The 54,274-nt window shown below is 39.9% G+C and overlaps 1 protein-coding gene across 5 annotated transcripts; it reads right to left on the reverse strand.

Moving 5' to 3' along the window:
- Nucleotides 1-2,364: 2,364 nt before the first annotated feature.
- On the reverse strand, nucleotides 2,365-47,692 carry Stil (STIL centriolar assembly protein). 5 transcript variants are annotated; one of them, XM_027402486.2, is made up of 18 exons: nucleotides 47,502-47,691; nucleotides 46,820-46,971; nucleotides 44,705-44,788; nucleotides 42,466-42,573; nucleotides 38,250-38,362; nucleotides 37,762-37,949; nucleotides 35,159-35,406; nucleotides 33,080-33,163; nucleotides 31,979-32,065; nucleotides 29,286-29,436; nucleotides 27,540-27,649; nucleotides 25,506-25,620; nucleotides 22,526-23,437; nucleotides 18,389-18,554; nucleotides 15,936-16,164; nucleotides 10,704-10,896; nucleotides 8,246-8,496; nucleotides 2,365-5,213 (listed from the first exon to the last, which is right to left on the reverse strand). In XM_027402486.2, exons 3-18 carry the CDS (start codon nucleotides 44,713-44,715, stop codon nucleotides 4,427-4,429), a joined length of 3,753 nt encoding a protein of 1,250 aa, XP_027258287.1. In that variant the 5' UTR covers nucleotides 44,716-44,788; nucleotides 46,820-46,971; nucleotides 47,502-47,691; the 3' UTR covers nucleotides 2,365-4,426. The 5 variants fall into 5 exon arrangements, with proteins under 5 accessions (XP_027258287.1, XP_027258289.1, XP_027258286.1 ...); XM_027402488.2 differs by lacking the exon at nucleotides 46,820-46,971 and having other exon boundaries at nucleotides 25,518-25,620; nucleotides 47,502-47,692; XM_027402485.2 differs by lacking the exon at nucleotides 46,820-46,971.
- Nucleotides 47,693-54,274: the final 6,582 nt, after the last annotated feature.

Genomic DNA, 54,274 nt, shown 5'->3' on the forward strand with positions numbered 1-54,274 from the left:
GAGACAGAATTCTGGCTGTTCAGGAACTCTCTATGTGGACCAGGCTGGTCTCAAATTCAGACATCCCCCTGCCTCTGCCTCCCAGGTTCCTGGCTCACGTATTATTTCTGTGCCAGTGTTTCATGCACAGTATGTAACACAGGCTTACCCTGTCATCTCCAAAATCGGGGAACTAAAACCTCTAAGTTGCCTACCTGGTGTTGTTTGGGGTACAGGGATGACAAGAAGCCAGTGGCTACTGACTCCCTGCTGTTGGCTCCTCATCTAATCCCCTCCTAAGCAATGTCTGTTCATCTTTCCACCCTTCTTTCTCATGGGTACCCAAAGATTCTGGAAAAATGTCACTTTCCCAGAATACTCTGAAAATAGCCTCCGTTTCTCTACTGTGCCAACATCTTCCTAGTTTTACTGTAAGTGCTTACCTCATTCTGCATCAGTCCATCCGACTGACCTCTGACAAAGCATGGCTGCCTTGTCCATCTTTACGTTCAACATTTGGTCAGTTCCTAGCAGGATCCACATACCATTGAGCACTGGGGTGAGGGGAAAGGTGCTGGCTGCTGTAGAGGAAGGGGAGGGGTCAGTTGCTACTGGGCTAGAGGCTGTGGATGGATATGAGGCTGCTGACTCTGGCTCAGTTTTAGTTGGTCTGTAAGGAATCGTTAAACGTGCCTGCTGTACAGGTTTGGGGGAAATACCTGGGAAAACACTTTGAAAGCAGGAAGGCTAAGTTCCAGGTAGTGTCCTGAGACTGACTGCGTAGATATAAAGGTCCCTCAATCTGGGAGACTAGTAAAATATAAAGGTCCCTCAATCTGGGAGACTAGTAAAGTTCCTGCCTTTGTGTGCAACACCTGGAAAGCAGGGATAGTGCACAGACTCTGCTAATCTGGGACCCCTGCAACAGGCTCAGTGCTAGCTCAACACTGTGTAGTCATTAGTGGAACCCTTGACCAAAACCGGGGGTGCCTCCTTCAGGGCACTCAGTAAATGGTGGTTACTGGTCTTGGCTAAAGGGTAAGAAATCCTCCTGAAAGGAAAGCAGGGTGGGATAGTTTGGACAGTGCAGGGTTATGACAGTAGTATCTGAATCCAACTCCAGATCCCTTTAGTAGTAGCTCTTTCTCTGGCCTCAGGGATGCTTTCTTTCTCCATGGTTTCAGAACACCCACATCTCTGACAGTAATTTACATTGGTAAATGGGATTATCTCATTCTTGAAGCCAGGAAGCTTCAAAGAACTAGTGTGTGCTAAGTGCTTGGTGCAGTGCCATGAGCACATAGCAAGTCCTAAAAAAGAGAGACACTATCAGCATGCAGTGCCTTGGTGGCACACATCTTTAATCCTAGCACTCAGCAGGTGGATCTCTGTGAATTCATGGCCAGCCTAGTCTACAATGTGAGTTCCAGGGCAGCCAGGGCTGTTACACAGAGATAGACACTGTCACAGTGGCTTTTCATCATATACTCTGTTATAACTTTTGTCTTTTTTATTTTTTTGAAACAGGGTTTCTCTGTAGCTTTAGAGGCTGTCCTGGAACTCGCTCTGTAGACCAGGCTGGCCTTGAAACTCAGAGATCAACCTGTTTCTGCCTCCTGAGTGCTGGGGTTAAAGGCAAGTGCCGCCACCACCACTTTTCTATAGAATCTTTGCAGCTTTTCTGGGTGGTGGTGGTGCACTCCTTTAATCTCAGACCTTGGAAAGCATAGGGAGGCAGACCTCTCGACTTTGAGGCCAGCCACTTGGTCTACAAAGCAAGTTCCAGGACAGCCAGGGCTACACAGAGAAACCCTGTCTTGAAAAAACAAAAACAGTCTTTGTAGCTTTTATGAGACATATTTAACATGTCCACACCTTCTTCCATGGGCTGAGCACTGGATAGGGTGATGAAGACAAGTGAAAAGAACAGTTTATAATCAACAAGCAGGGCTCTTAAGAAGTTGAGGGAGGGGGCTGGAGAGATGGCTCAGCGGTTAAGAGCACTGACTGCTCTTCCAGAGGACCTGGGTTCAATTCCCAGCACCCACATGGCAGCTCATGACTGTCTGTAATTCCAGTTCCAGGGGACCCAACACCAACATACATAAAACAAAAATAAATTAAAAAAAAAAAAAAGAAGTTGAGGGGGGGACATTTGAGGAGGGACAATGGGCCAGAACTCAGAGTTCATTTCCAGAAGCTGGATAATCTAAATTCTACCATATTTTTAAAATTCCAACATGACATGAGATTTGGAGATAGAAATTCTGAGAAATGCCACTCGACAGGCAAACATTTCCAGTCTTTACTTCAGTTTCCCCTGTACTAATGCTTCTGCCAAAGATACCCAAGGACAACTAACTTCCCACAGTAAAGCACTTCTAGAACTTTCTAGTGTAGACTTTATTGATGGTCCTTCTTAGCAAGCACTAAGTAGAAAGAGATGTTTTGTGGAATTAACCTGTGGTCTAAACTCGGTTTTGAAAACTTCTTCAACATCTTAACAGAAACATTCGATCAGGTGATGAAATTATAAATTCTTCCTCAGTCTGCTTGTATAGTTCCCATAAAAAATGAGATTCACAGTAAGAGTTGTTGAGGCTGTTGGTTAATCCACTTAATATTTTCTGTTCTTTTTTCTTGAGACAAGGTCTCTCTTTGTAGCTCTGGCTGTCCTGGGGCTTGCTCTATAGATAAGGCTGGCATAGAACATATAGAGAGATCTGCTTGCCTTTGCCTCCCAAATCTGGGATTAAAGACATGGGCCACCACATCTGGCTTAATATACTGTTTTCAAAGTGCAATACAAATGGCACCCACATTCACTTTGGGGTGAAACTCAGAGGGCTCAGTTTAAAAAGAGCATTGACAATTCTATTACTTACTAGAAACTGCAAGTAGAAACAGAGGGAAACATCGTTGTCACTTATGTCTAATTGTGACTTGAAATTGCAGCAATGTAGGGAGGGAACAAGGTGCCAACTGGTCCCTGGCTCCTTGGCCCTGTTAGCCAGCAACAGTTCTCTATTAGTACTGTCTTAGGAAGCCACAGCTGGATTAAAAAAACATTCAGAGAACAAATGTACGTTTCTTTCACTTTACAAGCCAAATTTTAATACAAGACAACCACACTTTTTTTTTTTTTTCCCCTGAGACAGGGTTTCTCTGTATAACTGTGGCTGTCCTGTTACTGGCTCTATAGACCACGCTGGTCTTAAACTCACGGAGATCCACCAGCCTCTCCCTCCAGAGTGCTGGGATTAAGGGTGTGCTTGACCACTGCCCAGTGACAACATTTTAACTTCAGCAGAAACCTTCATCTTTAAAGTGAATGAGGATATTTTTCTTTTATATTTAGAAGTAACAACTTGGGAGAGGAGGAAGTAAAGAATTACTGACACACTCAACACTTAGATAGATCTCAGGACATTATTTGGAGAAAGGCAGTAAATTTCAAAAGGTATAATGCTAAATTTAAAAAAAAGACATTTAAAAAGTACAGTTCTGTTTATGAAACATTTTTTAAATGATTACAAAACATTCCAGTGATGATAAGAAGATCAGGGACTGGAGGATGTGTTTTAGGTTAGTGGAAGCTATGTGATATAATTTCATGCATCTATACGCACAAAATACAAATCAATGGCACACCTCATGGACTGAAGTATAAAGTTCAGTGCTAGAACCCTTGGTGTGAGGTCCTGGGTTCAACCCTCAGCACTGCCTCTTCCCACCAAATAACAACCAAAGGCAATGAAAAGTTCTGTGGTTTACTCAGTATTGTGTCTAATGTAATTTCTTGGTTTTATAACTTACTATGATCACGTAAGAAATTGTCTTTGGGAGACACTGGGTGAAGTGCATACCTGAGACAGACTCAGAAGACAGGAGGAGAAATCTGAAGCCAGCCTGGCTACATACTGAGACCGTGTCTCAAAAAACCTAGTTGAGAATGTAGGTGGGGCTCAGTAATGGATCTCATTAGTACATTAGAGGTCCTGGGGTACAGAGAGTACACTTGAACTTGATTTGCTGCAATCCTCATTTTAGGGTTATTTTACTTCTGTTTTAGGCTCAGAGATGCAGAACGAACCCAGCTTCCCACTAACCAGCCATTTCCTAACTGGGTCACCTGCTGACCAATGCTACTGGAATTAGCTGCTAATAGGAAACAGACTCTTACAGTTATTAGAAATTCCAAAGGTCACGGCCAGGCAATGGTGGTGCATGCCTTTAATCCTACCTTACACTGGGGAAACAGAAGCAGACAGAACTCTGTGAGTTAGAGGCCAGCCTGGTCTACAGAGTGAGTTCCAGGACAGCCAGGGCTATACAGAGAAACCCTGTTTTGAAAACCAAACAAACAAAAAGTGATCCCAAAGGTCTGGCTTCCTTAAGTGCCATCAGTACCCACCTAGTCCTCACATCACAAAGCAGGAGTAAAGAGTTAAAATAACTTCGGTAACTGTCTGAGACGATTCACATCTAAGAAGGTACCCACAGAATGCATGCTACTCATTTGCTTTAAAGTCTCAGGAGGCTGCAGGGGTCCAGGAAAAATTGCAGTGTCACTTTCATTTTCCTTCTCAGGATGTTGAGTGAACTCTGCTTTTCCAGTTCGGAGGCTCACTGCAGCATCTGGTTTAAGATTCCTTAATGAAAAAGCAGGGTCTTCATTCAACTGCTTTGCAGCTCTTGGCTGGACAGCTTCATTTGTGATGTTTCTCAACACTGGCATATCTGTGTGCATGTCCTCAGAGCCACAGTCAGAACACTGAGATGTTTCATAGGCATTGTGAGAAGGCGCTTTCTGATGATCAAATTGCACAGGTCTGCATGCAGGGTTTCTAGTCAACTCCCAGTCAATCTCACTATCTGCATGGCCAGGAGACTCTTCATCCTCACTATTGTCATTGCTTTCTAAGAGCCCGTATCTCTTCATGTATTTTTTGGTTGCAAATGACATGTTGCTTGGTGAAACTAAGCTAAGCCCCACCGTGCTTCTGTCTGAATTAATATGGAGAAGGCCAAAAGATGAGTCACAGTTATTTTGGTTTGATCGAGCGCGAGACAGTTGTGACAGCTGATTTTCATTCAAGTATTTCAGAGCTATAGCATTTGCCTCCATGCTCAAATCCACACCAGTGGGACTTAAGCCGCTCATGCCAACATTAGCGAATGACATGTAGTTTAATCCAGAGATCACTGCTTCTGGGCTGATGCATGCCAAAACACTGCAAGAAACAAAAAGCAAGGTAGCTTTTAACCTTATTTTAAGTAGTAAGTTTCATTCTTCAAAAGTAACAAAGCTTTCAGCTTTAAGCTTACTGGGGCTTCTTAACTGACTACTCAGACTTAAGTCCTCATGGACAGACACACATTCAGAGTATACATTATAACCGGGAGGTAACTGGTATACACAGACTAAATGATTGACTTGCTAGTTTCAATGTTTTACAACGACAGCATACTTGTAGGCTGGCCATCGTGAAGAAACACATTACCAAGCTAGGTGTGGTGCAGCAGACCTGCTATCCCAGACCTCAGGAGGCTGAGGGAGGGTAATCAGTTCAAGACCAACTGGGCTTGGCTTGGGCTACACAAGAACCTGTCAAAAGGCATAACAAAACAGGAAGCAAGAAAGAGAAGAAAGAAGGGAGGGAGGGAGGGAGGAAGGAAAGGAAAAAAAGAGAGAGAAAATACATTGTTGCATTATCTAATAGTTACTTCCCAATGGGAGTCTTAATCATGCCTGTAATCAGGAAGAGGCTGAGGCAAGAGAATATTGAACCTGGACTATATAATGAGATGCTCAAATAAACACGGTTCTACATAGAAAGCATGGGGAACTTGTGAATTCCAATAGGTATATGTAGTTATGTACTTCTTTCTCAATCTTTTCTTAAAGATTTATTTTAATTTTATGTGTATGAATGTTTTGCCTTTGTGTATATATGTGCATCACATATGTGCCTGGTACCCAAAGGCCGGAAGAGAGCACTGGGTCTCCTGGAACTGGAGAAACCACCACATGATCACAGATGTCACAGGGTCTCTATCTTTCAGTTCAGAAATAAAACTGTCAGGGCCTTTGAGATGGCTCTGTTGGTAAAGGCACTTGCTACTGAACCTAATGACCACATGGAAGTAGAAGACAACTGACTCCAAGCTTTTCCCCAATCACGTATACACCAACACCCATGCCCCCCCCACACACACAAAGTGGGGAAGAGAGAACGAGCAAATAAATAAATGAATATTTGTTTGTTTTTTAAATGAAAACCTTCAAAAATGTTAGCCTCATTCTCCTGTAATAATGATGAGAATTAAAATGAGTATAAGTATTTGGCAAGCAATGATAAAACACCTAATATAACTTTAATTTGAACTAAGTACTTGCATAATGACATTTGCTTAGTATTGACTTAAATAGTACATAAGAGATTTGGCCTAAAAGTTCAGTGAGAGAGAATGAGGGTTCAAAATATTATAGTGCATGGGTACAACAGAATACTATACAGCTATCAGAAGCATAAGGAAGGGTCTGGGGAGATGGCTCAGTGGACAAGAACATTTACTATTCTTCCAAGGACTCAGTTCAGTTCCCAGCCCCCACCCAAATAACTTTTCTAGAAGAATACAAAAGAAATGATAAAATTAACCATGAGACAGATGGAAGAGTTTGAAGGAATGGGGGGAGCTTTTATATTTTATCTTATATTGCCTGTTAAATCTTGTTAGTATTCTAATAACAAAAGCAATTATCAGAAAACTTACTAGCTCAATAATTTCCAGATTTTATCCTGTTGTAGACTATTATTTTAACTAGAAAAAGATATATTACATTTGTTTATGCTGTATTTGTTCAACTATGTGAGTATGTGTTGCTGTTTTACCTTGCCTATCTAAGGCACCTGATTGGCCAAATAAAAAGCTGAATGGCAAATAGCTAGGCAGTAGACAGATAGGTGGAGCTGGTAGGTAAAGAGAATAAGTAGGAGGAGAGAACGAGACAGAATGAGGGAGAAAGAAAGGGAGACACCCGGGGCCAGCCAGCCAGGCAGCTGCCCAGTCAGACACAGAGTGAGCGATACAGAATGAAAGAAAGATAAAAAGCTCCAAGGCAAAAAACGTAAGTGAAGAGAAACAGGTTAATTTAAGTTATAAGAGTGAGTGGGACAAGCATAAGATAAGGCTGAGCATTCATAACTAATAAGTCTCCCTGTCACGACTTAGGAGCTGGTTGGTGGCCCAAGAAAAAGCCTGGAACATATCTTCTTTTTAACAGGTGTATATATGCTGAGGTTGTCTTTGGTAAAGAGGAATCTAAGCAGAAAGTTCTAACAGTTGGCTGCACACAGCCAGAAGAAATGCCTGTGCTTTCTAACAACAGAGTGTGTCACTGAACACTGGGAACTGGTACATCTCCACTACCTCCAAGGAAACTTTCAGACACTGCCAATAAAACTCATTTTCTCTTTTCCAGTATTTTGTTGGCAACTTTATCTAGGAAAGATTCCAATAAAAGAATAAATCAATAGAGCAACCATCCTCAGGTAACTTTTCTATGTAACCTCATTGTAGGGATATATAATTTATGATTTAATAAAGATTGCCTGAAGATCAGAAAAGCAAGGCCAGCCAAACTAGTTAGTTATAGAAGTCAGGCAGTGGTGATACACATCTTCAATCTCAGCAGCCAGAGTTGCTAGCCAGGGAGCTAGTCAGTGGTAGCACACACCTTTAATACCAGAATTCAGAAAACAGGCAGATAGAGCTTTGTTAGTTCAAGGCCACACTGAGCTACATGAAATTGATCCAGTCTAAAAGAGAAACAGCTCACACAAAGGAGATCTCAGCACTTGGGATCCCACACCTTTAATCCCAGGATCTGATAGGTATAAAAAGAAGAACCAAATAGTCTCATGAAGCAATCAGTCTCCAGTCATGTTGGGGACAGGGAGAGATTTAGTTTCCAGTCAGGGAAGACAGGACTTCCGTTTCAGCCTTGGTAGAGGTAAGAGCTACTGGCTAGCTGCTTTGCTTTTCTGATCTTCAGCTTGAAGCTGTCTCTGGGTTTTTATTACTCGTGTTACACCTCATTTCCCTAGAAGACTGGAAAATGTAAAGATGGCATTTGCATTCTACTCACAGCAGGCTCTCAGTAAATGACAAATCAGCGGGCCTGAGGTGCTGGCACACACCTTTCAGGAGTGCTGAAACATACCTTCCATTTTTTCATCTTTTAAAATGAAACTTAAAGTACCTGGCATGATCCACTTTCTGTGCGTTTTTCTTCACTTTAGTGGGAGAATCGATTTTCACTCCCAGGCTCCTCAGCTGTTTAATAGTTGCACTGAGTACACAATCTTTGTCTACCAGTCCTGGGTTGTGCTTTTTTTTCCTTACATGGTGAATATTTGGGGTTTTGGTGCACTCATGGTTGATACCTACTGCTTTGGTAGGTGGTTGATCAATCTCTTGGGAGGAGTTATTTAGTAGTTGGTTCACTTTACCCTATGGAAAGAAAAAGAATGCATTTTTAAAAGTCACTAACAATCTTAAGGTCTTTTTAAAAAAAGATTTACTCATTATTTATTAAGTCTGTGTGCATGTGGGTGCCTTCAAAGGTGGAGTGTTAAGTGGTTGTGAGCCACCTGACCTGGGTGCTCTTAGAGAGCAAGCTTTCTGAACTGCCAAGTCCCGTTTCTAGTCCTCAACTTCTAGGTTTTAGGATAATGCCACAAGGAAGGCTAAATGTTATCTTGTCAAATTCTATAAAGTATCTAGTATACTTCAATTACACAGGTTTCTTTGTCTTTTCCTTTTTTCCTCCCCATCTCTCTGGAGAAAAAATTTCAAGGCCCACCTTGAGCTCAGAGATACACCCCTTTTCTGCCCACTGAATGCTAGGATTAGAGGAATGAGCCACCATAGCTGGCTTACTGCTTACTTTAAATAGAAGCCCATACTAATGATTTCATCAGACCCTACAGGAAAGAGAAGATGCCACTTACAAATTTTACTTCCGGAGCATACAAGCCAGCAGATGTAGAAGGGAGGGATGAACATGAACCTATATGAAGTTCTTTATTTATTTGTTTTGTTAAGATAACTATATAACTCTGGTTGTCCTGGAACTTATTATATTGACCAGGATGGCCTTAAACTCACAGAGATCTATTCACCTGACTCTGCCTCCCAAGTGCTAAGATTAAAGGCATGTGCCACCATGCTTGATTTGTATGAAATTCTTTTTTTTTTTTTTTTTTTTTGAGACAGGGTTTCTCTGTGGCTTTGGAGGCTGTCCACGAACTAGCTCTCGTAGACCAGGCTAGTCTCAAACTCACAGAGATCCACCAGCCTCTGCCTCCCGAGTGCTGGGATTAAAGGTGTGTGCCACCATCACCTGGCAGTTTGTATGAAATTCTTAAAGAATAAAATAAAAATATTAAACAAGTAACAGGAGGCTGAGATAGTAGTCATAAGTTCAAGGCCAGCTTGCAGTATATAGTAAAACCCTGTCCTCTGGCCACAAAACAAAAGGCAAAAATAAAAAAATTACTAACATACTTAAATCATGCATTTGCAACTTGGCAATATGTCTCTTCAGCTTATAAAACAAACTTTATTTTTGTAATTAGGCTCTTTTTCACATTTTATAAAACATCATTGACTTTAGCTACTCTGAATTCATGACATTCAGCAATATTTTACTTCCGGAGCATACAAGCCAGGACTAGTCTAGGACCTAGCAGGCAAGTAACAAATACTGTTTGCTGATGAATATACAGAATTCCTTTCATACATGTTTAATTAATCATCAACTGCAAATAGGGAAACAAAACATGCCACGTCTTCCAGTTGGACAGAAGTGACCCTTAAGAACCCACTCACATTCTAAGTTAGCCAAGAAGAACTATTCTATTCATTCTGTGTTTTTTGCTTTACTACAACCTGTCATGTTTGTCACTGGTGTCCATGTTAGAATTTCTCCTCTGTTCTCAAAGGCACAGACAGCCATAGTCACTGCTAGATTATCTACTTAGCTTAGTCTCTTTTCTTTCTCTTTCTCTTTTCTTTTTTAAAAAGATTTTATGTATTTATTTATTATGTATACAACACTCTGCTTCCATGTATATCTGCACACCAGAAGAGGGCACCAGATCTCATAACGGATGGTTGTGAGCCACCATGTGGTTGCTGGGAATTGAACTCAGGACCTCTGGAAGAGCAGTCAGTCAGTGTTCTTAACCTCTGAGCCATCTCTCCAGCCCCCCCCCCCTCCTCTCTCTTCCTTTTTTTTTGGATGCTTCAGAGACAGAGTTTCTCTGTATAGCTTTGTAGACCAGGCTGGCCTTGAACTCACAGAGATCCACCTGTCTCTGCCTCCTGAGAGCTGGGAATAAAGGTGTGTGCCACCACTGCCTGGCTAGTCTCCTTTCTTAAAATAAGTAAATGTTTATTAATTATCTGCCTACCTGAACTGAAATCAGTTAATGATATCATAAATATTCTATTTTCAAATTCCTCACAAATTCAAGTTGCTTCCCCACCCAAAAACTTCCAACTATAGAATAAATTTGGCAGAATAGTAACATTTGTATTTTTTAAGATAAATATTGTTTGTTCTGGCTAAGAATTTGATGACTAGAAAGCTTAACTAGTATTCCCTATATTAAATAACCACCTCACAAAAGAGAACATGGTCTACACTTACTCACCAACAAGTCCTGGTAAATTTTCTGGTTATCTGCTGGCCAGTAAGGCTCAACTTTTGGTTCCTCTGATGATTCAGTGCTGTTACTGGCTCCCTCTGTTGGCTCAGTTTGTAAACGCATGCTCACACTCTCAGCCAGCAAAGCATTTGGGAAGAACACAGGCACATCAGGTTCTTTTCTCTGCTCTTCAGAGCTGCTTGAAAGGACATGCAGGATTAGCATCAGTTATCAAAACACTTTTAACATATATGTGAAATGCAGTAATTTTGGAAGAAAGTAGGAAGATCAAAGCAGCACTTGTTTTTCATATTCAACACCACTCCCACTCCACCCCCACCCCCGAGACAGGATCTCTCTGTGTAGCCCTGGAACTCACTCTGTAGATCAGGCTGTCTGCCTCTGTCTCCTGAGTATTGGCATTAAAGGTGTTCACCACCATTCCCACCACTACCTGGCTGCATTTTCAACTGTTAGCAAGGCAAATAAATACCATCTGGACAGGCTGCTCATAAGCCAGACCAAAGTACTGTTTTATTAAGTTATCTGTTGTTAACTTACTAAGTTTTCTGTTGTCCCATTTAAGATGACTTTCATCAAAGGCTAGAAACAAGGTGATATGGTCTACATTTGGTGCAGCAAAACCTTTTAGTATATCTAAACATTTTAAATATATATTAGTGGGCCAGGTGGTGGTGGTGGTGCATGCCTTTAATTCCACCTAGCACTTGGGAAGCAGAGGCAGGCAGATCTATGTGAGTTTGAGGCCAGCCTGGTCCTCAGAGCTAGTGCCAGGACAGGTTCCAAAGCTACACAGAGAAACCCTGGCTCAGAAAACGAAAATAAACACACACACATACACACACACACACACACACACACACACACACACTTTGCTCACTTCAAGTTTTAAAATAGAATTGATCCTTGCCAATTCAAGGTTCACAAGCCACAATTATTAATCAACATTATTTAGCTAATGGTATTTTTCTTTATACTTTTATTTTTTTCAACTTTATTTAGAGCATTTATCACTTTCAAAATAACAAAAAAAAAATATGACCGGGAAAGCAGCATTATAAGCTCATTTCTTGTTAAAATAGTAATCTGTAGCTCTTGTAGAAAATAGAGAAAAGTGGCCAGATATGGTGACAAATGACTGAAATCTTTTAGTTATTTATGTGTTTGTGTGCCTGTGTAAGTTTATTTATATACACCATGTGCATGCAGGGACCCAATGAGGCCCGAAGAAGTCAGGACCCATGGAACTGGAATTCTGGGTGTTTGTTAGATGTCTGAACTCAGAAAGGAACCAGGGTCCTCTGCAAAAACAGTTAGTGCTGTTAACCCCTGAGCCACCAAAGATTTATTTTTACATTATGTGTATATGTGTATGTTGTTATGTGCACGTGTGTGTGGACACCTGTGGACGTAAGAGGCCTTGGGTACTCGTGGGACTAGAGTTACAGGCCGTTGTGAACCTCCTGACATGGGTACTGGGAACCAAATTCAGATCCTCTAGATGCTGAGCATTAACTACTCAGCATCTCTCCAACGGCAATGGGTGTAGTCTCATCACTTAGGAGGATCTTAAGTTCCAGGCTGCTAACAATCATCCCAAGATAAATTCGAGTGGTTTCTGGCAGTGTCTGTCTATACTACATCACATGACTTCACTGAAGCCTTTGTTCTGAACACACAGCACACACACTTTGCATTGTGCACTCATCACACCTTGATACTTCAATGGAAATTGTTGAAAATGCTGTGGCTCAGATTCAAGATTACTTTATGCTATGAACTAGTGTTCATATTGTATATACAAAGTTTTCTTATAGAAACATAATGATTTAAACAAAGACTTTTAATATTTTCTTATTATCCTTCTTCAACGGGTTAAGTATTAAATCAGTATATTTTTGGATTGCAATGTATTGGAAGATTTGATTTCGAAATGACCCTAAATATACTTGTCGTTTTGCATCATGTGTGCAGTGGTGTTCTCAGCATTGAACATTAAAACACTAAACTCTTAAAAATGATGAAGATAAGGCTGGGCATGGTAGTACATGCCTTTAATCCCAGTGGATGTCTGAGTTCAAGGCCAGTCTGGTCTGTAATTGAGTTCTAGGCCAGCCAGGGCTATACAGAGAAACCCTGCCTCAAAAAACCAAACTAAACCCCCAAACCCCAAAACCACTGTCATCCAAAAGCCAGGCACGGTGGCTCACATTTGCCACAAGCTCAAAGATGGCCTGGGCTTAAATTGTCCTTTCTAGGATACCTGGGGCCATACTGCTTTTATTCTTAGGGAGAGGCCATACCAGCTATCACTGTGCTGATAAACAGTTTTGCCTGCCAATTGGCCTGGGGGACCCCTAGGAGATTCCTAAAGCACATTTCTAGGTGTGTCTGTGAGGACATTCTCAGAGAGGAACAGCAGCTGAGAGAAGAGCTGCCTTGAATGTGGACCGCACACTCCAATCAGCTGGGGTTCAGGGTGAAGAAAATCAGAAGGACAAAGCCCACTCATGAGCTCAAGTTCTCTGTGCCACTGTGTCCCACTTGCCTCAGGTGAGCAGCTGAGCATGGCCATATGTGTCAGAATCACCAAAGGCCCACAGCAACGGGGCAACTTTGAGAAGTGAAATAGTGAGCCACGTAACTTCTCATAACAGCTTCTCAGTACGAACTTTCCACTAAACGCTGCTATAGAGCTACAGACACTGTTCTGACCATTTTACACATATCCACCTTTAATTCTCACAATAATCTCAGAAATAGGCACCTTTATTACTCCCATCTTACAGGTGAGAAAACAGTCAACTAGAGGTTGTGAGAGCAGTTCATGGCCATGTTGTCATGACTCAAAGTGGAAGCTTGAGCTAAAGAGTGTGCTCATAATCACTTGGTAGAACTATGTGCTCAAGAATTTAAAAAGATTTATCTAGGTGTCTAAACTAATAAATAAAAACAAAGCTGGAAAAGATGACATGAAAGATTTTAAACCTCAAAAAAAAAAAGTAAGATTAAAACAAAAATGTAAATGATGATTCCGGTATGTTAGTATATCCAAAGCACAGCTTCTTAAAAAGTGCTTTAAACAGGGTCCCTACAGATGCCTTATGCCATCACTTTCCACTGGCAAAGAGTAGTCAATAACCAATTAAGCTGCAAAGCCAATAAACTTATCTTCAGAGACTGCACCAACACACAAAGACTGATCTAGCAGATGCCCAAGGGGGACCAGAGCACGGGGAGCTAAGTGCCACCGGTGAATACTCAGCAGTGAAAAAGCCACAGCATGAGTCAGCAGTCAGCCAGGGTGCAGAGAAGCACCAAACCCACTGTGCTCAGATCTGGAAATGAGTTTTTTTTAGGACAGGGTCTTTTTATAGAGTTTGTGCTGGCCTCATACTCATGACTGTCCTGCCTCCATATTCTAAGTGCCACCACATCTGGCCTAGAGATAGTATTGATTATAAATCAATAAATTATATGCTGGAAAAAAGGGACTAGATCTAAGTTTTGTTAGGTGTTACAATCAATAAACCTGATTAATTGTTCTGAAAAAGTAATTAGCTTCATTCTATCAGTTAAATTAGGTCCTTTTCTGAAGTTAAAAACCAACAAAGGATTGGAGATTTTCACAGATTTGAAAACCTTAATTCTAGAAAGTATTCTTTAGTTTACATAATTAAGTCAAGGAAGGGGCTGAAGAGATAGCTCAGTGGTTAAGAGCACTGGCTGCTCTTCCAGGGGACCTGGGTTTGGTTCCCAGCACCCACATGACATCACACAATCATCTGTAACTTAAGTTCCAGGACACCCAATGGCCCTTTTTCTAACCTGGGCAAACACATGGTGCACAGATACACATGCAGGTAAAACATTCACACTCAAAAATTAATTTAAAAAGAGAATTAATTCAAGGAAGATAAAAGGTAAATCGTGGTTAGTTCTTTTTGAGTTTCTGACATTATTCTAAATAAAATATATACAGACCTGGGGCTCTTTCTGTTAGTAAACAGAAGCTAACATGAGCTGGACATGGTAGTGCATAGCTATAATATCAGCCCTCAGGAGGATCACGAGTTCAAAGTCAGCTTGTGCTACATATCAAGTTCTAGGACAGTTGGACTGTCTGAATGAATGAATGAATGAATGAGCTAATGTGGGGAGAAACTATGTCAAAGATAGAGAAATAAATATGATCATCACCCTGTTCCAGGAACTCAATTTTGCTGGGGAGATGTTTTTAAATAAACTGGTACCGGTATGAACATTTAATTGAATCTGTGATTAAAACAGTATTATAAAATTTTAAAAATGTGTTTCTCTTAGCTTTTTAGAGGTACATTCTCATTGTCTAACTATTATATAATCAATAATTTAAAATAGCAATTAGTATCACAAGGCTTTTAAATCTGAGAAAATTATTTCAAAGAACACTTGCTAAATTTTGCCAAATTTACTGAGGATTTAAATGACATTGGAATCATTAATAGAAAACTCCTTAATGGAAAAACTTCAAACATATGTGAAAATTGTTTAACAAAACACCACATCCAATGTTCCAAAATTTACTATTTTGTCAATTTTGTTTCTGTATTTAGTCAGCTCATCTCCTATGACTTTGAGGCTAACATATAAAAATGTATTTTGTAGGTAAGTATTAAAGTTGTCTCTTTCAAATCTAATTGCACTGTCATCTGGAACCCTGACTCATCAGAATCTGACACTTGCTATAAAAAGACATCAATGAAAATGCAGTAAGTATATCAATATCTCAAAGAGGAAGAAAATGTACACATTGGTGACTGTAATAATAGCACACAATGTATTTCAGAATTACAGAGCAGATCTTAAACGTTTTCACCACAAAAAGTATATGAAGATATAATTTTGATTGCCAGATTTAGTTATTCTATACTATGTGTATAAATGTAAAAATCACATTCTAAACTAGGCAAAGGGCATGCACCTTTAATCCCAGCACTCAGGAGGCAGAAGCAGGCAGATCTCTGTGAGTTCAAGGCCAGCCTATACATAGGGAGATCCAGGACAGCCAGGGCTGCATAGAGACCCAGTCTAAAAAAAAACAACAAACAACACCCCCAAAAACAAAACAAAACACAGCTCCCAAATATAAAATATATTCAATCCTTAGCACTGCAAAGAAAGAAAATGTTAAAAAAAAAAAAAAAGTAGGGTGAACCAGTGACCAAAGGCTCTTACTTGGATTCAGGAAGTGGATGATTAAATTCTTCCACAGCAAGATTGCTTTCTTCAAAACTGGGAATGTCAACCGCTTTTAATGAAGATGCACTACCTGGAGGACTTGCCACTTCATTATTAATATCAACAGAAAAATTCATGTCTTCACTGGAAATCTTGGTATCATCTTGTTTTAGCTGTGAGTCAGGCTCTTGATCATCACATGCTGCATTCCAAAACAAGCTAGCACCTAGATGTTAAAAGAGTTCAGATACTAGAACAAAGACTCAACTATAAAGAGAATAAACAAAAGAGCTTGTAAAGACCATCTACATCATCTTAACAAAGTTACACTGTTTCAAATTACCTTTAAAAAAATGCCACAAAGAGAAACAGGTAAAAGGCAGGAAGAGAGAAAACCAGTGACAAAGGGAAAGGGGACATCCTATGTCCTGCTGTTCAAGAGCATGCCCATAACTCCACCACTCAAGAAGCTAAGGCAGGGGGATCTTGAATGGGAGGGCAGCCTGGGATATGAATCGAGTTCAAGTCAAGGCCAATCTGGGTTACATTAGTGGGAGTCTGCCTCAAAATAAAATGGAAATATCTAAGGAGAAAAAAAATATACATGCAAAAAAAAAAAAAACATTTCAAAGATCTGTAAATGTATAGGTTCTCTGGTTTTGATTCTTAAGTAGAGTGTTCTAAGAAACCTTGTTAGAGGTGCACAGGGCAGGTATCTAAAAAATCAAGGGCTTTGGGGATAAAGAGACAGCTCAATGTGTGAACTGCTTTTTAGATCCCTAGCGCCCATGTAAATGCCACCTGCTGGCCAGCAGCCTAGATGAAACAGCAAAAAAGACTGTCACAAAAAATAAAGCAGAGACAGATAGATGTCAACTTCTTACATCTATTCAGACCTACAAGGTTCAGCACACCTGTACACATATGCATAAAACACAAACGCACCTTAAGAACCAAAAACAAAAATCCAATGCTTCTCCAATGTAATGAGCCATTTGTACATGCTTTCAGAGCCAATCTACATACTATTTATTTATACTCTGTTACATAAACTCACTTTATTTTACCCAGCTTCATAGGTGAAGTCATAGGTTTGATATGCTAGTCACACCTTTTCCATTACACATAAGAAAAAATTGCGGCTGGAAAGAAGGCTCACTGGTTAAGTGCACTTCTTCTTGCAAAAGACCTGGGATTGGTTCCCAGCACTCAAATGGTGATCCACAACCTTCCTTAACGCCAGCTCCATAGGATCTAACGACATCTTCTGACCTCTGCTAGCATCAGACATATAGCTGGTGAACATCCATACATATATGCAGGTAAAAACAAAACAAAAAACTCCTACACATATATCTAAAAGAAAAATAGATTTACAAAAATAAGACACCCATCTATACACTACCTCAACTAATTTCTTGTACCATGACCTATGTACATTTTCCAACCCAGGAAACACTGTCAGTGTAATGGTTTGAAGAAGCAAAAAATATAAGTTGAAATGATTTCTTTCTTCTTTTTCTTTTATTTTGTTTTTGAGACAAGGTGTAGAGTCCAACCTGGCCACAAACTCAAGACTCTACAGATTACTGGGACTACAGGCATGCACCACATGAAAACATTTTCTATTTTGAGTGACTTTATGAGAATAAATCAATAATGGTTTAACTTTGCATTCATATATTTTAGAAAAAAAATAACTTTACAAAAACTTGCAATAGGTCCTGCTGACTCTATACCTTTAGAGAAAATATATGAAATAAATATGCTTCTAAGAATCTCTTAATTCAAATGACTATTAATAATTTGTTTTGGAACTGGGCAGCAGCGGTAGCCCATGCCTTTAATCCCAGCACTCAGGAGGCAGAGGCAAGTGGATTTTTGTGCATTCGAGGCCAGCCTGGTTTACAGAATGTTCTTGGACAGCCAGGGATATACAAAGAAATCCTGTCTTGGGAAAACCAAAACAAAACCAAGCAAACAACCAACCAAACAAAACTACAATATAGTGAATACAGAAATTTATAAGACAGAAAAACACTACACTTTGGTGTGTGTTCTGTCTGAATGCACATGTGAACATACATGTACAAATACATATGGATAGCAGAGTGTATAGTCATATACATATAGTCAGGTGTCTTTCTCTACCACTCTCCACCCTATATTTTGAGAACTGAGCCTACAGCTCACTGGCTGGGCAAGACTCACTAGCCGGAGAGCCCCAGGAAATCCTCCTATGTTAGTCTTCCCAGGACTAGGATTACAGATGCACATTACTGCACCTGGCTTTTTACATGGGGCTGCAGATCTGAACTCAGATCCTTACGGTGTGTGGCAGGCAGGCACTGTACTAAGCCATCTCCTTATCCCCCACTCCATTCCTTTCTTTCAAAAAGCAAATGTGAGTTGCATTAAAAACTAATTTCTTACGATTGAAAATTAGTTACCTGTGCTCACAGCAATGCTTACACTATTTCTCATGTGCAAGCCAGGCGAAGACTGTGCTTCCATGGAAACCAGCTCCACTTGTTTTGCCGCTTTCACAGTGTCTTCCACAGTAGTTGTCTTAGGGGAGCCAGGATTTAGAGACTGTGCTTCCAATAAGCGCTGAATCTGCATCAATTAAAAACATACATTAAACAGACAAGGAAGCAATCAACAAAACTGGTAGCAGAGTTTAGTAACAAATTACAATTACTCTAGTTATTACAGAGATGACTTTTAACTTACATTTTCTCACAATACAATTAAATCATACCACGAGACTTATTTAGTACAGAAAGCCATTATCCTTAGTTACTAAGATTCACTTTCATTATGTATAAATTTAAAAGTGAAACATACAGGTGGTTAGATTAGTAACCATAAATTGACACTTATGCAGAAAAGTCTGAATGGCTTCAAGTCATACTTTCTATTCAAATACTTCACACCAATGCATTTAGTCTTACTTCACTTATAAATTAAGAATGGAGACAGAGGCATACCCTGAGCTTCATGTACCAAACATTGAGCATTTTACACAAGATTCTTTGTTGTAGGATATTATTTTAAGATGTGTTAAGCATGAAGCAGCAGGTGGCAGCTGCCATGGCCTGCATGTAGTGACAAGGCCAAGTTGGGGGGGTCACAGGACTTGCTGCCTCTGTGGTGCTCACCACCCTTCTCTACCTCCGCATCCTTGCACATGCTATGCTGCTCAATGCTGTTCTTCCTGCCTCTTTACCTGCTCTCTTCCCACTCTTCCATTAGGTCTTGGCTAGACTATCAGTCCCCACATTCTGTCTGACCTGGGGCACTCCTTTACTATTTTACCTTCAATTATGTTCCAATTTTTAATGCATAGATTTTCATACCTGCTTTATGGTCAGATCCACACAGATGGCTTGATGTGAGCTCAATCCATAGTGGAATGAATGAATTCTCTCTCTCTCTCTCTCTCTCTCTCTCTCTCTCTCTCTCTCTCTCTCTGTCTCTCTCTCTCTCTTTCTCTCTCCTTCCCTCCCTCCTTCATGTTTTCTTCTGCATGAGAACCCAGAGTCTCCCACACACTAAGCTGCACCCTGGACTTCCATTGACTATATTCTTCCTGGTCTGGTCCATATCACTCTTGTGTTGAGATAGCCTCCTGTGGGCCTGGCTTGTCAGCCTCTCTCTGAGAAGTTAACTTCCCAAGGCCCTGATTTGTTTAACGATGTAAAGATGTGTTGCCTTTGTTTATGCTGCATTTGTTTAACTCTGTGAAGCAGTGGTTCTTCGACTGTCTGAAACACCTAATGGTCTAATAAAGAGCTGAATGGCCAATAGCAATGCAGGAGAAAGGAAAAGTGGGGCTGGCAGGCACAGAGAATAAATAGGAGGAGAAATCTGAGAAAAAGAAAAAGGAGCAGCAACAGAACAAAGGGAGGACATCAGGGGTCAGTCATCCAGCCAGCCATGAAGTAAGGGTAAAAGCAACATACACAGAAGTAAGAAAAGGAAAAAGCCCAGAGGCAAAAAAGTAGATGGGATAATTTAAGAAAAGTTGGCTAGAAATCAGCCAAGTTAAGGCTGGGCATTTATAACTAAAAATAAGTGTGTATGTGTGTGTGTGTGTGTGTGTGTGTGTGTGTGTGTGTGTGTGTGTGTGTGTGTGTGTGTGTGTGTGTTTGTGTGTGTGTGTGATTTATTTGGAAGCCAGGTGGCAGGGCCCCCCAAAGAGTTAAAAAAAATAAACAACAGTAATTCTTTTTATAAATTTTTGTTAAAAATTGCTTGTTTGGCTACACTGGTGTCCATGGAGGCCAGAAGAGGGCACTGGATTCCCCAAGGCTTGAGTTACAAGCTATTAACATGGCTATGAGCTACCATGTGGATACTGGGAATTGAACCTGGGTCCTTCAGAGGAGTGGCCAGTGCTCTTAATCACTGAACCATCTCTCCAGCCCTATAGCACAGATTTTATGTATGAATTTTACAATTCTACAAAGAGATTACTATTAAAATTGATTTTACATGTGAGAAACTTGAAACATTACAGTTACCTGTTGAGATTATATGACCAGTAACAAAACTGAGGAACTAACATCAAGAGCCTTCCCTTCTCCTTTTCAAACAGAGATGTAATTTACATACTTTAGAATTCACCAATTCTGAAGGTGATAGTATATTCACAAAATATGAAACAATAATCACTATTAATTCCAGAACATTTCAAACCCTAAAGGCCTCTATATCACTCACGGCCACTCCTTACCACCCCTCTCCTGCCCTTTGTACCCACCAACACACTCTATGCGTTTGCTAGTTCTGGACATTTCATAGACATGGACATTTCATAGACAGAACTAAGTCTTATGTCTGGCTTCTTTCTCTTTACATAAAGCTTCTGAAGATTAACTATAGCATTTATCAATGCTTTTGACTGCTAAGTATTCCACTGTACAGATATGCTTACTGAGTTTATCCATCTATCAAGCTGATGGACAATCAGGCTGTTTATAACTTGGCCTATTGAGAATGTTGATATGGACATTTACACACAGGATTTTTGTTTGATTTTGATTTTGTCTTCTTGTTTTAAGATGGGGTCTTGCTAAGTAGTCCCAGCTGACCTAAGCCTCGCTCTATTGCTCAGGCTGGCTCCCAGCTTGAGTCTCCTTTCCCTGCATCTCCTGGCGGTGCCACCACAGCAGCATGTGTACAGGGCTTTGGATTTTTCTTGAATATATACTGGAGTGAGGAACATCCCCCTCTGTTTGTTTTGCTGTTGATTATTTTTGTTTTTTCCCCCGAGATATTTTGATTTCTATTTCCCTGTAAATGATACTATTATGCTAGCCCAACTATTAGCTAGCCCAACACATTTTAGTGTACTAATATAATTATCGATTTCCATGCCTACATAATCTATATCGGCTGGAAACTGGATTACAATCTAAGGAATCTGTCCGTCCAATACATTTGCCTACTCCATTAAGTATCACACCAAAAATACTAGAGGAGGAGAAAGTTTGGGTACCATTTTGTATACCTGGCAAGTGCCCCACCTCTGAGCTACAACCCAGCCCAAGGCTGGGTATCTTGGAACTTTCTAGATAAACATTTCCTTTGACTTCATAATTTACTTCTGGAGGGCCTGTGAGATGGCTCTGTGGGTTAAGGTGCTTGCCACCAAGCCTCATGACCCAAGTTTGATCGCCAGGACCCACATGGTGAAAGGAGAGAAATGACTCTTTAAACTCTTGACCTCCACATGCATGCTATGGTCAACATGAACACACACAATACAATATAATAAAAAAAATTAAATGTGAATAAAAATGCATGTAAGTGGGCTGAAAAGATGGTTCGACTATTAAAGTCTACAACTGAAAGATGCAAAAAATTCTAAAAAAAATACATAAAATTAAATGCACTGAAAAAAAAAAAAAAACCCTACAAGTATAGGGATGTCCACTGGTACACTGATTGCAATAGACAGAAGTTTAAAGTGTTGACAGAACAGAACAAAACAATTAGAACGCCCATATGTACTCTTAGAAAATGACCCAATATAATAAAGTTCTATACACACTCACAATGGGAATGTCAGAAAATTATCTGGGGCCGGGGAATACTTTAGCTGGTAAAGTATTTGCCATGCAAACATGAGGACCCAAGTAAGAGCCAGATGTGATGTGCACCTGTAATGGGACAGAGAAATCCTGTCTCGAAAAACCAAAGGAGAAACAAACAAACAAACAAACAAACAAAGAAACAAACAAAAAGACTCACTGGCTAAGGATGAGAGACATGTCAGCCTTTGTACTTAGCTATATATAAAGGTTTATAGAACACAGAAAGGAAATGCAAATGTGTTATAGGTTAGGATTCACAAAAGACTTGCTCCCTGGTACTAGCCCTACTAACCAGCAAAATGGAGCTGGTTAAAATTATTTTCTCTTCACTTTATCTGTAAAACAAGGGGGACTAGAATTCAGCTTCTAAAGCCTTTCTGGTTCTAGTATTCTACAGTGCTATAAAGCATAATCACTGTAGAGAGTTGCCAGATATTAAGGAAATATATTAAGAATTTAAGAGTACCAAGAAAGCTCCACACAAACCTGTGCCTGAAGTAGTCTCAGCTGCCTGTCTTGCTCTGTGACAAAGCGATATGCATCAGGAGATAGTCCCATCATGCCATTGTCAGGTACCGTGCTGGGTGTGTGCATGCACATAGCACAAGTCTGTGGTACACACGAGTCCATATGTGAAAGGGATGGCTCTCCACTACTGCGGGAGGAATAGCCACTCCTGCCTCCCTGAGGTTTCATGGCCACTGGGCTACTCGAAGAGTAGATGTCATTATGACAAAGACAGCCACTTGAGTGAAATAATGCATGTTTTGGAAGGGCTTCATTCCGGAGGTCTTGAAGGGAGCCTACCATATTTCCCTGCCAAGAATTTATTGTACTATACTGAACATGGCCATGATGGTGACAACAGTTGCAGGTGTTTGTGGAATAGTAAGGGGTTAGTGAAGGAATAGGACCTTGAAGCTCCATTGGTCTTGCTGAATTATGGGGCGAAAAAACAAAATTGTGTGGGTGGGCTTGCGGAGCAAGTGAGGGCTGCCTCGAATTCAGTGAGGAAGGTCTCACAGGGTGGTCTTCCTTTTGCATGCTCCCAGTAGAAACTGCTTGAAGTGTCTCAGATACATCAGGAAAAGGTGCATTAAGAAGTGGTTTAGCATTAGTGTTCCTGAAATGGGGCCTTTCTTTCTTACAGGTAGGTGACTGCTTCCCTCTGCAATGTCTCAAAGCAGTGTCCTGGCTTAACTTATTTGGTATCCCTGTCAGGGCAGGCTCCCCAACGTCAGCTTCGGTGCTGTGTTTGTCATCACAAAGATCAGGCTTGGATTGCTTCATCAGCACAGGGTTTTCCATTTCCAACGGGTTAGACTGATTACTTGAGTCTGTGAAGTTGCTGTCCAACACAAGCGAAAGTTCAGGGACAGATGGCTGGATCTTAGAAATCTATAAATGGAAGTAAAGTGGAAATTCTTTTTTTTTTTTTTAAAGTGGAAATTCTTAGCAAACTTATTTGTTCTGTTTTCCTTAGACAAGTATTTCCCAAATAATATTCAATTACGTACTAAGATTTGTTCCATTATTTGGGCCATCAACAAATATTTCTGGGTACATGGCAGGCAGTAGAAATATAACTGTGAGCACAGTAAACAAGGTTGCCCTCAAATATGGTTAATATTCCTCCAACTCATTTAGATTTGTGAGATTAGATATGGTAGTCTGAATGTACTTGGCCCCCATAATCTCATAGCGAGTGGCACTATTAGGAGGTGTGGCTGTGTTGGAGTATGTATGGCCTTGTCGGAAGAAGTGTGTCACTGTGGAGGTGAGCTTTGAGGTTTCCTATGCTCAGGATACACCACTCAGTGTCACAGTCAACTTCCTGTTCCCTGCAAGCCAAGATGCAGCCAGCACAAAGTCAGCCTGCATGCCACCATGCTCCCTGCTATGATAATAATGGAGTGAACCTCTGAAACTATAAGTGAGCCACCCCAATTAAATGTTTTCCTTAGAAGAGTTACCTTGGTCATGGTGTCTCTTCACAGCAATAAAAACCCTAAGTAAGACACTAGATCTCTCTACATAGTCTTGGCTGTCCTGGCACTCACTCTGTAGACCAGGCTGGCCTCAAACTCAGAGATCTGCTTGTCTCTGCCTCCCGCTGGAATTAAAGGCATGTGCCACCTCTGCCACTTCACCCCAGGCTCCAAGACTTATTTATTTAAAATGGAACTCCTTTTATTTTGACACTGATTGACATTGTCTAGATTACAAAAAAAGAGAGAAAGTGCATTATACTACAGTTTCTTACCTTCACTCTGCCAAAAAGTTTACCAGGCAGAATGCTTCAACAAATACAGCAGCCCATGTTAATATTCCGTAAAGAAATAACACTCTGACAAGCAGTGGTGGCACATGCCTTTAATCCCAGCACTTGGGAGGCAGAGGCAGGTGGATCTCTGAGTTCAAGGCCAACCTGGTCTACAAAGCAAGTTCCAGGAGACAGGCTACACAGAGAAACTCTGTCTTGAAAAACCAAAACCAAACAAACAAAAAACTACTCCAATAAATACTTCAGGATAGTTCTCCACTAAAGTTACTCAGCTATTTCTTTTATTTTTACTAAATAAAAGAGATGGTAGCGAACATAAAATCTTTTATACTATAATTTTTTTTTTTTTAAAAGCAGTGCTGGAGATTTCAATACAAATTTTAAGCTGGAGGGTTAAGAGAAAGAGATGAAGGGCTGGAGAGATGGCTCAGTGGTTAAGAGCACTGGCTGCTCTTCCAGAGGACACAGGTTCAGTTCCCAACAGCCACATGGCAGCTTGCAACTGTCTGTAACTCCAGTTCCAGGGAATCTAATACCCTCACAGAGACTATATACCAGTGCACATTAACTAAACAAATCTTTTTTAAAAAGAGAGAGAAAGAGATGCTCTGGAAGAAATTTAAAACACCCAACAGTATGGGTGGTGGAGGATTGTGAACCAAATTAATTTTAAAAAATCTTTTCCATTTCTTTTCCTTTCAATTAAGTCCACTTAAGGTAAACATTTCTAAAATATCTCACTAGCTGGTAACAATAAAAAAAAAGTATGACAAGCAAAGTTATTGGCAACTAACCTCTAAATATAAGCACAAATGTTTTCTCTGAGTATACTAACAAAACCAGGTGCAGTGACAGAATGCTGAGTCCACATGATTGCTGGAAGCACCGAATTCTGAAGCTAAAGCCCCAGAACTGGAATCCCGGTTGTACTGCTTACTAGTTGTGTGACTGTGAACAGCTAACCGACAGAAACCTCAGTTTCCTTATACTTATGTGTATTTTCTTACCTATATGTGAACATACGTATACACTATCAATTATATGCACATATGAGATACATACATATATTCCTACATAAAGCTATACTGGCTAGAAGGATTCTTATACAAATATGAGGTGGTATTTAAGCGCTTTACTATGTAAGACTTCTAGCTGAAAGTGAGTTCATTTTAAGAGCACTACCTTTTCACTCACTGGGTGAGGACTGGGAATTGGTCTTGGAGAAAGATCCTCATCTTCAAAGTTAGCATCATGCTTATTTATTGGTAATTTCCCAGGAGATACTTTTTGGGGAGATCTAAAGAGTAGAAGAGGCGACAAGAAAAACCTTCAGCAAACCAGGATTGTTTTTTCTTTTCTGAAAAGTGATGTCATTTAGTAAATACTCAAACATATAATTTAGTACCTAACAGCTACAGATAATTTTCTTAGGTCAGTGTTAGTTTACCAGGAAAAATGGTCTATGGTGATATATTATTTATTTATTTGACAGAAGAATGGATAAGAGAAATGTGGTATATTTATATAATGGAGTACTACTCAGTGGTAAGAAATAATGACATCATGAAATTTTCAGGCAAATGAATGGAACTAGAAAAAAATGATTCTGAGTGAGGTAACCCAGACCCAGAAAGACAAATATGGTCACTGGTAAGTGGATATTAGGAGTAAAGGATAGGATAACCAATCTACAATCCACAGCCCGAGAGGCTAGATAACAAAGAGGACCCACAGAGGGATGCATGGATTTCACGGGGAGGGGAAAAATAGAAGAGATCTCCTGGGTAAACTGGGGGTAGGAAGGGTTAAGGGGATTGGGGAGGATGGGAACTTGAGGGAGCTGGTTAGGTGGGCTTGACCCAGGAGGTGGGTTGGGACTGGATGGAGGGAGAGAGTATCAAAAGAGATGTCTTGATGGGGGGGGGCTCATTTCAGGGTTAGGGAGAAACTTGGTGCCAGAGAAACTCCCAGTAATCCACAAGGATGACCCCAGATAAGAAACCTAGCAATAGTGGAGAGGGTGTCTGAACTTTCCATCTACTGTAATCAGATTGGTGACTCCCCTAATTGCCATCAGAGAGCCTTTATCCAATAACGGTTGGAGGCAGATGAAGAGATCCACAGCCAAGCACTGGGCTGAGCTCTGGGAGTAAGAGCCAGGGGAAACTCACAAATACAGCTGACCTGAGCTCATGGGAGCTCATGGACTCTGAACCAACAGTTAGACAGCCTGCATGGGACCAACTTAGGCCCTTTGCATGTGTGTGACAGTGTATAACATGGTCTATTTGTAAGGCTCCTAGCTGTGAGATCTGACTTGGCACTTAGCTGGAGGAACCTGTTCCCCATACTGGATTACCTAGCCCAGCCTTGATGCAGTGGGAGGAGTTCAGTCTGACCTCATGTGCCATGTGTGCCTTGATGTGCCATGCTTTAGTGCCTATAGGAGATCTGCCCTTTTCTGAATGGAGATAGAGGAGTAGAGGGGATAGAGGGTGGGCAGGAGAGAAAGGAGGGGAAACTGTGGTTGGTATGTAAAATAAATGAAAAAGAAAGTTAATTAAATAAAATAATTTTTAAAAAGTAAAAAAAAAAAAGATTAATATGTTTTCTCTGATATGAGGATATAGATTTAGCTATAAATTTATGTGCCTGAAAACCAAGTGGGAACTATTAATGGAAAGAGGGCAGGGAGGAAGAAAGTGAAGTATAGATATGAGCAAAGCACATTATACAAGTATGAAAATATCATAATGAATCTCATTATCTTGTACTCCTACTAAACAAATGAATAAAAGAACTCAAGAAACAGACAAGACAGTTGCTAGGATGATTTAAAAATAAAAATGGTTTCTAACGAGTCAATGGACAAACTAAGATTGCAACAACCAACCAACCAACCCCTAGTATTCAAAGATAGTTTTGAGCTGAGTTTATCAAGTATCTTTGCCAGAAATAATTGGAAGTCTTAAAAAAAAATCCTTATATATTTTGGGGTGGAAGGAATGTATGCCCCCACAGGTAGAGGCCAGAGAACAACTCTGGGGTCACTTCTCTCCTCCCACCTATACTTGGGTTCCAGGGATCAAATTCAGGTCAACAGCAAGTGACTTTATTCGTTGTGTAAATATTACTGGCTCTGAAAATATTTAAATATTCAATAAAAACTAATAATGAATAAAGAAGATATATATGGCAATAAAGATTATCTTTTACCTCTTAACTGACAGACTCTTGGATATCTTGCTCAAAAACTCTGCTTCTGCATCTTGACTTTCAGCACTTAGCTCAAAATGGATTGGATTTTTGTCAGAAGATTCAACATTCTGAAATGAAGGAGGTCATACTTTGAGATCTGATTTACAATTTATCCCAACAGTAGCTCTGGATCACTGGCAGAAGGAGCACTTCTGATTTTGGTAATCTGGCTTCTGTAGAATGTCTGGCTTCCTGCTTTGTATGTGAAAATGAAAACCTAACCCTGTATTATAAAACTCACTAGGTAACCAGAGATTCAGTGAATAATTATATAAAAACATAAAAAAAATTTCATGAAATGATACAATCCATAAATAAGTCAAAGAAAACAAGTTGAGCTGAGTGGAACCACATGGTTATTTGGAGTTACTCCAAATTCTTATAATATGTATTCTTATATAGTATTCTTATAATAATGAATATATTTTTATTACTTATCTTGAGACCTAAGATAAACAGTAATTAATAAAACAGTGTTTAAACTAGTAACAATGGTAGACATATATAACCCTAGGAAACTAGGAGACTGAGATAGGAAGATTATTCAAGCCAAGGAGTTTGAAGCCAGCCTGGGCAAAAAGGAGAGGGTGTCCTTTATTTTTTAATTTATTAATTTTATTATTTATTTTGAGATAGGGCCCCCTCTACATAGCCCCAGATACCCTAGAACTTACTATGTAGACTAGTCTGGCCTCTAACTCACAGAGGTCCTTCTGCCTCTGCCTCCTAAGTGCTGGGATTGAAGGCATGTGCCACCACACCTGGCTTATCCTTTGAAGTTAGTTCTTACATAACAATTTCAAAGACCTACTTTCTCTGTTTACCTAGATTACCTGTTTATCTGATTACCTAGATTCATCATTTATTTTTAGAGACAAGGTCTTGGCCTGGTTCTCCTAGAACTCAGTGTGGATCAGGCTAGCCTCTGAACTCACAGATAACCACCTACCTCTGCCTACTGAGTACCAGGATTAAAAGCTTGTGCTGCTAGGCCTGGCTCCTAGATGCATTTTTATGTACTTTGTTGGTTTTCTAGGACTGGAGTTACAAATGGTTGTGAGTCACCATGGGGATGCTGGGAACTGAACACAGGTCCTCTGGAAAAGCAGACGGTGCTCTTAACCACTAAGTCATGTCTCCAGCTCCCATGAAAATCTTTTATATATTACTAATTATATCTATATATTTTAAAAATAAGTTGTAACAAGAAAAACACTAACAAAAATTAATTCTCAACAGTACAAAATAATACAATGTATAAGGTACTGACAAAATGACTAGAAAAAAAAAATCTTGACTATCAACTTGACTAGATTTCCATTCACCTACATAGATGAGGAATCTCTGAATATTATTGGTGAAGGTGTTTCCAGAGAGGACTAATTTATAAAGACACACACAGAATGTGGATGGTACCATCTCATGTGCTGAAGCCCCGAAAGAAGCAAGGGGTGTATAAAGTCAGTGGAGTGTCTGTATTCCTGCTGTCCTGCTTCTGGGTCAGCCATCAAGTGAGTAGCTCTCTCCTCCGACACAGTCCTACTACCATCATGTTCTGCTCTAGCACATGAGGCCAACCTACCATGGCCTGAACTCTCTGAAACTGTGAGCCCTAAGAAATCTCCCCTTCCTTGTTTGTCTCAAGATACTTTGTCAGGAGCGATGAGCAAAGTAACAGGCACACAGGTGAGCCTAAGCACTTACATTGAAAAGATGTAAAGTCTCCTTGTTGGTTAGTAACTGAAACTGAAGGCCAGCTGCCCTACTGTCACAAAGCAGGCACTCATAAAATTCAGGTTCCTTATGTGTCAACGAATAAAGAACTATGATGAAATTTCCAGATTCTGAAAAAACCCTGAACAAAAAAATGGCATTGAATTAAAATTTGGTGCTAATAAAATTATACTGAAAGATCTCCCAGATAATTTCCCCAATCTAGTCAACAGACTGTATAAAGTATGCATACTTACCTTTTGTTCCTATTTTTTAAAGATTTATTTATTTTTATTTTTCTAAATAATTTATTTAATTTTGTGTGCATTGGTATGAGGTGTCAGATCCCCTGGAACTTGAGTTGTGAGACAGAGAGGTGTGAGCTGCCATGTGAGTGCTAGGAATTGATCCTGGGGTCTCTGGAAGAACAGCTGGTGCTCTTAAACACTGAGTCATCTCTTCAGCTGCCAGATTTAGTTTTGTTTCTATGTGTATGTGTTTGTCTACACATATGTACCTGCATGGCATGCATGCCTGGTGCCCTTAGAGGCACAAAGCCAGTATTTGGGTACTGAGAATTAAACCAGGGTCCTCTGTAAGCACAATCAGTACTCAACCAATGAGCCATCTCTCCAGCCCCCTTGTAAAACATCAAAACAGGAATGTATAAAATGGATATTGAAACCTTCTATTTCAAAAATGTATATGTATATACATATATACATACATACATACACACACACATACACATATTCGTATATGCACAATGGTATACACCTGTAGCTACATGGAAGAATGAAAAAGCCCACCTGAGCTTTTAGTGAACATTTACTGTCTATAGAAACTTAAAACAAGATGAGTAATTGACAGCTAGGCAGTGGTGGTGCATGCCTTTAATCCCAGCATGTGGGAGGCAGAGGCAGGCAGATCTCTGAGTTCTAGGCCAGCCTGATCTACAGAGTGAGTTCCAGGAAACTCAGGGATACATAGAGAAACCCTGTCTTGCAAACCCAGATGGGGTAAAAACATAATTGATAATCCTCTTCTAGTCTCCATAAACAACAGGAATGCATAAGATAAATAGACATGCATGCAGAGGAAACACCCATACACATGAATAATAATAAAAATTTTAAAAAGAAAGAAAGAAAAGATTTAGCACATTTCCTCGCTTTTTGTCTGTCTGCCTGGGACAAGAACTCACATAATGTAGGCTGGCTTGGAACTTGCTATGTAGCCAAGGCTGGCCTCAAATTGATCCTCTTGCCTTAGCCTCCCAGTGCTAGGATTACAGGTAAGGTAGGCTTGTTTTAGAACCAAAACAAAACAAAACAAAAAAAAAATTCACTTGGAAAGGTGAATAAAACATATAACTATGAGTATCTGGAAAAAAAAATTACAGGGATTCTTTTATTTTAGTAATACTCCCAGAGTGGGAAAAGCAAGAAATAAAAATCATAAATTTGACTTAAAATAAAAATCTTGGGGCTAGAAAGATGGTTCAGCCATTAAGGGCATCTGCTGCTATTCTAGAGGACCTGGGCTTGATTCCCAGTACCCAGCTGGTAGATTACAGCCAGTTATTTCCTGCACTGTAACTCCAGTTCCGGGGCTACAAGGCTCTCTTCTGGCATCTGCAGGCACTGAGCATGCAAATAGTACACAGACATATATACAGGCAAAACACACTTAGAACAAAACAAATAGTACAACACAAAAAAATAATTTTTAAAAAGTCTGGGTATAGGTCAGAGATGTACAAAGCTTTGGATTGGAGACTCAGAACCATGAGGAAAAAGAATACAGTCTGGGAAAAATACTGTAACTCACATTAAATGAAGTAACAATCTGAGGGAAGAGAGTTTTGCTCTAAGTAATTAGTTATGTGTTGTATGTGCAGAGAGAAATAGGGAAAGAGAAAAAGCAGGGAAGTGCATGACCTTACAAATTAATGAGAAAGAAGCACAGTCTAAGAGAAAAGAGCACCCCAGACAGCACCTACAAGAGGTCAGGGACGCTGGAAAAGATGATGCTGCTTCTATTAGATTAGCAAAGATTAGCAAAGGCCTCTCGCTGCTTCTTCTTCACTCTGCTCTTCTCTTCTCCCACCTACCTACCCGCTTTCTCTGCCTCTCTATGGTGACCGGCCATGTCAAAAAACAAAAAAAAAGATTATCAAAGGCTTCTGTAACCAGAAACAGCAGCTCACACCTGTAGTTCTATCAGATGCTGGGGCAGCAAGACTGCCCGAGTTCAAATTCAATCTGGGCTACACAGTGAGTTCAAGGCCATTTTGGTTAGAGATAAAGACCCTGTCTCAAAAGACTGAAGAGAAAGCAAACAAAAGCTCTCCACTCACCTGTTTTGAGCTCACATCCTGTCCTTTCTGTCCAGCATCCTTATTGGGTGATTTTTTACTCAGAGCCTCTGAAGTTAACACAGCCTATGCCTACCTGTGATAGCTACATAGCTTACCTGCTTACTCTTTAGTCTTTAGAGCAGTCAATGCTCTTAACTTCTGAGCAATCTCTCCAGCCCAAGGATTATTTTTCTTAAAGTATGCATTTATTAAGCATTATGAAAGATTAAAACAGTATATGTATTATACAATTCACTGTAATATAAACCAATACGATATAGACAGAAAAACAAACTAAAATACTATAGAATAAAATATCACTTGCCTTTCCTGAATAGAAGAACTGAACATGTATCTCAAGCAGCAAGCCCATACTTGTGGGCTATAGATATGTATAATTCCAGAGAGCCAACTAAAAGAAAAAGACAGAAAGTAAATAATTAGCCAAGTATGGTGGCACAAGCCTATGGTCCCAACACCTGGAAACTGTGGCAAATTCTTGGGTAGCATGGGCTACGCAGGGAGATCTTACCTCAAAATAAAAACAAAAATAAAAGGGAAAACCCCTACAAGTTATTTTTAAATTAACAAGCTTTAGATCACATCCTTTCTAAGACTGATTCTTGATACTCAACAGCAATACATTAAAAGCTTCACAAGTAAGAAATCACTTGGTAATTCAGAGGCAGACTACATCAATATAGATGGCAACATAAATATATCACATCTACATAAAGAAAGAGATAAGTACATGCTCTTTGTTCTCTTTCACTTGGATGTAGGAGAGAAAAATGGTTTGTGGAGGTAAAAGTAGGATGTCAGAATAAACTGGCCTGGACTGGAAATGAATTAGAGGAAACTAAAGTTTGTGGCTTAAAACTAGAATTGTGAAGAGGATCAAATGCTATAATGGGTTTTTTCTTTACAGTGAGTGGGTTAATGGCCTTGAGAAAGACAATTCAGAAACTCAGTATTAACACTAAAGGGAACTTCTGTACACTGCATGTTGTACAGAATTCTAAATTCTATTATGTTGAGCCCTGGATTCAAGATACCATAAAGCCAAAGGTAATGAGAGAAGGTTGGAGACCTTCAACTTCAATTAGGATTCAGAAATACCGTATTTTAGCTATTTTAATAGCTAAAGAATCACCAGCTTTTGTGGCTTCATAAAATGAGATTAAGCTAGGCATGGAGGCATATTCATTTAGTCCCAGCATTCTGGAAGCAGAGGCGGGAGGATCTCTGTGAGTTACCAGCCATCCAGGGCTACATAGAAAGGTCCTGCCTCAAAAAGAAAAAAACAACCAAATAAACACAAAAACCAACACAAAAGATGAGCTCAATACTCATAATACACTTAATTTTCCCAATTTTGTGGATGCACACTAGCCTGAAAGGATGTCTTAAGTAGAATAATACTTACATTCCCACTAACGGTAGAGAATAAACCTTGGGATCAGACTCCAACAAAAGCAACAATTTTCGTGTCTCATCCATGGTAACATATCTAAACAGAAGAGACATAATTTTAAGTATGTTCTTTTAATCCAAAAAAGACAAACTGAGTCTTGAAACAGAATTTAGGTAAGTGGATAAAAAGGAGACTACAGAGACAATATGTAAAACATTTTTTCTATTAAAAGAGTCATTTATGATCACATACTTAAAATAATTTACTCATCAACTTTACTTACATGCTGCTTTTAAACAGTGTTAACATTAAAAAGGACAATTTCAGACCCAATTAAGTTACTGAGAAAAGTGAAATTCCTGTTACTGGAACTATGCAAGTATCCAGGCAACTTGATAAAGACAAATGTGACCTCTCAGTGAAAGAGACTGCATTAAGGGAGGTATAATTAATCCCTCCACACATTCCTCCAACCTCTGCCAAAGATTATGATAACAAAACTCAAAACCCACTTTCCCTAAAAGGACATTATAAAAACTCTGGACTGGATATAACACTAAGCGAGGGGCTGATGAGATGGCTCAGTGACTAAGAGCCCACACTGCTCTTGCAGAGGTCCCAAGTTTGGTTCCTAGCACTCATGTTGGGCAACTCACAACCACCTGTAATTCCAGAGGATCTAATATCTTTTGGTCTCCTCAAGCACCCACACTGACTTTTACAAACCTACTCTTAAATACACATACATACACAATTTAAAAAACCGAAGAAACTAAAACTGAATATCCCTGTGTCCTGCTTACCACCAGAATACAAAGGGAACACAGATAAATAATGCAAAGACAATATATTCTGTGTGAAGCACATGGGAATTAGCACAAATAAAAAGAAAATCACTTGTTGGTTAATTTTAAAAGAAAAAAAAATCTCACATTAAGAAACACTTTATGGTGGCGCACGCCTTTAATCCCAGCACTCGGGAGGCAGAGGCAGGCGGATCTCTGTGAGTTCGAGACCATCCTGGTCTACAAGAGCTAGTTCCAGGACAGCCTCCAAAGCCACAGAGAAACCCTGTCTCAAAAAACCAAAAAAATAAAAAATAAAAAATAAAGAAAGAAACACTTTATTATTCCAAAAGACATAAAGGCTTCATTCAAATACTTTCTGTTGATTGTAGATTTTGATCATTTGTAATATAATTAATATATTACCTTCTCTGCCATTCAACCAGCAGACAACACTCTGGTCAGAATGTGAAATTCAAAATGGAACTTCCTTGTTACTCCAAGGAAAAAGTCCTTTTTTCCTTCTTCTGTTAGAGTAAAGCCTACCATGGCCAATGTTTTTGGCTCTAGAGACCTAACAGGAACTAGGGTGGAGTCAGTGGGAAATGAAGCCACAAGTGTAATGCTTACAGTCACTTCTGCTCAAACCGTCAAGCATGGGTACTTCCACTGTGGAAGCGTGTCAGTACATGTAAAGTGATAAATCAGAGAAGCAGTACTGCTTGCTGAGGATCTGAAAGCATGCATCTCCACCCAACAAACTCAGGGACAGTGAGACGGGAAGGAGTCTGCTCCTGCTTTGTAAGGGAACTCCACCCTTAAGCAGTTGACCTTATGAGCAAGAGCACTGCAAATCTTTAATGGGGTCACTATGCAGCCCTGGCTATTTCTGGAACTCACTATGTAGACCCAACTATAGGCTCAAACACACAGAATCTACCTGCTACTGCTTCCTAAGTGCTGAGATTAAAGGTGTCCGACATCATGCCCTGAAATCTATTTTAATATAATTTTTTACTACCAACTTTTTTGTAGGGTGAATCAGTACAACTTTGCAACAAAAAATAATAGGCTGTGTTATACTGCAGCAGCTGAGTGTATGCTTTGCATATACAAGACCATGGGTTCAAACCCTGGCAACAAATATTTAGAAATAAGTAATCTTATCTCCCCTGATTACTGATCAAATGGCTGGATCTCTGACATGAAAACTGACTACAGTATTTAGTACTACATGGGTATCTTGAAAAATATATATTAATTTAACCAATATTTATGAGCTTAGACTAATGGATCTTTTACTTACCCATGTTTATAGGTTCCTTGAACTTGAGAAATATTCAGATTACTACTTAAGTTTCTTGCCAAAGCTGTAGGAATAATAGGGATAGGCTTCACGGGTACACATTTGAAAGAATTTGCTAGAGTTATTGCTGTCCAATGAAAGTCAAAATCCACACCTTCCACACTCTCCCTGGGGGTGATTTGAGCTCGTAGGGAAAGCAGCTTTCCAAAGTCCAAGAAATCTTTGCAACACACATGGTACTGTAAAGCCTGAGGAGCCAATATTATAAAATTATAATTCTGAAATGCATTTATATAGCTTTAAAGTTCATTTAACATTGTTACAGATACCTCTATAGTATCTTTCAATGACAAAATTAAATTCGTTCTAATTCACAACATTTCAATTCTCATTTCTTTCACATGATCAAAAAACTATGTGAATAATTTAATCAACAGTCCTAAGCTCCATCATAAGTTTCCAACTTGGATGTCCTAGAAGCTCTTCAAATTCTTTTTCGTTTTTTTGGTTTTTTGAGACAGGGTTTCTTGTGTAGCCCTGGCTGTCCTGGAACTCGATCTGTAGAGCAGGCTGGCCTTGAACTCACAAAGATCTGCCTAGCCCTGCCTCCCAAGTGCTAGGACTAAAGGCTTGTGCCACCACCGCTCAGCTGCCATTGCTGCTTTTTAAAATACCACAACCAATCTGGTGAGTAGAAACTGAAATCATTTTGCCTTTATTTGCATTTTCAAGATTACTAGTGGAGTGTTTTGTTTGTTTGTTTGTTTGTTTTTGGTAATCCTGGCTGTCCTAGAACTCACTATGTAGACCAGGCTGTACTCAAACTCAGAGATCCACCTGCCTCTACCTCTGGAGTTCTGAGACTAAAGGCATCAACACTGCCCAGCTACTCTTCAAATTCTTGCTGGGCAATTATCACTCCTAAAAACTTTACTATACTGGGGTGGGTAGTGGAATATGTAAATTAATTTTGACTCAGCCTTAGAGAACCTCAATCATTCCTTTTTGGTTCCTTTCTCATTGTCCAAATTGTTAGAGTAACTCTTCTTCCATATTTACCTATATCTACTATGCCCTTTCTAGTCTTACTGCTACCATTGTATGTATATGTGTATGTGTGAGATATATGTGTATGTACAAACACACACACACACACACACACACACACACACACACACACACACACAAAACCTAGTGGACCATTTTCCATTCTCTCTGACTTCAATCAGCCTGCTTGATCAGATCTGAGGAAACCTCTAATAACTAAACACACAAAAAAACCTCTTTACCTGACTAAACTAATATCCAGTCTAACAGCCCTTAGCAAAAGTTTATATAATACTAGCAACCTTGAGCACTTCCTGAACTTTCCTGTCTTGGGTCATACTGCTTCCTCTTATGGAATATTACCCATATCCCTCACCTATAATCTCTAGCCTCAGAAACCACATTACCTTGGATTTTTACATCCATAATTATTCAATCATAGATCATTACAAATAATCTCAAATACAGGCTTATTAAAATACTGCAAACCACACAGTATGATTCTCATCCATAATTAAAAATGTCACCTGCACTTCAGACAGGACTCAAGAGGATCTGAATTGGATCTGACCCAAGGCTTCTTCCCTGAGGACTAGCTTTCACACCACTACAAAGTGTCATGCAAACTTCCAAGGGAGGCAGTCAGTCCTAACCAGGTATGACACCTATGAACCAACATGGCACAATAACCCTAAGGGAGCAATAGTGGGACACATACCTTGGTGGTAACCAACAGCTTTCTAATTGGACTTCAGACCCACCCAAGAGGGAAATCATGCTTGATACAGTACTAGAAATCTGGCCAACTACCCAGGGCTAGAAAAGTCTTGGATTCTAGAAAACCTTACTGAACTGCATAATTAAGTACTATCTAAATATTTATCCTTCTACACACAGATAAGTTGTAGTTCTCACCCCTCATCAAAGGAACTTCTTTTAGTAACAGAAGATCATTATAGAAAACTACAACCAATCAAAATGCAGAGAGCAGAGAGTATAGAGTGTACACAACTGGTACCCCTTTAACACAACTTCTGTACTTAAGGCCCAGGGATCACTGCTAAAGAGGACACAAAAACTGTAAGAGCCAGAAAACAGGATGTTTGCTATGAAATTGTCACTACTAAAAATGTCAGAGAGGCTACACAAATGAAGTCTCATCAACATGGCTGCCTAAATAAGCCCCAAAGAATGACAGCACCACCAATGAACATGCTAACATGGACGGGGGGCCTCTCATGAGGCCTCAACCTTAAAAAAAGAGCCACAGGCAACTGAAAAATGTTGAAAGTGGGAGAAAGTCTTCTCCAGGGAATAGCACACTAATTGGTTATCCAATATTAAGTGGTTGGCCCTGAGATAACAGACAGAGTATGTTGAAGTTGTGCGTCTGTGTGTGTGTGTGTGTATGTGCATGTATCTGTAACAATAATTTTTTAAAAAGCTATAAATATGATGGAGCAAGAGGGGGTATACATGGGAGGGAGGAAAAGGGGAGATGATGGAATTATAATTTCAAAACAAATCATTATAAAAAAGAATGTTATTAATTTCACCTTTAAAGTTGAAGTGAAGTCATCTGCATTATGAACTGTCATATCTCTTGAACAAAGTCCTTGAGTATGAACTTTGCAGGGGATCAAAAAATCTCCAGGAAGAGATGCAGTAGGGGTTCTTTCTAAGCATTCTGGTACTTCTCGGCCAGGATCAAAGCGATCTACTGTCAATGTCACACCTTCTTCATCTGCAGAACAAAAAAAAAAAGCAACTATTATGCAGCATGCTATTTAAAAACATAAAACCACCAAAGCACATTTTAGGGAAGTATTTTGATCATATTGGTAGTATACCAAAATCTTACACTAAAAAAAAATGATTTGTTTATAGTCTACAGATGACTACACCATGAATTCTCTAATGGGTATTTTACTCATTTTCATATCCATGGTGTACAGCAAAGAAATTAGCAAAAGCACATACAATAGCTGGCTGAAACAAATACACATTCTATAATAGCCATACAACATTTTTTACAACATATTACCTTCATCCACTGTGAGAGAACCAAGTAAGAAGCATGGCACATTTTTTTTATTCTGCTTAGCATGACGATAAGCAAGTCGGATGGCCTTTTCAGTTACCACAAGCTTTGGCTTTCTGAAAAATAAAATCTTTTATGAATGTGGTATACCTGATGTCCTAAAAAGAAAAACTTTCTATAGAAGTACTGACTAAAATTTGAAAAATGTACACAAAGATCACCATCAGGAGATTCCTAGTTATTGAAAAGTAACCCTGTAAAAGGTAAGGCCACCTGGACATCATATTAGCCATACACTGACAATAAAGGTACAAATGTCCCCCAGGTTCTGACCTAGCCTGGACCAGAGCACAAACTGAAACTAGGAGGTCAACATGATTCTGTAAATAAAGTCTGATAGAGATAGTCACATTCACTTGTTTATATATCATTTATGTCCAATAACAGCATCCCTGAATACAAAACATAAATAAATTTATTTAAAATGAAAGGAATGGTCATGATATCATGCACCCTTAATCTCAGAATTCAGGAGGTGCAGGCACATCTCTGTGAGTTTGAGGCCAACCTGGTGTAGATAGTGAGTTCCAGGACAGCTAGGGCTACACAGAGAAACCCTATCGCAAACAAACTCTAATGTTTAGCCCCCCCCCCTTTTTTTTAATCTTTTGAGACAGGATATCTACACCCCAGGCTGGCCTTAAGCTCCCTGTGTAGCTAAGGATGACCTTGAACTTCTCTGATCCTCCTGAGATTAAGGCATGCACCAGCAGGTGGTTTGTGTGGTGCTACTGATTGACTACAGAGCTTCATGCAAGCAAGGAAAACGCATTCTACCAGATGAGCAACACCCCCAGCCAAGATTAGACTAACTTGAAAAAGAATTATTCAATACTTTCAGAAATAAAAGATTAAATTGATTAAAATTTCAAAGGATCAACTGGAAATAATATACAATATACAACTGTATATTATCTGATAAGATATACATATATAAACATTCTTTCATATATACATATCTATTTCCATATTTAAAAGCAACCTAAATGGATAGCATAACTCAATGGTGGAACACTTGCTTAGCCTGCAGAAGCTCTGGGATGGATACTCAAGATGCCAACAAAAACAAAACAAAAAGTAAAACACAAAAACCCCTGAATGTATAAGCACAGCTAAGGAGAAAAAACAGTAGAACTAAAAACAAATTATTCAAAATGTATGAGCACAGAAAGCTGACATAAAAAGTTAAGAAATGGGGGGGAGGGGGAAAGCCAGGCAGAGGCAGGTGGATCTCTATCATTTCAAGGTCAGTCTGGTCTACAAAGTGAGTTCCAGGAAAGCTAGAGCTGTTACACTGAGCAACCCTGTCTTGAAAAAAAACAAAAAGAAATGGGATAAAATGAACAAGAATAACAAATAGTTAAACTTCTATAGGTCTTCTTTCTTGTATATGTATGAGTGACTGTGCGTATACGTGAGCCATGTGTGTGCCTGGTACCCATGGAGGCTGGAACAGATGCCCTCAACAGGAACAGATGGCTGTGAGCTGCTAATATGGTAACTAGGGATCAAATAGGGTCCTCTGTAAGAGCAGCAAGTATTCTTAACCAATGAGCTATCTTTCTAACCATAAGACTTTCCTTAAATTTTTTTATTGTACTTATTTATTTGTGGAATCAGGGGAGGGGTGGTCCTGCACCTCTAACATAATGTGTAAGGAGGAAAAAAGGGACAATTTTCAGGAATTGGGTCCATGTGAGTCCAAGTGATCTAACTTAGGTCTTTAGGCTTGGTGGCAAAAGCCCTAATATTGAGCCATCCCACTGGATCAAAACCCTTCCTTTCTTGTCAATGGTAGCATTCTTCTCTGCAAACTACTTTAGAACTTAAATATTTTGACTTGTGTATCTTCCACTGTTCTCTATTTAACCAATCATCAAATGCCATAAAATGCTTTCAAAATACCTTGCTTTAGCCAGGTACAGTGACATATGCCTGTCCCAGCATTCCATAGACAGGCAGGAGACTCACAAGTTAAAAGCCATCCTAGATAAATAGAAAAATTGAGGGCAATCTGGGCTGCATAAGACCCTGTCTCAGAAAACAAACAGTAACAACAAAGCCCTTGTTTTGTTCTTTCTTCTGATCTGAATACTGATGATTATTCTTTTTTTTTCCTCAAGACAGGGTTTCTCTGTGGCTTTGGAGGCTGTCCTAGAACTAGCTCTTGTAGACCAGGCTGGTCTCAAACTCACAGAGATCTGCCTGATTCTGTCTCCCAAGTGCTGGGATTAAAGGCGTGCGCCACCACTGCCTGGCTTGATTATTCTTATTACATATAATAAACACTATTTACTAAATAATTTATATTCCAGGTACTATGCTAACTATTTTACAAAGCCTTTCTCATTTAATCTTTGTAAAAAGACTATGAGGCTAAGAATAGTGGTGCATGTTATAATACTAGCATTCAAGAGGCCAAGGCAAGAGGATCAAAAGTTTAAGGTCAGCCTGGGCTACATAGAAAGTTCAGCTCTAGCTTAAATAGTGAGAGCTTGTCTCATAAAAACAAACAAACAAACAAACAAACAAAAAACAGGATTGTGGCACACACCCAGAGACAGGCAGATCTCTGTGAGTTTAATTAATAATTAAAGTCAGCCTGATCCACATAGTGAGTTTCAGGCCACCTGGAGCTATGTACTAAAATCTTGTCTAGAAAACCTTTAGAATACCAGGAAAAGATCACGTGTTGCCCTATAGTAGAGTGTTTATTTAGCATACTCAAGTACTTGAAACACTCCAGAGGCTATACATGATCCTTTCCTGGTACTTCTAAATTTATTTTATAAATAAGTAAACTAATCTTTGACTACTTTATTGAAGTCATTTAAATAAGAATTGGTTAGGAACTGCTGGGCGTTGGTGGCGCACACCTTTAATTCCAGCACTCGGGAGGCAGAGGCAGGTGGATCTCTGTGAGTTCGAGGCCAGCCTGGTCTCCAGAGCGAGTGCCTGGATAGGCTCCAAAGCTACACAGAGAAACCCTGTCTTGAAAAACCAAAAACAAAAAAAAAAAAAAAAAAAAAAAAAAAAAAAAAAAAAAAAAGATTAGGATCAACCCTGCCGTGAAAAGCCAAAAAAGCAAAAAAAAAGAACTGGTAGGATCAGGAATTGAGGGTCTAGACAGCCTGACTCCAGTTAGCAAGTAAGTCCTTCGACACAACAGTTGTTCAATTGATTACTATTACTTTAAGTATAAACTTCTTTCATAGGTCCTATAGAGAACTACATTTACACCTTCTAACTTGATCAATTCCATCTCAGCTCTATCTTCTCAGGGTTCTAAACAGGCGCCATGTTGAAGCATGGCAGACATTCCTACAATATTCAGAGCTTAAGATGTGCAGAATATTTTAACTATGAAATTATGATTATTTCTCAAAAGCATAAGGAAAATTTAACAAACAGATGGAATTTTTATCTGATAGGAACTTTTAGTGAAAAAGTAAAGAAAAATGAATACATACTGCATGGAGCTTACCTGAAATATTTGAGACCACAAGAACTTAAGTTTGGGAATACTTGCATTACAAAATCTTGGGAGATAGAACTCAAATCTAAATATGAAATTCATTTATGTTTATAAACACCTATAGTTTGAAGGTAATTTTTATATAACTGTATTTTGTAGGTGGATAAGATGTAGAATGCAGCACTTCATACTATCTTGTTGACAGTCAACGAGTTTCACATTTTGAGGCCAAGTGCCTTTACCCGTTCAGCTATCTTGGCAGTCCAAGCTTCAGATTTTAGAATCTGGGGAAATGGTTCCTACCAGGCAAGCACAAGGACCTGAGTTTGGATCTTCAAATTCACATCAAAGATGGGGACAGTGGCACCATCTGTATCCCCCCTGTGTCTGGTGGAGTGGGGTGGGGGATAAGCTAGCCAGCAGACCAGCTAAAAAGGCAAGCTCCAGATTCAGTGAGATCCTGTTCCTAAAGATAAAGTAGAGAGCAATAGGAGAAGACACTGGACATCAACCCTTGGCTTCCACAAGTGAAAACACAGACACACACAAAGCAAAAGGGAAAAAAATGGACTTCGGGATTTGCGTAGCCAAATTTGTATTAGTAATAACAATTATGCCTGTCTTACATATTCTTTTTTGATTCATGCTCATACTGGTTTGATTTGAAAATAGAAACAAACATACCTGTAGTAACTAAGATGCAAGTAGATGAAACCTCCAATTGGCATTGGGTTCCAAAGTGCCAATTTTGATGGAGGAAAGTGGAAAGGTACCATCTTGCTTGAAGTAAACCTTTAAAAAAAATTAAAGTATGAGAAAAAGCAAACAATATAAATTTTAAGTTTTTTTTTAAGATTTGTTAATATGAGTGCTCCGTCTACATGCTCCTCTGCTCACCAGAGGAGGGCAATGGATTCCATTCCAGTTTGCTGTGAGCCGCCATGTGGTTGCTGGGAATTGAATGAGGACTTCTAGAAGAACAGCCAGTGCTCTTAACTGCTAAGCTATCTCTCCAGCCCCCCTCACCAGTATAAATTTTATAAGAAACAATTAATTCTCTTTGCCAGGCATTCCAAGTCCTTAGGAGGCCAAGACTAGGAATTCCAGGACAGACTGAAAAACAGGTGAGGGAAGCCATGTTAAGGACTTGAATAAACAAACAAACAAAATAGCAGCAGTGCTTCCCTGAAGAGTTATGTTGAATGTTGAACACATATGTAAAATACTTTAAAATTTCTAATTCATTGTCAACTGCTCAATGTTGTCTTTTTTCTTTCATCTTTCACAGTCTACAGTACCTTTAAAGATCAATTTACCATAATAATTTCCTAAGCACAATAAAGGGTCATGTCAGCTGAAATCCTAACTATAACACTTATTAACTATATGACAACAGATTGATCAATACCTCTATGTGTACTTTATTATTTAAAAAAAAAACTGCGTGGGGCCAGGCATGGTGGTACCCACCTTTAATTCCAGCACTTGGGAGGCAGAAGCAAGCAGGTTTCTGAGTTCCAGGCCAACTTTGTCTACATAGTGAGTTCCGGGACAGCCAAGGCTATGTAGGGAGACCCTTGTCTCAAAATGAATGGATGGATGGATGGATGGATGCATGGATGGATGGATACATAGATGGATAGTTAGGTAAAATAAAAAATACTGCAGTAGTGTGATACAACAGAAGGGTCAAGACTAAAGCAAAAGGAATATGATAGCGTCCCTGATCATGTTTCCCATTGTCTTTAGCAAGAACATCTGGCACAAAAGAAGCAACAGAGAATATAAAAGCTCCCCATAGGCATATCTGTAGTTTAGAATAGAAAGAAAATCCATATGCCAGCATTAATTGTTCCTCTCTAGGGGGCAATAAAATGGTTCAAAGAACTAAATCACCCGAGGTAGTTTGCCAGGTCCTTCATGTAATAACAGACTTAGAAAAGCAGGGACAGGTGGCCAGCTCCTCCTCCTGACTCCACATAAAAGGAAAGGCTTAGGGAAATATGGAGAAACTTGGGATGACCAGTGTGAGATGATTATTGGCAAGGTGAGATGATTCAGTGCTTAGAAAGAAGGAACCCCAACATTCTTTCATTCCTCTAGGAAGGAACTAAGTAATCTTCTAACTTTCAACCTCAGTTCAGGTAATTTCTCATCAACAAGACATCTATGTCAGTAGGTGAGAGAGAAAAAGGAGCTAATATTTACTAAGTACCTACTATATGCCTGTTCCTTTAAGTTTAATAAGCACATTTAATACCTTCCTGGAAACTGATCAGAAAGTGATCACGATCCTCAGCTTACAATCAATGAACTAGATCAAGGGATACATCTAATTAAACGTGGAGCCAGATATTCCTGATCCCGAAGATTGTGTTCTTTTTTCTCTTCCAGTTAATGTGGCCAGCTGCAAAACAACACTGTGTGAAAAATATTTTGAAGCCAGGCATAGTGGCATGTGCCTGAGGTCCCAAAGCTTGAGAGGCTGAGGAAAGAGTATTTAAATGAGTTCAGTGTTTCAAGACCAGCTTCAGCAACATAGCAAGACCTCCATCTCAAATAACTAAATGGCCAGGCACAGTGGAATGTGCCTGTAATCCTAGTATCTGTAAGGATGAGAAAAAAGAACTGGGTGACTGTGAGGCCAGTTGGAGCTACATAACTAGAGCTTGACTCAAAAAAATAAAATAGGACCCGGAGAGAACTTGCTTCTCTAGCAGAGGACCTGGATTTATTCTCCGCACACATATGGCAGCTTGCAACCATCTGTAGCTCCAATTCCAAGGGATCAGATAATGTCTTCTGGTCACCTTGGACACCAGGAATGTATATGGTGTAAATACTTACATATAGGCAAAACACTCATACACATAAATAAAAAGAAATATTTAAATATATAACCAATAAAACAAAGTTTCTGTACCTGGTGTTCATCTGGGGCTTTTTCTAGAGGAACTACAGGCTCTATTTTGGTGAGTGATTTATTCAATTTCTGGTCCTCAGTACCCTACAGAAATAAAAGAATATTGTTAAACATAGAAGAAACATTACCTAACCATATAACAAAATTAAGCAGCTTACATGAAAAGATTAATAAAACTAAATACTTGTAAATCTCAGGATGTAGTATACTTGCCTACAAGTGCAAAGTCCTATGTTCAAAGTCCAATATACAAAAAAAAAAGATTAAATGTAAGTAATAGGTTTTGATTGCTTTCATACTTGAGTCATTCAGCCTATAAGCTAACTTTAATATTTAATTTAGTATACCTATTCATTAAAATGCACATATTTTGCCCCCAAATCCTTTTCTGTCTTTTTTTAAGACAAGGTCTCATGGCACAGGACTTTAATCCCAGCACTCAGGAGGCAGACATAGATGGATCTCTGAATTTAAACCCATCTTGGTCTATGTAGTGAATTACAGGACAGCCAGAGTTATGTAGAGCAACCCTGTACAAAAAACAAAAATAGTAAATGCTGACCTATAGAGAAAGGACTATGTAGTGTGTATTTTGCTTCATTAGTATTGAATGAAAGGATCCAGTGGGAAATTAATCTAATTAGAAATTAGATTTGAAACTCAAGAGAGGTGGAAACTAAAGGTTTGCTGTGTGAATGAGTGGGCACAAAATATTAGTGAGAATATCCAACAAGTGTGAATATGGATCCAAACCATCAACACAGATAATATTTCACAAGTCAGTTTGTGGAGACAGAGAATTCCTGTTTATCATCACAAGAGTGAGCTTGTTGATGAGGTCATTATAGTTGTTTATAAAATTCACTCATAGATTTTCCTGTTTGATATTTGTATGTGTGGTTTTCTGGGGATTGTGAGGCTTGCCTCTCAAGTTCTGGTATTCGGGTATGTACCACCAAGCTGCCAGCATTTACTGTATTTTTTAAGCTTTACTTTTTAACCTTTTGTGCACTGTTTCAATTTTAGCAAAAAGATATTGTCTGAGGCAGGTGAGGTAGCTTAGCACTTGCTGTGCAAGACTAGTGACTGAGTTCAATTCCCAGAATGCAAGGTGGAAACAAAGAACAGTTTATGGGAAGTTGTGATCTGACCTCCACATGAATCCCTGTGCTCACACACACACATCACACATACAACACAATAACAGTAATGATAACAACACATAAAAATCTAGGGCCAGTAGGATGGCTCACAGGATAAAGATGCTTTTTACCAAAACAACTAGCAAATTCCCAGGACATACAGTGGAAGAAGAGAAACAACTCCTGCAAGTCAGTCTCATACATCCATATATGCACTGTAGTATGTGGGCGCGCGCGCGCCCGCGCACACACACACACACACACACAGACACACACAGACACACAGACACACAGACACACACACACACACACACACACACACACACACACACACACACACACAGACACACACAGACACACAGACACACACACACACACACACACACACACACACACACACACACACACGAGTAAATTTTTAACTCTAATAAAAATTTTAAAAGGAATTATCTGACTCAATTACTAAAGGATTACTAACACAGGTGTAAGTCATTTAGAAGAGATCTTTTCCATAATTTGCAAGGCTGAAAATAACTGAGAGAACAAAATTCTAAAGAACATGACCTTTAAAAAAAAGTCCCCCACAGAGATATCTGAACTCTTGAAATACAGGCTTCTTAAAAATAAATAAATAAATAAATAAATAAATAAATAAATATTTTAAAAAAGCCTTTCTTTAGCACTTGGTTGTCATGGTAACAGTAATCACTGATAACTCTACCTCCACAAAGTATATAAAGTGCCATTTTTCTTCACTATAGGGGTGTTTTTAAATGCCTTATCTGTCTTTTCTTTTGTACATTAGGCCTTTCTCATTTGAAAACAATCAAATGAGATTTGAAAACTAGCTTACTTTGACAGTATTAACTGAAGCTAATGGCCAAAACTGTACAAAATATAGACCTAGCAAAAATACTTTCCTCGGGTAATGTAATCATCGTGTAGCAAACGAGAACCATTAAGTCATCCTTACCTCTTCTCCCTCTTGCCCATATAAAGTTCTTTCCATCCTCCCACCTTAGCTGACCACATCAGCCTGACGGATTGACTGACAAGTCCCTCCAGTGCTGACACTAATGTGTCTAGGAACAAGCTTTTCTCCTGTTTAGAAAGCTGATGGCTTTTCTTCGTATACAGAATTAAAACAAACAAACAAACAAAAAACATAGTTAGGGCCCTACCCAATCGGTGCAACCATAACTCCTAGTCACTCATCCTCCATCTATCAGCAGTCTCCGACAGGACTGCACAGTCTGTCCTCCCCATTTACTTGGAATTTCCTACTAAACCCGACCCTCCAACCTCCAACTCGAATGTTAAATCTATCCTGGTGACATCACTGACTCTGTGTTCAGACACAGTATTTCACACCTCGCTTTTGACATGGGTCTACTTCCTGTAGAACACCGACTATAAACACTAACCTGATCCCTTACAGCCTGGGCCTGATATCGTAAAGACTGCAAGAGCGAGGATCAGGGTTTCAGTCCCCCAGAAATTTTTACAGTGAAAACAATCTGAGGCCTGTCACAAAAGTACACTTTAGTAGACAACAGACAAGGTTCTGAGGTCCGCTTTCTTTCTCCCCTGGCGGCCCTGTGTGTCACCAGTCCCAGCGCGCTAACTCGGACCCTCCCAGCCCGCTTGTTACTCACCGAGTTTCCCGGGCCCGGAGGGAGCCTCGGGGAACCAGGAGCACGAAGACCCACCGTCGCTATCGTCACGGCCGCCGCCAAGCTGGAGTTTGTTTGTTGGGCACCCAAAGGCCGGCTCCAAGAAGCGTCCCGGATGACTGCGGCCCCGCCTCTAGGACGTTGGGGTCGCGGGAACCCAGGCGGCAAAGGCGGGCTGGAGGAAAACGAAGGGCGCGCCGCGCCTGCTGATTGGCCAGAAGCCCGGCCAGTCCCGCGACAGGGGCGGTAGAAATAGCGTCACGAGATGTCTCCGCAGCGTACTGCTGCGACAACCAATCGGATCCCGGCCTGGAATTAGCTTGCCCAATCCCAAGGTTATTCGGAGAACCGAGGGCGCCACGGAAGTTCCCGATCACGACTCGAAGGATTTAAACCTTCATTTTATCAACGGTTAAAAGTTCCGGGATGGGTTGACTAAACGCATGCGCAAAAAAAAAAAAAAAAAGCCAGCTGGCTAGCCGGAAGTGCTCCCCTCCTAGGATCCTCTCAGCCGAATTTGGTAGTTCTCTCCTGTAATCCTTGTACTTTCCCGAGGCAGGTGCTGAGACAAGAGGGATCGCCACGAGTTCCAGACAAACTGGGATTGTTTAGAGACCCTGTCTCAAAAAGACGAGAGTCGGGTGTAGCAGTGCACTGTCTTAATCCCAGCCTTCAATAGGTGGGTGGAGGCAGAAGGATCTGCAGTTCAAGTCCTCTAAACGAGGTTGCAAATCCAAGAACAACCTGGTTTACGTAAGACCCTGTCTCAGGATTAAAAAAAAAAAAAGAAGAGAGAGAGAGCGAGAGCGAGCGAGCGAGAGAGAGAGAGAGAGAATTTCAAGATCTTTAATAGACGGACATACAGAAGTCTATGTTCCAATTTGTTTCCTAAGTAGGATATTACCAATTTTGGGAAATTCGTTGAACAAGAAAACCTGTGGCATTTATATGTATTTCCAGTGCTAATATTGGGGACAGTTGTGTGTGATTTGTGGGCGTATACCTTTGCATTCGCAAGTGGAAGCCAGAAGTCCATGTTGGGTACCTTTAAGAGATGATTGGGAATTGTAATAAAACTTTAAAAGTCAAAAGAAAGAAATACATCTATAATGTTAGAAGGTAGCAAACGTGTACTTAGGATTAGTTCGTGTTACATTAAACCTTAGATTTGTGTTTTATTTGTGTGTGTGTGTGTGTTTTAAAAGGTGGATGAAAACCAAATGCATTAAAGACTGTAGGTAATAATGTACCAATGTTAGATTAATTGAAACAAATGTACATACTAATATAGGATGCTGAAAATAAGGGAAAGTGGGCGGGAGGTGCTGTGTCCTCTTTTTTTTTCCTGTATATCTGAGTAGTGCACTTGCTCAGCATATGCAGGGTCCTTGGTAGAGTCACTAGCACCACACAATAAATAAATACTTTAAAAAGTAAAATCTGGGGCTGTAGAGATGGCACGGTGGTTAAGAGCACTGGCTTCTCTTCCACAGGTCCTGAGTTCAATTCCTAGCCACAGCATTGTGGCTCAAAAGGATCTGTAATGAGATCTGGTGCCCTCTTCTGGCCTGCAGGCATACATGCAAGTAGAAAGCTGTATATGTAATAAATAAATCTTTACCAAAAAAAAAAAAAAAAAAAAAAAAAAAAAAAAAAGGAGGGAAGGGGCTGGAGAGATTGCTCAGAGGTTAAGAGCACTGACTGCTCTTCAAGAGGTCTTGAGTTCAATTCCCAGCAACCACATGGTGGCTCATGACCATCTATAATGAGATCTGGTGCCCTCTCCTGGTGCGCAGGTATACACACAGGCAGAACACTATAGATAATAAATAAATAAATCTTAAAAAAAAAAAAAGTAAAATCTGGTACTGTAGAGATGGCTCAGTGGCTAAGAGCACTTGCTGCTCTTGTAGAGGACCTGAGTTTGGCTGGTTGGATCACAGTTGTCTTTAGCTCCAGGTGAACCAATGCCCTCTTCTGGACGCAGTGGGCACCCTCACCCCTGGCTGCCACACACACAGCACAAAAATAGATCTTTAAAAAGAAAAAAAAAGAAGAAGAAAAAAGAAAAGCTGAGTGTTGTTAGTGCATGCCTTTTATCCCAGCACTCTGGAGTCAAAGTCCCCAGCCTGGTCTACAGAGCTAGTTCTAGTCAAGGCCACACAAAGAAATCCTGTCTGGAAAAACCAAAACCAAAAAATAAATGGATGAATGAATTTTGAAAGGCAATAAAGGAAGAGCTGAAGCATATATTATCTTTTGGACAACTAAGACAGCATGGCAAATCAAATGTCAGCAAGTATTGAATTAAACATTGACCCTGAATTTCTAAGCAGAATGTGTATTTAATGCTATGTATAAATAGTTGGTTTTGAGACAGGGTCTCATATAGCTTAGGTTGATCTTGAAGTCATTAGGTAGTCAAGGATGACCCAGATCCTCCTGCCTCTACCTCTCAAGTATTGGGGTTATAGGCATGCGCTCCCATGCCTGGCTTATCTCTTCTGGGGCTTGAACCCAGGGTTGTTGTGTATGTTGTGTACGCTGAGCTACATCCTCTGCCCCAGTGCATAAATAATTTTGATCAAAATGAAGAAGACTACCCTGAAGACATCCGGCTGTTCATTTTTATTTCTTTATTTTTCTTTGCAGTAGTGGGGGTGGCCTCAGAATCCTGTACATGTTTAAGTAAGTGATTTCCTACTGAACTATGTCCTCAGCCCTTTTTTATCTTTTCTTCTGAGACAAGGTCTTAGTAAATTACTTAGGCTGGTCAGGAATTTTCAATATCAACCCAGCCTCCTGAGTAGCTGAGGTTACAGGCATATTGAATCATGCCCAACGGGCACACCTCTTTCAGAGTCTTTACTGCTACTCTGAGCAATGCTTCACAGAGACCTTTTCTCCAGCATGACTACACCAGAAAACTTGCACCAGCCCTAGAGGACACCATTTAATATCAGAGGACCTGGCTCTCCTAGGTTATATGGGGAGGTGTTTCCCCTATGGCTTAGCAGAAAGCTTATAATTGGTGCAAAATGAGACCTGTGATTGGTGGAACTTGAAATACTGCTGTGACTGGTGCAAATACAATTCATTTGCATGCCACATCCACACACTCCTTCTTGTTATATAACCAAGCTATTCCCTGGCTTTTTGAATCAGTTGGGAAGGCATTCTTCTGTGCTGTCCCCTTGTGTTACAACATGAGGCCCAATAAAAGGCTTCAGAAAAATGAAAATTTTAGTATCTTTTAGACTTGGGATGACCTAGTTTATGTTTAGGAAAGCTTGTGTTTCCAAGTATTTTTAAATATTTTGAGTAATGATGTAGTGCAATTAGACCCAATTGTGACACTTAGTCTCTCAGAAATTTTTTGTTTGTTTGTTTTTTGTTTTCGAGCCAGGGTTTCTCTGTGTAGCTTTGGAGCCTGTCCTGGAACTTGCTCTTTATACCAGGATGGCCTTGAACTCACAGAGATCTGCCTGCCTCTGCCTTCCGGGTGCTGGGATTAAAGGCCTACACCACCACCGCCCAGCTCTGAAATTCATTCTTTATCTACGTATTATACACTATTATGAAAGAGTCAGTGTGTCTATTAGTTAAGAGGCTGTCAAATGGCCACAGGTGGTGATCACACACACTTTTAGTCCCAGCATTCAGAAGGCAGAGGCAGGCAGATCTCTGTGAGTTTGAGGCCAGTCTGGTCTGCAGAGTGAGTTCCAGGACAGGCTACAAAGATATGGGGAAACCCTGTCTTGAAAAATAAAACAAAAAACAAAAGCCTGTCAAATGTTATTACTCGAGGTATACTGTAATTAACATTACTAGTAAAGGAGCAACACCATTCTATATTTAAGAGATTAAGGGAACTGATTTGTTAAGTTAGAAAAGGCAGAAGTTTAATGAAATAAGAGTTACAAATCCTACCAAGGACCTGTTATGAACTAAGCTCTGTGTTCAATGATAGGGAAAGTTTAAATGATGTGGCAAGAATAAAACAAGGAAAGTACTGTTTATAGACTAGGTAATAAGAGGTAATTATCCAAAACCAATATGAATTATTGGTAGATTGCCTGCCAGGATAAATAGACTAACTTCATACTGTGCTGTTATTTGATCCTTGTTTATATCTGTCAAGATCCTGGAATTCCTATGGCTACTGACCTTTTCAGAGAAAGACTGCCTCATGCTTTAATTTGCTTCATAGAGAACCATTTCAAGTGTATCACACTTTTCAAAAATGTATTAATTTGGTCTATGGATATACTTTAGTGGTACAATATTTGCTTAGCATGCATAAGGCCAGAAATGTTGAAGCACTGGATAAAAATAAAAAATAAAATGCAAATTATAATTTTAATTATGTACATAATACACTACAATTACACAATATACAAGGCTAATTATAAAGGGAAAAATTCATCCACAGTTGTATATCCTAACTGCTGGAGAGTGAGTGTGTCCCAGCATCCGTGTTGACAAAAATTTTTGAGCAGGGTCTCACTATGTAGTAGCCCTGGCTGGCCAGAAGTTCACAGATTTTGCCTGCTACTGCATTCTAAGTGCTGGGATGAAAGACATGGTGAAATCTTAACCTCCAGTGTGGTGGCAGGAAGCAGATGATTAGAGGAGTAAACCATGGATGATAGTATTATGAGGAGTCCTGCTTTTATATAAGGTCCTCAGGACTTTCTCCTTTCTACCCTGTGAAGTCTCAGGATCATGGAAGCTGGCCCTTACATGATACTGAATTGGCCAGTGCCTTCATTTTAGGTCTCATCACCTCCATAATTATGAGAAATTTTTGTTCTTTAAAAGCTACCCAGTCTGTGGTATTCTGTTAGAGTGACCCAGATGGACAAAGACACTAACATCAAATGGTTTTGGATTTGGAGAATGGATTTTCTAAGGCTGTTCTCAAACAGATGTAGCTAAGGACGACTTCAAACATCTGACCCTCCTGCCTCCTTATGGGCATATACCACTATATCCAGTTTGGGAATTCTTTTTCTTTCTTGAGTCAGGGGGTCTCTTTATAGCCCTAGCTGTCCTGAAACTCACTATGTAGACTAGGCTGGCCCCAAACTCACAGAGAACCTCCTGGGGGCTGGGATTAAAAACATGTGTCACCCACCATGCCTGGCTAGGAATTTTTTCTTACTTTCTTTCCATCCTATCATAGTTATCTTCAGCTGTTAACTTGACACAAACCAACAGTTACCTGGAAAGAAGGAAACCCAAATAATAATTGCACAGATCAGTCTGGCCAGAGGCCATGTCTGTGAGGAATTTTATTAATTCCTAATTGATGTAGGAGAGATCAGCCGACTATGGGTGGTGCCATCCCTAGGCAGGTTGACCTGGGCTGGAAGGAAGGTAGGTGAGCAACCCAGTAAGCATCATTCCACAAGAAGCATTCCCCCATGGTTTCTGTGTTAGTTCTTGCCTGAGTTCTTCCTCTGACTTCACTTGATCATGAGCGGTATCCTGTAAGCCTTGAAATCCATTTATTTATTCTTTTTGTTTGTTTGTTTTTTGAGACAGGGTTTCCTTGTGATGCCCTGGCTGTCCTGGAATTCACTCTGTAGAGCAGGCTGGCCTTGAACTCACAGAGATCCACCTGCCTCTGCCTCCAGAGTGCTGGGATTAAAGGCATGTGCCACCACTGTCCAGTTTATTCCTGGTTGGCATGGAAATCGAAGATATCTGCTTCTGCCTTCTGGTATTGAAGGCATGTGCTACCACATCTAATCCTTTCCTCCCAGGTTGCTTTTGGGACTAGTGTTAATTACAGCAACCGAGAAGCAAACTAGAATAGGTACCAGTTCTAAGCCGTCAGCCCTAAATATTTACATATATCTGTAACATGGTCTCATAACCAGACCAGGTAAGTTTTCAGTGTTTTATCTGTTGGTATCTGTTAACAATTTCACCACAAGAATTAGAGTACTGCTACCAGGGACAAGGAATTTGGAATCAATTGTTTTCATTCTTCTGTGTTCTTTTATGCACTGTTCTAAAATCTCCAAACACCCAATTTTCCCCTTTCAGTTTTGACTTCTAAGTTTAACTACTGCTTTTTAAAAACAACTGCTTGTGCTTTGGAAATGGCTCAGTGGGCAGACACCTGCTACTGATCCTAACGACCTGCGTTTGATCCCTGGGCCCCAAATGTTGGGAGGAGAGACATGATGCTTAAAAGTTGTTCTGTGACTATACTTGCACTGCAACATGTGCACCCGTATTTACACACACACACACACACACACACACAAATGCACTGTAATAAAAAATAAAATCAAGCTAGCAGTGGTGGTGGTGCACACCTTTAATCCCAGCACTCAGGAGGCAGAGACATGTGGATCTCTGAGTTTGAGGCCAGCTTGGTCTACTGAGTAAGTTTTAGGACAGCCAGAGCTACACAGAAAAACCATGCCTTGAAAAACAAACAAATGCAACCAATATATTGCTTTTACAATATTATTTTATGAAAACAGAGTCTTCCTGGCTTGACCTGATCTCTTCACCATCCTCCTGCCTCCACCTCCCTCCCAGAATCTCTGATAAAACCTTTCAATAGGAAGTTCTCCTTTCCTGAATCAATATACTTTCTAACTGCATTCCAAATACTTTTTATTGTATCTACATGGAAGTGTAGAGCTCACCCCTCATCCAAGAAGCTTTTCTCAGCAGACCAAGACTTTACAGGAATCCCTAACTGGCTGGCATACAGCGAAAACTGACTGAGGTGC

Source organism: Cricetulus griseus, chromosome 2, assembly GCF_003668045.3.
Source record: "Cricetulus griseus strain 17A/GY chromosome 2, alternate assembly CriGri-PICRH-1.0, whole genome shotgun sequence".
NCBI classification, from domain to species: domain Eukaryota; kingdom Metazoa; phylum Chordata; class Mammalia; order Rodentia; family Cricetidae; genus Cricetulus; species Cricetulus griseus.

Coding starts and splice junctions, on each gene's coding strand:
- Stil (XM_027402485.2), bottom strand. Junction 32,066..33,079: donor TCTCTACCGTTAGTGGGAAT/GTAAGTATTATT, acceptor TTTTTCTTTTAG/TTGGCTCTCTGGAATTATAC. Junction 27,650..29,285: donor AGACTTTACATCTTTTCAAT/GTAAGTGCTTAG, acceptor CCTTCATTTCAG/AATGTTGAATCTTCTGACAA.